The following is a 52,093-nucleotide window of genomic DNA, read 5'->3' on the forward strand; positions in this document are numbered from 1 at the left end:
AACAATGCAAAAGTGGACGGTTTTCAATTGTACTTAATTTTAGCTTTATAAGTTGAGAAAAGGATAGTCAAAAGATCAATCTAAACTAATATAGAAAAGCCGCCTCAAAGTAAAATCTTACATATTACTGTATGAACTGTCATATAAGAGGCCTGTTTTAGGTTTTTGTATAAACTCTACTCTTTCATTTTAAAGTAAATGTACCGAGTCAGGACTTTTACAGTCATGCACAACTGTTCCCATTGAGACCGTACGCAAAGATTTTTTAAAACCAAATAGAAGACATACACATTGTCTTCATAATATATTTTGAGGGAAAGGTTGAGACCTCACATACATGTTTAACTCCTTCACATTCTGTATGGGCCAGTCTGTCAGGAGCCTGTAAGTCAGTGGTGTCGTTTGCTGAACAGGAACTTGAGTGCAGGATTCGGATAATTTTTGTTCATTGTTTGCACTGAATATATTCAATTTTCTATTTGCATAGCACATACTTTAACACTACTATGGTTGTCTTACCAGTAGGGTATAAAATTAGAAAACTAAATATTCAGTGCAAACAATGACAAACCAAAAACATCCAAATCCTGCACTCAAGCGACTGTGGCGGTTGCTGAAGGTCATATTTGTTTTTCATTTATTGTTTTGTGATATAAACCAGGCCGTTGGTTTTGTCTTATAGATTGATTCACATGTTGTCATGTCCGGGCCTTTTATAGCTGACTATACTACGTTGAAGGCCATATGGTGACAAATAGTTGCTAACACGTCATTTGGATTTTGGTTGATAGTTCCCTCACTGCCAATCATTACACTTCTCCTCATTTCTATTTGGTAGTTTATTGCAATTTTTATCTCCATCCCTACTAACGACGTTACAATTTTGAAGGCAGAAGCAACGGATGATCACACGTTCAGGCTTTCTTAGCCTTCATATACACATGATGCAGAACATATCAAAATTTAGTAGTAAATAGTGGGTACCAGTAACCGCTTTATTGTGTCAATTGTGCTACAGAAAACAAATGTTTTCCTACTGCTAGGGCGATGGTCTTAACAAGTGTATAATTTTAGCACTTCTTTCTGGTTTAGAATTTAATAACTATTTGCATTACTAGTATTTTTAACGATTAGAATTCTTTCCGAAAACATTTCAAAATAGTATATTGTCATCACAATGTCCATCTCTCTGTCCAAAACAAAAGGTGCAGATGATAACATAAGTTTGCTTTGGAGGAGGACTTTATAACTTTTCAACGTGATATGAAGTCCCGGCGAGGGAAGAACAAATATTTGCTTCTGCAAATTTGCAGATTTAACATTGTTGTGCTGATATTTAGAGTATTTATATATATCTAAGAAATGACTGTAATATTTTTTCTGTCTATGAAGAAATAACATAAAAAATGTGGTGCACACTGTATAACCCGCGTAGCATTTTTTATGTTATTTCGAATAGACATAAAAAATATTAAAGTCATTCCTTATAATTTAATTCTTAAAAGGAGTAAATCATGATAAAAACGTTTATGACGTCGCGGTCACATGACAAAATTATGTGTATGAGCTGATAGACAAAACACTTTCAGCCAATCAGAAGACGTGTTACATCCAAAATTAAATTATATATATATAAACTAGTCTAAATTGTAAACAACGTTCAAACCTATGATTGCGTTGGATAAAAACCGCATACGTGTGCATGCAAAACAAATTTCTTGGTAGTATATATACCGTGGTTATTTAATTATGTTTCGTTCTGTGATGTCATAATCGGGAAAAAGAGGACGGGACAAAATGGTGGTCATCTGCGCAACGTGAATGCAACAACGGTCAAGCAACTCTTAATGGCGTCCGTAAAACTTTCACATGGAAAACTTCAACTTTACCGTTTGGAATCCTTACTTTAATAGCTTTTCTGTACTCAGCAACCCTCTATCAAGGAAACAATGATAGAAACACAAGCTCTGTTATATCGAGCCAACTTGGAGATATATACTTCATATGCTGAAATGTTGCAACATAGAATGTAAGATTCAAATTCATTGGTCCTATTTTGATCTTAAACATTATAACTACGATAGTACTGCCTATTTTCATTCTGTTGCATATTTCTGGATTTGTGTCTAAAATTGTTTGTTTTTGGGTGTACATAAAGGGAACATTTTCCAGAAATTAATTTATGTTGTGCACGCAGTAATTCGTTACACGTGTTCATGTGATGATTTTTACAAAAATAGCCGCTCAAATCATTAGATAGCATGAAGATCGACTTGTACAACAACAATACAAATGACAATGAGATATTGATATAATAACAGTTGCGAGAACGCACTATGTATGTAAAAAGTCAGTTGATTGAAAGCTGACAATCTGTAAACACTTACACATTGATGCTGTTAGGCTGCAAACGCATCAAAAAAGTTAAATCATATGCATATATGTACATATATAGAATAATTATAAGATGTGATATCAATTGCCAATAAAACATTTATCGATAAAGATCGAAAGACATAGATGTCAAAAAATATAGATCACCGTGCCAGCCTCCAACAATAACTAAAGCCTACACAGTATTGTCAGCTATAAAAGGCCACGGTAAGACAAAATGTGAAACATTTTAATATTCCTGGCTTAGGAAAAGCACGTTAAGAATGGAGGGTTTTGACATATTTGATAACGCACAACCCTTTCCCACCCTTGGACAGTATTTTAACAACACACTGTAACAGAAGATGAAACTATAAAAATCAGTTGGAGAGGTCTTCACTCACCATATGTAATAAGCTCTTTGACAAAACAAATAACAAAAAATACATTAAGTACTAATCTCTGGGTACTCACCATTACTAAATGCTATACCAAAGCCAAATTTCATTTAATAAATAAACCATATATTTCTCAAGACTAAATGACAGCAGTACACCTCCGACTGATTAAAGACAGTTGAGAAAAACAGGACCGTGTGGAATGCCAAAATATAAGTATAAACGGTATAAACAGGATATAAGACCAGCATTTTCAATACCTCGATAGCAATACATTTAAAGTTATGTATTAAACTATCAAAAATGGAATCAATGTTAGTACCAATAAAGACAATACAATAAAATCTTACTACAATGAATAACTTTTAAGAACGGGTATTTGCCGATTATTTCCAATTCCTAATTGTGACATATTGGATGGATGTTGAATCGTAGGCCGGGTGACGCATACATAATAAGACACAATAAGGTGTCATACCACCAATTCGAAATCCCTACCGATTCAACCAAATTTTGCAATTTTCACAGCTTACTAAATACTTTACCTTAGTTTAACTTCATAGAAACCAGGTATATCCTGAATTGTACATATATGCATGTATCAACTTTCTACATGCCAATTTTCAATCAATGTTTAAAGTCTTGTAGCGAAATACTAACGTTCCGAAGACTAGAACTGCTAAAAATAACCCGTGGTTTTCTTTAAATCTTAAATAAGTATACTATGGAGCGCATTAATCCTCTATTTTAATGCAAACTCATGGACAAGTAAATTTCGGCTCCAAATGGTCAACATATATTTCTCTTTCAACAAAAGTTTCAATTCTGCAAATTTGTTGGTTAGTGTAAGTAAACAACGACATCAAAAACACTATTTTATGTCAGGGAATAGCTACTTTTACATACGTTCTAAATTTGAGTGGATGAATTGGTGGCCTGTTTGATTTGTATCTTGTTAAATAGCTTTATGAGTTTGAACATCGGTAAACTTCTGTTGCTTAAATTTAATTCAAAGGAAAAATAACTATATATGGTTGGTATCTTCATTTACGAGCTCTGTTCATATAATCTAAGTATAAAATTTGAGATGATATCCAATTTGTTGTAAAGTTGGTCGTCCGAGATGAAGGGGAGACATTTCGACTGCTTCCATGAAAGAGGGCATGCTTGATATGGGAAGACATTTTACAATTCAACATGCTATCTACATCCGAAAGAGTTATTGCTAGCGTTCTTCAACGTACACAGAGCATGTCACTTTTCCTGCACATGGCAGCTAATTTAAACTTCCGAATCCAAACGGACTTGCCTAGGTATTTACACATCCGTAACAACCAAACCGACGCGTAGATACCCATTTTGTTATACCCCTTTTATCCATTAAGGTTGCAATGAACTAGTTTTATCCTTTAAGACATACCACATATCTGCATTATAATTTTGATGTTTGGTGAAATCAACCTATATAGATTTTATTGATGTTTATCTCCCTTTTAATGTCACTTTGTTGAACACTAGTATCAAAGCCTTGTAATCATTTCTAAAATGATTTATATTTAAGGGGCTTCAAACTAAAAATAATAGTACATATAGACACAAGTGTTTTATACGAAGCCACAAGTAACGCACTCTTAATTGTATTGGTTTGTAAAGAAAATAGACATGTCAGTAGGTGCCAAGCAGTGTGCCTTTGTCAATTTATACTTTATAAAGAGTTATTGTCATATTTTTAATTGTCCCTTCGGTATCTGCTCCTTTTTTATATAGAATTAAACGTTTAAATAACAGAATGCTCACAGCTGCTAACTTCGAGCTTACGAATCGTACTAAAAATGACAACTCTTTCTAAAACCAGCGCTTTTCATTTGGGCAATAAATACATATTCACCCTGACCTTTGCCTTGATCATCAAAAATAAACAAGAATAAAATATTTTACAACGGACAGTTTATATACAAATGGCGCATCAATATTAAATTCGAGTTTAACATACAATACATTTTTATTATCGAACATCTACAACTGTATATAAATATGCAGACAAGACAAATACTATTCATTCATAGGGTTTTTCTTTGTCATTTTGATAACCAAGTCTCGATTTCAAATAACTGTTTCGCTTATCTCCCCTCCTCTATGATCATATTTCACACTTGATTTGTCAATAAAGTTAACTGCGCTTGCTGTAATGGTATAGCTTACTTGTTTCCCAGAAGATGTGCTAAAATATAGTTTTATCATATATATCATTATATCATTCATTGTGTACAACCAGTCGTTTAGACAGCTAAATGTCAAACTATCAAAGAATACAAAAACAAAACAGGGCTTGTCAATTTTTAAAAAAAACGCATCTAAATAAAAACTGTTTCAAAAGGTAGTTACACCCGTCCTTTTTGTGAGAGGATGCATGTATTTCAAACTAAAAATGTACATTCATGTACTCATGTATCGTATAAACCATGAACTCATCAAAGATACCAGGCTTTAAATTTAGTACGACAGCTGCGCGTTTCATCTACGAAAGACTCATCATTGACGTTCGAATAAAGTAAAGTTAAAATGGCCAAATAAAGTACTAAGTGCGGTTACCAAAATACAAGAGCCTGACTGGTGGTACCCTTGGTATGGTAAATTGAAGTCTATCAGCAGCATCATATACCAGTGGAATATATGTAAACGCATGATAATGAATTTCATTGTGCAAACAAAGGCCAGATGAATATAGAACTATGATAAGGGTCCTATGGAATCTTAACCTTTAGATCGGTTGATTCGTTTTAGAGACAAATAGTTTTTTTGTTGTTTGATATTTGTCTTATTTATAATCCTTGTTTTAATTTGTTATAATGGCTAATGGTACGTATACACCCTTTTAGTTGTCTTAATCTGATATCTGGAATTATTCCAATAACTTGTCTTCTTTACCACTTTTAATTATTTTCAAAATAGGTAGTATCAATGCATGTATCTCATGATCAACATACATAAATACATAGAAATAGTTAACTCAGACACCAACAGAAGACAAAATCGAGAAACTATAAGAAAAAATATAATTCCTGTATCCGTTTGCATGTCCATGCATTAACAAACCCACACATATCCTTTGTGTTTGGTTTGCTGTTTGAACATCTATTTATATGTATTATAATGGTTTACTTTTATACATTGTAACTTGGATGGAGAGTTGTCTCATTGGCACTCATACCACATCTTCCTATATCTATTACATATAGCACTTACGCATGTTGATTTATGCAGTCAACATTTTCATTTCTGTCATTCTCCTCGGAATTAGTATTTTCTTGAACTGTAGGCCTAAATAGAAACAAAGGTGAAAGAAAGAGAAAAAAGATTCTTATGAGAGGAAAATGTAAAACTAGACGATATAAATTATTGGTAATTCATTTCCAAAATATTTAAAAGCCTGAAATTTAATAAGGTAAAAATTTGATAGAAAAATATGAATTATCAAACGAATATTTTTCTTAAAAAATTTTTATTGTCAAAAAAAATCGACAAAAAGAATAGCAACAATAATAAAACATTACATAGAAAACTAAAGATTAAACACGAACCCCAACAACACTTGTGTTTGAACTTAGATGCTCTGGACATGTCGTTAGTTCATCATTAAATTAAGGCGACAATACTTTACCGATGTTCAAATCTCATAAATCGATTAGAAACATAAAAATCAAAGCAACAAACTACAACTTACAGAATCGTATGAACTCCAAAAAGTGAGCGACCGGGTTAAGCGTAACCTGGTTTGTATGCATCATCCTCCAATCAAATCCAACCTCTCTCTCTCTCTCTCTCTCTCTCTCTCTCTCTCTCTCTCTCTCTCATAACGAATATCCAGAATTAAATTAATATTTCCAACGTATCATATATTATATTGATGTTGTCTGCGGTATGGTATATTATGTATCTATAATTTAACCTTGAAGAGCAATTCCTGGTCTTTAGCAGTTGGTTCATAGTTGTTGTTACTTCTTCATTTAAACGGTTTCTGTCACTATCAAGCTGTTGCAGGTCTTTTTTTAATAGCTCATTTTCTTTCTTCAGCTCAAATACAGACATGTCTTGATTTAAGGCTGAAGATACTCTAAAAATCGAAAACGCTACATATTATATTAATTCATTGAAAATCTGTATTAATCACGCGTATTGGAAGTCGTCCAGAAAGGTAATCGTGTAAACATGATACATATAAAGTGTTTTTCCCTCATAATATAGCTCTTGAAAGTGGCTTCTCATTCAATTTAAAAGCTGGGAACACCGCTTTTTTGACAGGGTTCGTGTCGCTCCGGTTTTTGTGTTCTTTGTAGTATTTGTTAGACTGTAATGTTTTGTAGACCTGTTGTTTTTTTTTTTAAACATTCGTCGTATTTTGTTTTTTGCCATGGTCTACGGCTTTCTTCGACTTATGAATTTTGATTGTCTCTTTTGTGACTTCTACCCATTTTCTAAAACAATTATATTTTTGAGGAAATGCTATGTAGATTTATTTCAATCAGACGTTATAAAGCTAATGTTTCACACTGAAATTACGAATCCCAATGACACGAAGTGAAGCATCGTATTGATTTTAGTCCCAATTTTACATAAGCAAACTGTAACAAGATATAACCGAATCAAGAGTAAGGGGTATATGTGATACGGCTTATTTTCTTTCAGTCAAGCTTAATGGGCAAACATAGTCATACCAATATAGCATTGAATGATGTGTTTTTGAAAACCCATACAAAATGAAAACAAGTGTCTATCACATTAAGCATAAAGCGCGGAAGCGCGGAAGCGCTTCTTACTAAATATGTGATGGCAACTTGCTTTTATGTCGTAAACATGTTCATAAACACAGCATTCAATTCTTATACTTACAGATTTTCGAAATAAAACAAATATATGGCATTCAAATTTTGAAACAGAAAAGTAAAATTTTACACACAAAACTTCGAAATTGTTTAGTGAGATGAAGACAGTATCATTCCACATTAAAAACATGTGTTGCTTTTTCCAATTGAAAACGAAAGACCGAGCAACACAAACCCCCACTAAAAACTGGGGATGATCTCAGGTGCTCCGGAAGGGTAAGCATATCCTGCTCCACATGTGGCACCCGTCATGTTGCTTATGTAAGTACAGATAAGTCTAATTCGGTAGCTCACATTCGGGGAAAATTGGACGGGATTGTAGTTATGACAATTAGAACATATCCATCGTCTTCTGTGAAACATATATTCCATAACGGTCAGCCAACCCGTGATGGAGTCCGTAAAATTTACAAAGGGATGATTTCATGTCGATTTCAAGGTAGATAGCTCATCAAATACTTAGCAATTTCCAAACATTAGTGTACATATGTATATCAAAGTATAATCATGTATTGTTTTATAATTGTATCAATTACTCACATTTCAAGATATTTTGTCATTTACTTGTTTTTCAAATGAATCCAATTTGCGATTTTTTAAAATCATAATCGTTTGAAAAAATACTGGAACAATGCGACAAAGAGTGTTGATTGCATATGTAATTAGGAAGGCGGATATAATAGTTCTATAATTGTTTTCTGAAGAAATCAACGCATATAACGGAATCAAATGAATCGTCCTTAGCCAATAAAAGATCAGCATTTGTATGAATTGGACACATACTGTAAATATTGTTCAATAAAACGAAAAACAATCAATATGAGCAACACTATGTATATTCACCTTGAGCTTGTGGAGTGCCATTCTGTAAAAAGAAGTTTTGCATTCTTCATCTGCTGCCGAAGACTGTCGTTTTCATCCTGAAGACCAATGAGATGTGATTTCAGCATGTATAATTCCTTTTCTGTTCTATCAACTCTTAAAGTAGAATATTCAAATGTGTACAAAACGAATATTCATAGCTTCTAAATTAACAAACTATCATTGAATTTAACTTTGAAAAAAGCTTACAGGGCTATATATATGAGTTATATGGTATGGTTATAATTTACCAACACTGTAATAAATGAAAACAACACTTTATAAAATAATTAGTATTAGAATTTTAATCGTTTTCTTGGTAGACAAAATAATCCACCAAACTGAGCATATAACAACTGATGTTCAAATCTCATAAATCGATTTATCAAGGTACAAAAACCAAAACTGAAGGACTTTAAACTTCAAAAGGAGCGGGACTTGATGTGTCAACATAGTAAGCGTTCCCTTTTTACATCTTAAATCAAGTCATCATAACCAATACAATTAAGAAACATTAGTGACATGATAATGGTGCGATTTGAAGAGTATAGTCGTAGCATATAAATTACCATGGATCTGCATATATTAGAGGTGATAAATGACAATAAAGTAAAAAGAATAAACATAAATATGCTTTCTATTGTCTGAGAGAATATGATTTATTTATTAGGTGTAATTGGCATTAAACTAGTTTTCAGTAACTGATAGTACTCTTGTATCAGTGGTTTAATTTGTATCAATTGTTTTTATGTTATTATTTTATTTTTTATGCTTCGTACCGATCTATTGAGTTAAGCAACTTTGAAAGTAGCTTCCTTAGTTGTGCTGTTGCATCATTGTACCAGGTAAGGGGAAGACTAAACTAAGGGGAAAACAAACATGTTTTACCAAGCCATATTCTTAATGTTCCTGTATTAAGTCAGCAGAAACATGTAATTCTATTGTTTTCATTTGTTCCTGTCTGTTATATTTTTTGTATGAAAATTGAATTAATAAGAATTAGGCTGTTAGTTTTATCGTTTGTCTTGTTTCTCATTTTTCATATAGCTGACTATACGGTTTCGGTTTTCCTCATTGTTGAAGGCTTAACGGTGACCTATAATTGCTTAATATCAACGTCATTTGAGCTCTTGTGGATATTTGCCTCATTGGCAATCATACCACATCACCTGATTTTTATATTTATTAGGTTTTAATGTGAGAAAGTCGAGCTCTATATTTAATTCATATACAGGTTTTTATTATTACAAGTTTTTCTTACGATCAAGGTGTTTGTTGTGATTATACTTTTATTTGATAGGAAGATTTGTGGATTCAACATAAAAATGAGACAATTCCGAAGACGTACTTCAAATTCTTTTTATAAAATATATGTATTTACTCTGACACAATTTATTTCATATATCTAACGATATTGTTAAATTTGTTTAAGTTTAACGGAATTTACCTTAATTCAAAATCTTGTTTTGCAGCATGGAATTGGTGTTGTGCCTGGACCATCGTAGCATTCATTTCTTTAGCGCTACTTTGACGAGACTCTCGTAATTGTTTCTGTAGCGTTAATATCTCATTTTGCATTTCTACTTTTTCTTGATGCATCGTTTCGTCACACCATCGCCTTCAAACATTCCATGTAAATAATGTTTACTTTTTTCACATGTTAAAACAAATAATTAAGACAAAGACAGGAGCTTTTTGAATCAGCGTTGAAAACCTTACATAAGCTAAAATGAAGAAGAAGAAAGGATCAAAGGATTCATTGTGTTCATATTGCTTAAATCATATCCTACAAATTCATTGACTGATGTCTCGTCTGCATCCACTTCTAACTGTTTTCAGTTTATTCACCGTTCAATAGAATATCATGATGGTTTCAAGAATTTACACTTAGGCTACTGAATTCTTAATTGGTAAGTTATCTAAACATTGTTCTACCATATTTAGCAGTTTGTTTTGAATACATTATAATTACATTGTTTTTGGTATTATATAACTTTCCAATTGATTCCCTAATAAATCCATAAAAAAACTTCAGATCGTCTCTGACATTGATTTAAGGCGTATTGCTTCTGCAAGAATAAAATATAGGCTTATTTGTTTGAATTTCATTCCATGCAATTAAATAACAGCAGGGTCAAGTAGGTCTCGATCATTGCATACGACTTCCCAAACAGTTTATTACATGGCATTTTCATATAAGATGTATTATAAACCCTAAAACAAGATATCAGCCGAAGAGCCGAAGGATCGAGGACTGATATCCACCGAGGGCTGATGTGTGTTTACTCATTTTAGACATACCTTAATTAATTGTTTTAATAATTTGAACTTTGATGCACTTTCATAGAACATGGTATTATTTGTTTCATGATGATATCTTCCTATTTCCTAATGTTTGTCTTTTGCTCTGGCCTGCTGTGCTGCCTTTTTCAGTTAAAAACGCACCGTTTTTGTATATATTTCGGAATTTGCTGAGTGACGACGAATTGCCATACGATATCGTTATTATTATTAGACTAAGTTATTTACTCCCTGTATATGATAATTTATATATAAAATGAACTCCATTAAACTGTACAAAATTGTATGTATTTACAGTTATATCAGGACATTACACAGCTATTCTTTTTCAGTGCATCTTTTATCATTAGCATGTTTTTTTTTACACAATGTAACAGAATATAACACTGTTGTGCTTTTAGCTGAATATGAAGGTAGTATATAGACGGGCTTTTTATATCCAAAATTAAGAAACAAAACAATCAAACATCAGAGTAAATAATTTGGTTATTTACTCTTAACAGAGTGATGCATGATATGTTGACAGGGTAGGATTTTTCTCGTGTAATGTTTCCCATATACCCAAGTATCTAAGCATATAATTATCATACATACTGATTATTTGCCATAGTTGTTAGCGCCTGCGCAATGAAGTTCATGCTTTCTGTAAATTCTCTCATTTTCACATTCCCGTAAGATGAATACCCAAATACATTATCAGATACATTACATCCGTCTGTATTACTTGCAAATAAACATAATCGGGCAGCCATTGCCAGCATAAAATGGTTTTCTTCTTGTAATTCTCTGTAGAAGAAAAATGAACTACATGTAATCAACAGCACGGTTTAAAGAACTATTCAGTATCTTAACAATTTAGTGAAAGAAACATTATAAAACCGACCTTAAAAGGTAATTTACAGTCTTTTCCAATGATATCAACACAATCAAAGTTACAACTACGTAAATGTTGACAGCATTGTGTCATATACCGCATCATTAAATCAAATACTGCATCCTAACTTCCTTTAAAAAGAAATGTTCACGCTATGTTTTAATAATATCAAAATATATATCTCGCATGAAAAAGGAAGTTTTCTAGATCAAACAGAGAATCATCCAAAGTTGAACAAGTTCTATACAATTCATATACAAGAATAAAAGATACTTGATTTTTACTTGATCCCTCTTCCACTGGTAGTACAGTTCATTGCAATTGTTACAGTCATAACTTTCGTCATCAATGCTGTTCCTTAAAGAAAAGAGATGTAATAAATATAATCGCAAATGCTACATTTTTATTAAGATTTCCATATTTACAGTAAATCGTGTATACAGCATTTACATACGTACACCATATATCTATTATGAGACGTCATTAAACCTGTTGGGAACGTTGCTAATAAAATGTCCTTAAGCGACAGTTTTTAACCAACAGCTGCAGCTATTTAAGCTATCTTCCAGTAGGCCAGGTTAGTCGTCATCGTGTTGGTATCTGGTCTGTGAATGTTTTATTGGAATGTGTGTTGTAGTTTAACGACAAAGGGTCAAGATAAGCAAAAGGGCAGTTTTATGTGGAGATAAAACTGGTTTAAACCTACCACATTTTGGACCTGTTACGAGATATATGGATCATTGCATTTGTTTTCGTGTCTTTTTTCGGAGAAGTCGGGTATTGGTGCAGGTGTAGACTCTTGCAATGTCCTTTTTATCCAATTACTATTATTCTTTCTGTCTATTTTGAATCAGTTGCACTTTTGTTGCATGAAATAGAGAGGCGAAAGATACCAAAGAGATGTTCAAACTCATAAATCGAAAGCAAACTGACAATGATGAAGGCATGATCTTGTTTCTTTATAAGGAGAAACTAAAATAAGTTTTGCTTTATATGCTTGTGTGATTTGAAAGACACAAAGAATGTGACAGGATTAAACGTGTTTGTGAGCGCTAAACTTCCCACATATTCTGTGACAGTGGTTTTACAATAAAACTTAAGATGAAACGGTAAAACTAAGTTGGAAAGGACTTGCCGTATCAAATCGGTACTATAAAACATACAAAAAATAACAAAAAGACAAAGACACAAAAATTGCGATGCCAGAAGTGACGTATTGGCATGATGTAGGACCATAAGTGTTTACCATATATGATTAGTTTGTATTGAACAATCTAAAATAAATACCAATTTAGATAATATAAAAGATCTTAATAAAATGTAAAATTGAGAATCTTTAAAAATAAGTTTATTCAAAGGACAGGTAAGTTTATCTACAGTTACGAGCTCTATAAACAACATCACTATATACTATATTTCCCTTGTTGCGATGTATCCGCCTTTGGAATTTGTCTTTGTGTGGAAGAAAAAAGGCAAACAGCAAAAAATAATGTTACCCTCAAACGAGATTTTAAAATGTCCTTTAATCATAAATAGTTTAGTTTTTTCGAAATTTGTCCCTGTCTTCCATGTAACAGATTTTTATGGAATATTTAGGATTTATATGATAAGGCGTGATTTCAATATGATATCTTTTACTCTAAATGATGTAGAATATATGAGTCAATAAAATTTTGTCATTTTATATCAAATAATTATCCTTCCGAATTTTTTTAACATATTAGGATCCTAATTAAGATTATAAAAAAACGAGCGCTATGCGCTCTAAAATCTGCATGATTAGATTACTTACGATGAATCTACTTTCGGTGAAAACATTACAACCTTCCCAGTTCTTGGGTCACACTTTGCATGGATATTGTGCTTGAACTCAGTTGGCCCCGATATATTCATTTCTTTTACATCTGTCATTAGAGATTTAGATTTACATAGAACAACATCTCCAATACTAGGGTCGTATGTAGCATGTATGTTGTGCTGGAACTTGGTTGGTTTCGAAATATTCATATTTATCTCTTTTCATTTAATGACAGGAGAATAACCTGAAATGTTACTGTTCATTATACTGATACTGAACATAAAGGTTAGTGATGTGTTTGTTAATTGGGACCGATTACCAATAACTCAGAAACTAAATAAAGGTCCAAATGACTTTTATGTAAAGTCTTTGAGTCAGTGGTCGAGTTTACTAGTATATCAATACTAAATATAATACGCGATTCTAAAGCATAAGTTTCAAATCATTATTTGCTTGATAGAAGGTGATTTTTACTTGGAAGCTACTGAACAAAGGTTAACTAAAAAGAAAGATCAAGGGATGCTTTTAGGAACAAGTATGCCGATAAAGAAAAATCTTATAGCGTGTCATAAATGATTACATATTTTTTATGATTCATAGCCACAATGTCTATTTACTAATAAACGTAATTGACCCTGTAATAAGAGATTCTTTTTAGCTGTCTTCCTTAGGAGGGACATGGATTTTCATTGACAACGGAGAGCTAGTGAAAAGAGCAAATTTATCTGTGCGTAATGTGTGTAGCCTTTAGGTTTTTCAAATGTTTTAAATACATTTAGTTTTTTATTAAGCTAAAACTATTGATATCAGTAATTATGTTTCACAAAAAATGGTTAACACACCGATATATCACTTTTAACTGATCATGCTTTGCGTGGGCAGAAGTCATTTTTGTCCGATATCGGTGGCACGGTAGTATTTCCTGGCCCATAAGGATAATGATAGCCTTTTTAGAATTTTCACCACTTTCTAATACTGCCCAAAATTCTTCATACACAGTTAACTGAAGTACTTTCATGATAATATTCAAAAACTAATTTGCATATGTATGATGACCGTTTACGTTTTTTTCGCTATCTTTATAAACTAAAAGTCACTAGAGTTTTAGGTCTTTTATCATGCAGCGAATACAAAATTTAAAACAATTCTCAAAAATTCATTTTCACCTGTATGTAAAATTATTTCATATTTTTCTACAGTTTATTCATCCCTCAGTTTGGGAAAGTATGTTCAGTAGATACTGTATTTTTGTCCAATCATACTGTGCATATACATTGACTTAAATAGGGTACACAAAAGAGCAACCTACATTCTGGAATGTAAATACTACCGTGTCACCTTAAGTACCAGTCTACGCTTGAAAAGGAAAGTAATTTGTGTTAAAAGTGTGTTATAACATAATCAAATCGTTAATTGGCAAATGGACTATTCCGGTTTCCTCTCTTGGTTCATGTCTAACAACGAATGCAATCTACCACTAGTCTATTGCATGTCATCTTTTACTTTTTGCTATAGCTCTTTACAGAAATTCATTTCCGGGATTATGAAAGTTACCCTAAACCTAAAGTTTGAGGCAAGCTCTGCACTGCAGCGTATAATATAGATATAAGAAGATGTGGTATGAGTGCCAATGAGACAACTCTCCATCCAAGTCATAATTTATAAAAGTAAACCATTATAGGTCACAGTACGGTCTTCAACACGGAGCCTTGGCTCACACCGAACAGTAAGCTATAAAGGGCCCCCAAAATTACTAGTGTAAAACCATTCAAACGGGAAAACCAATATTTATTACTATAGTAAACTTGAAAATAAAAGAGCAAATATGAATACATATTAATATCTATCACCATCAACGACTTGCACCCACAATCACTTGTTTCTATCCATATGGAGGTCGACTATCCATATGTTATGTACAGTCGACCTTCCCTTAATTGAAACAAGTGCCTGTGCTTACCCCATCAACGACTTGAAACAAAGAGGAAGGGAATAATGATAATTATTAATTAATTTTGACATCAATTGTTTTAAGAACTCCTGTGTCACTATACTGATAAACGATGTTTACGTATTTGACATTACAAATGCGGATGTGCCTGCTGGAAATTTAGCCGACTCCATTGAAATCGACAAATGTTTTATTGACCTACATTTATAAAACAGGTATATAAAACATCCTCTTTTTTCATTTAGTATTATTATCACAAAAAATATAATAATATGGATAAGAGTGAAATATCAAGAGAGTCTATACTAATGCCGTCTTAATCCGGGTGTACTTACCATATATCTATCAAACTTCCGTATTTCTATACTGACCTACATAACTTTCACCAAATAAAATTAAACTTCCCCAACAATAAAAATATGACAAAATAAATATTAAAGGATTTTGTTGATGAGTCATTTTTGATATCATTTATGAAATATCTCAATACTATCGGAAACACATAAACGTGTTATACCTGAGTTTGCTGTTTTTGTGGATGTGATAACAAGTGTAACATGAACAGATTTTGTATCTATTTTCTTTTTTGAATTATTATTTAAATAAAATTTCTTAATCTTTCATTTTCCTCTTGAACAATCCGTAAATAAAGGCACACAATCGTTTGTTATATGTTTATTAAATTCACAATAGTTGCATTTAAATAAATTTACACATGTTATACAGTAGTAATAAATGCATATATTTGCATTTAATTTTGCGTGGAAATGTAGTTTATTGATAACATTAATTAAGATGCAACAAAACTGAACTTGACAAATATTTTCAAACCTTTATCAAAATTTATCATGGTTATCTTCAACCATTTTTTGACAAACGGGATGACTTTCTTTTCCTATAGTTAATTTTTCTTTCCGTTAAAGAGATGTGAAGTGGGCTTTTTTTTTTAGAGTGTACATTTGTCATTTGTATGATATTGATAATACATAAAAAGGGACATACTTTCCAAGAGCGTGATATTTTTATTACTAAAACATTGTACCATAGCAATAGGGATATTATAAATAATCTATTAATTTTACTTAATGTTAAAGCAAAAACAGGGATTTTTTGGCAAAGGTACGGTTCCAAAAATTATTTTTTGTATACCCAGCCTTCTTTTTGGAAATATAAGTCATAAATCAAACAAATCTAGTAGTCGGCCTTCAATTTTATCTTTTTGCTAAATAGACTTGATAAATGTAACAGTCATACTGCTATTGAAAAAAAAATATTTGATTTGTTTTTGGAGGTTATTATCAATTTTCTAATTGATATTATGGAACAAGACTTATAGGTTTTTGATTTTTGTTTTTTTAATACTGCAATTCTATAACGATTCCTATGGACATTGCTCAAAACATTGTCTTTATGTGCTTTTCGTAACGTATCTGCATAAAAATGACTTGAAAGTACATATTAAATACTTTGAGTTTGCCCCCAGTATCATTGAAACTTTGATATGGTTTTCAGAAACTTCTAGTATTGTATAATGCGGTATCCTTTAGTATTGCTAAACTTGTACCTGTGTTTCTATTGACCAATAATATGCCATATAATAGAATCGGGAACTCTTTCTAGCTAACACTCTTCTAATGTTTAAGACTTTACGTTGACCTCTATATGTCTTTTAGGTCTTTTGCAGCGTCGGGTTAGTGTCTCAGTATCGATTTGATTCATTATATATCGACTCGTTTTCGATTTTGCGATTCCATTCGAATTTGTTTTCTCTCCTGAAGTTTGTATTTTAAATAAAGTCACATGTTTTGAACATTTGTAAACTACTGTTATTTCTTATTTATCGCTTTAATACCTCACGTCTAATTTTATTCGTTTCTTTAGCAATTATAAAAGATGTTTCATTTACTAAATGTTATCGATGGAACAAAATCATTTCTTTTGTGTTTTCAACAACGTTCATAGAAAAAATATTTTACTTTGAGCGAACTGCTCAAATTGTCATATAAAACATCATAGATTTTTGCAGATTAATACACGATATATTTTTCTTTATTAACCGTTTGTTTTTACTTACGTTTTCGTAACTTTTATTTTTGAATTATGTGTTTATCATATACTTCTATGTAATGTTATATACCATTGTTAGTCCGTGAATCGAGAAATTGGGTTGAGATATATCGGAACTAGACCAACCTCTTTACATATTCATGTATCTGTCTTAGTATTTGTCTAAACTCATATCTACCTATTGATTGCATGTGTTTGATAGAATCTGTTATATTTGTTCATAATTTATTTTTTGATTCGTCACGATTTAGAACCTGTCTTATTGTACAGACACTTGTCTTTGTTGAAGACTGTATGTTTTCCAACATATGTCTGTTAGTTGTCTGTTATTTTTTATTATGATACTGTTAATATATTTTAATATATTTTGACATAACTCTTTGTTAGGAATATATATAGTAGCTGACGTGCATCATTTTATATGCAACATTTTAAAATACCTGACCGGATACTTACTGGTATACATTTTGCTCATTGACATCCGTATGTTTCAATATTTTACACTTTTATATGACTTTTGGCCTGCGGTCTTTCATAAAGGTTCGTATTGTCGGCGGCATTTCTAATGTCAATTTAAGCATAAAAGAATAGAAATATTAATTTTCTTGAACTGCATTGCCACCAAAAATAAATTACCGAAGATGATATCAGCAAAATGCTGGACTTATTGATCCACAACATAGATTTTAAGTTTCGTAGCTTGATATTTTAACACACAGACTGTTTACAAATTGGTAGTAATTGTGCACACCCTACTTGCCGATTCGTTTTTGTACTTATTTGAGGAAGCAAAATGCATAGAAAACCTTTTCAAAGATAAAATGAAAAAGAAACATTCTGCAAAGTTCTTTACTTTCATTTTAAGATATATTGATGAAGTCCTATTGCTCAATAACCCACATTTTAGTCAGTGCTTGCATCTCATATATCACAAAGAACTTGAAATTAAGTATACCAAACTAGAAGATGCTTCATATCTTGAACTTTTCCTTAATACTGACACAGATGGAGATCTATGACAAACATGATGATTTCAACTTTCCAATTGTCCACTCACCTTATAGATACATATTAAGGATGTTCACTACTCTGTTTCAAAATAACAAGCTTTTTAAACGACTGTTATAAATTGAAAGTATATGAATAAAGGAACTAACAAAGCAGAAAAAAAAAAAAAAGTATATCAGACAAAAAGTCAAAAACAAGAGGAGCGAACATCCTTAAGTGTCAACTTTGCAAATAATACATGATGGTCTTGAGTTATAGATTCTATGTGCTAATATTGTGTATAATTTCATTTACTTTGCAGTTTTCCCTTTATCTGTCTTTAAACTATTATGTTCCTTTCTGTCTTATTACTCTTGACTCGGTATTTGTGCATTCAGCTTTAAGTTTTTTTTTTTGCTTTGGTCTTTCATGATGCGGTTGGGTCTAGAGGTGCGGACGCATATAATTTTTGTTTAACAATTTTAATTTTTTTGTGTACCGTTGTATTCAAATTGTACTTAATTTGTACTTTATCGGGAAAGTGTATATGTGTCATTCTTTTCACTTACTGTACTATCAACTACAAAAACTTTTCAGTTGACGTCTTTGTTCGTATTATTTGTATGTTTGTGTTGTATATGTACCATGTATGTATGTAAATACAATTTTGGCTGCTGAATCCAATTAATGGTAATGTTAAACAATTATGTCTGTCTACCCAGCAAACACACAACATTTTAAAAACATTTTTTAAATGTCATATGGACGTCTCTCACAAAATATTTCAATAAGATATCATTTAAACATAAAACAAATGTTTATTTTATTATTTTTGAAACGTTTTATTTCTAACATTTAAGTAAAATGTTTTACAACATTAACTACATATTATTTGCTAATATCTTTTATTCATGTTCTCAAACATTGTTCTAAAATATCCCGTAGATATTTTATAATATAAAAAAATAATATTTTCTTCAATTGGTATTTTATATTTTAACAACATTTAAAGTAAATATTTTCCAAATATCCAAAAAACATTCTGCAAAAAAATGTTTTACAGAAAATATAGTTTTGCTATTTGCATAAAATGTTTTATAACGTAAAATTAAAATGTTTTACATAAAACAACTGAAAAATATCAGCTAAATGTTTTCTATAAAATATTCTGACATACACATTACTTAATAGTCTTACTGATATTTTATTCAACATTTTACGGATATAAAAATAACATTTTATTTAAACTTTATTCAAAACCCCACAAACAATGTTTTGTGGAATTAGCTCGTTTTTTTAGGATAAGATATAGTACTACATTTCATCAATATCATGACAAGCAAGATACTATGGTTGAAATCCTTAATTGATATCTTGAAGATCCTTGAAGTCAGATTTTATTCCTTCTTATATTAAAATTCAAAAGAGTCAACATTAAATTAAGCAATAATGTATTAATAAATAATCACCTTTCTTTAATGTTTATTCATTTCGTTCGTGTATATTTTAGAAATTAAGAAATGAAAACTGTAACTGTACTAAGTTCAATTTTCGTATCGTTTATATGCCTTACGGAAAACCGACCATTTCCGGAATCGACTTTTGTTTTATCACCGGAAATGATTTTGAAATTTGAATTTCGAAACGAAGACAGGATATCAACAAAGAGAGCCAAGAAAATTGTTTGCTACGCGATATATACTCACGTGGTAAAAATGATTAATCTGTTAAGATGAAACTTGTGCATTCATTGTGTGTGTTCAATCATAATCGGAACCAAATTACATCTGTTTCTGAAGGTGCGGATCAAGGTTTTGAAAAAGGGGGGCCCCTGCCCAAGGCAAGCAAACGTTTGGAGTGATACTTGTAAATAGTCTTATACATTTATCTTATAAGTAGCTCCATAAGGGGGTCGGGGCCCCTAAATCCGCCACTGTTCAAGCATCTACGTACACCAATTATGAATTTGTTCATTGATATAAAAAAATTATAAGGATATGTGGCTTGTGTGTTTGATTGCCAATACACCTTATCGCTATTTGTCCGCCATTACTGGCCATGGACATCACAAAAGTTCCCATAAAATATTGACGTCATATTAGAAAATATTTAACACCACAATTGAAGTAATACACCTTATCGCTATTTGTCCGCCATTACTGGACATCACACAACTGTCACAAGTTCCCTTAAAATTTTGACGTCATCATAAAAAATATCTGATGCCACAATGGAAAAGTGATTGTTGTTTGACGTCAAAAGTTCAAGCAGAATAGATTCTCGGGTCAAGCGGGAATAGCGATAAGGTGTATTATTGTATGACGTATGCTGACGTAAAAAGTTTCAAGCAGGACAGATTTCCAAATACTGAAATAGAGATAAGGTGTATGAGACAGCTATCCACCAGAATTTAAATGACTTGGATAAAAGAAATTATAGGTGACTGTACGGCTTTCAAAACTGAGAAAACCAATGCCATATTGTCCACTTTGAAGCCTTGACAAACAAATGTTAAATTTTTCTCAACACAATTGAAACAAAACAACTAACTGCCTACATTAAACACACATTATGAAAAAGAAATTTGACAGACTTAAACCAACAACAACTATTGCAATAAGCATGACTCAATACCTTGTTTCCGAGGCACACAAACAAGTTACAATAACACTAATATAAGCACCATTTGAATATGGAGATTTTTTTTTCTAGTAAAATCAGTGTATGTATGTATTTGCAAAACAGTAAATTAAACTTCCCTTAACAGCTTAATGAACATTACAAAGACTATGTAAGCCTTCAGTACAAGCAAGATAATATAAACTGTTGCTTAAAATTATATTTATTGCTTCATACACACAATGTACATACAATGCATCTTTTATTTTTTAACAGGAGCTAAAAGAAAAGCCACAAAGGTCAAGTTCAATATGCAGGTTTACAATTTGGAAGTGGCGCAGGTTCTTTGGAATGTCTACAACCTTTCAGGAGAATTTTTTTTTGAAGTAAGATTTTCATACAGAATTACTGTTATTCCATATTTAATTCAAATATTTAGCCTAAACAATGCATTACATTCAAGATTTGGGGCATACAATACAGAAAAGATATCTGGATATTTGAATAAATTATTTTTTTTTGTGACAAAATAGAAACAAGCTGTTTATTTAAATCAATCTTTTAGTCCAACAGTGTGCTTTCATAAACAACATATTTGCTTTCCTTTGAAGTATTTCAAATACATATAAACAACTCATTTAATGACATCTGTGTGTTTCTCGGAAGTTAAGTTATATTATTATCATCATTGCGAAAACAATGCATAACACTTCGATAAGTTATTATCTGCCTATAGTATACTTCTAGGACTGTATCATATGCCCTTAGATACAAATGACAAGTTATAAACTATGTCACTCTACAGAGTTTAACACTTAAAAAGGACAATAAGATGTTTAATGACATTATGTAGCAGGGCTTTTAAAGGCCCCTACATGATACAATGCATTTATTGAAAACAAAAAAAAAACAAGAAAAACAACAGCCTGATTTATACAAAACAATAAGAGAAAAAAAATATGATAGACAACAATCAACGAGTATAATAAAATAAGACTCTTGACTGGACACATATCTAGTCTAAAGTTTTTTATGTGTTTTTTTTTTAATAACTAAATGAAGTTTAGCGTGGCATATTGCTCTCTCTTAACACGGTCAGCCATTTATCGTCCCCTTCCGACAGACTATCATCGTTATTTGTTTCAAAACTTTAAAGGGGAGGGGATGTATATCCTTCAGGCAACGTGAATCGTTCTATAATAAAGGAATGTGCAAAAAGTTTATATATGAATGTAAGATTAATTTTTTTTTTCAGAAGCATGGCACAGCAAGAAAAAGATATAAGACACTACAAGACATTCCAAGTGATTCTGAATAAGACAATTGATTGACTTTTTCAATGTATTCTTAAATAAATCAAATAGTTGATGTAAAATGGTGTTTTGTTCTCATCTCGTCAGCCAATTATCAATGATAATTGACTTAAGATGTAACCCTATTAGAAGTGTAGCGTTTTAGTTTAGAAAGAGAAGTTGTATTGAAAATCTGAATTTGGGACACAAGTTTTAGTCAATGTAACTTGAACTTAAAAATGTGTATAATGTTTGCATAATGTCCAATGGCATATATGTCATGCATGTTCAGGTTGACATATGCATGATGTGTATAAGATAGGTAATAAAAGTTTAGAGTGAAAAACTAAACATTATACCATTGTGATTGGAATGTGGGCTTTCTTGCACTGTCTGTCGTCTGTCCACCTATATTTGTCGGATTTTGTCCAACAAATATGTTCATCACTGTTTTTCCCAAAACTGCTGATAAAGATGAGTTCATATTTAATGAGCTGCTTGATAGTGATGAACTGTGATGTGTGAACATTTTTGTATCTGGCACCTGTTTCCTGTTTGCTTATACATTGTATTTCAAAATGTTGAATGTTCTCAAATTTTTCATTACTTTAATTAGTAATGCTGATGAACAGAATGACTTCATATTTGGAAAGTGGCTTGACCATGATGAGTTGTGTCTGCCATTTTGGATGTGTCAAAATTTGTAGATACTTCTTGTTTTTAGAGACTTTGAATTGTGAATTTCATATGCTTAGCAAAACAACTGATTTATTCTTGTTTGTATATAGAATTAATCACTGTGTATAAATTAATTTAACTAATGATTTGTTATTTAAAAAAGCAGGAAACTCAATCAAAAGTACAGAAATTTTTATATTGATATGATCCAGATATCAACCAAAAACATCTTCTTAAAACATTTTGAAAACATTTTTTAGGCACAGTCTCACTTGCAAGAAAACATCCAAAAACATTTTTATAACAATATTTGATGTTCATGATGTTTTTCAAACGTTCAGAAAATATTTCTAGAAAATATTTTTTAAAAGATTATCAAAATGTTTTATACGTTGTTTTTCACATTATCATGATATTTCTTTACAACATTTTAATTATATTATGCAAATATTTTAGAAAATATATTAGAAAACGTTTTAGCGATATATATTCTACCATACATTTAATGTTTTTCTCACGTTTTTTTGTGATATTTTCATGACATTAGACACAACATTTTAAAAACATTTTAAGGATGTTTTTGTGTTTGCTGGGTAGGTAATTCACACAATTTTATCAATATAACGGAACTATAAACAACCAACTCTCAGATAAAAAGTAAAATCACAAAAATACTGAACTCCGAGGAAAATTCAATCGGAAAGTCCCTAATCACATGGCAAAATCAAATGACAAAACGCATCAAACGAATGGACAACAACTGCCATATTCCTGACTTGGTACAGGCATTTTCAAATGTAGAAAATGGTGGATTGAACCTGGTTTTATAGCGCTAAAACTCTCACTTGTACGACAGTCTTATCAAATTCCGTTACATTTACAACGATGCGTGAACAAAACAGACATTATAAATAAAATAGTCAAAATATGGGTACAGCAGTGATCACTGTGTTACAATATCAAAACAAACAATTATTTACAAAAAAGCACAAAATCAGAGGTTAAATTGGGAGATTTAGCTAGCTTAAAAACCAGGTTTAATCCACCATTTCTTCATAAAATGCGTGTGCCAAGTTATAAATCTGACAGTTGGTTTCTGGTCGTTCAGCTGGTTGATATAGCCTGGCATTTAGTTTTGTCAGATTGTATGGACTTTCCTCATTTTGAATTTTTATTTTTGTTAATACTTTTTTCGATTTCTAAACAATAGCATACCCTCTGCTCCATCTTGTGGTGTTTTCATATCTATCTCAATTGATACTTTTTGATCGCGCATGTTCAATACGGACTTAATGAGCAGGTTTTTGCTCCGTACATTAAAACTGCCCCAACAGTGTTATGTTTCACTGTCACCTTCACGAATTTGTTGTTTGTCTGTTCTGTCTGTGTATCTATTCCATAGCAAAATGTTTTCGAAGTCTTATATCTTTAGACTGTAATTTTACCGATTGTGTCCTATTCACGATTGTGTCATTCTGACTGAGTATGTATTAGCATGCCGGATGATTCATGAATGGCAGGTGACGTTTCACCTGTCTACGCACCCTGTCTCGCTTTTTTTATAGTTCATACAATTCCTTCAGTCTTTGTTCGCTACATTGATTTGATTTTCTAATCGATTTATGAGATTTGCACATAAGTAAATAGCTATTGCCTTTACTTATGATTTTTATTGTTCACTCCGTTGTTTTCAGACATCTATAAGAAGTCATGATCTTTCTTTTGTTATTTTAAAAATTAAAACAGATGATGAGAAGTGGATAAGAACCAATGAACTACAATAAGGTACCTTCACTGTGTATGATTCGCATATTAATCTTACAATTCTTCCTTATATTTAACATATTCTACATATTCCTTGCAACAATGCAAACTGGTTAAATATTGAAGGTCACGGTGAATCAGATGGTGGCGTACACCTTACGACTAGATCAATGCTCAAACCCTGGGCAACTGTAGTTTATAAAATCTTTATCGCTCTTTCGGAACATTATACATCATTATGTCTAGCCGTGAGTGAAAATGTTTGGTACATAAGCATCATTTACTAGTCATCAAAACGAAATACCTTAGAATCAATATTTTTATTATATAAATTCACAATTAGTGTTAAGCAATCCAGTATTTATTATATGTCATAGAATTTTTCCCTTAACACTGCTACATTCACATTGTATGCAATTGTATGCAGTTGTTTCATATTCCGACCGTGGTATATACATACATGTTTTAAACAGGTAGTTTCAAATGTAATTCATTGAAATTTTTGTTATGCCAATATTGGAAAAATAACATTGAATATATTCATCGACAAATATTGGCCGTTGTTTACAGATAGTTTAACAAAATGGAATGAAAATCATCATTTTGAGAGCCTGACTATGCGTTTGTATATGAACTTCATATGAATATACAATTTTATATGATGGTGTTACATCAAAGTCAGTTTGCAACTTTGACATCCATGTACAAATATATCAAAAAGGAGGGGAACGGTCGAGATAACTTCACTTAAACAAACCAAATTCATATTCGTCCTATTATACTTGCACCATTCATTATCTATATAACAAATAGTACTGCTTGCAAGTCTCAATTTCTGAAATAAGATTTTTAAACCACAAAATTTAATTGAATTTTAAAATCAAAGTCAAAATCAATAGCTCTTATATTTTTTTCTCTGTTTTCATCATAGTAAATAAGAAATTCTGACTCATAATATATTGAAAATATAAACACATAAAGGATTCAAATCTTTATATTCAGTGTTTTGCTTTAAAAATCAGACCAATTATTGTGGAGTTTTTGTTCTTCTTAGGGGTCAGTGGATTTTAGTTTAATCTGTTTGTTTGAGAAGTATGTACTTTTCTAGTGGACCACTGAAAAGAATTTTGATAACATACCGAAGATCTATAGTAAAATAAAGCAAGAGACAATGCAAATAAAGGGCGATAAATGTGATAAATAAACAAATATGTACATGAAAAAAACATACACATATAACTGGTACTAAACAAATCACATGGAGCGCAACCATAGAAAATAATACGGAAGAGTGAAAAATTGATAACCATGAACTAATCAATACCTTATCATGTGTTTTTATTATGTCTCTTTCAACAGCAGTAATATAGGTAGAAGCCATATTTCTACAGATAAGTAAGTTGATTTTCTGTGGTCTATACCATGATAAACTTGTGTATATATAAATAGCAAAACAGTGATATTTTGAGAATTGAAAAACTGGTATACGAATTACTCCTTGAATACCAATGCTGGCGATTGCCAACAGATACAGGAATACAATGCAATGATTTATTATTCTCACATATTGACATGTAAAAAGACTAATTGGTAATCCCCCAGTAAAAAGGTATTCGCCAACTGTTCTTAATGAACAAATTATTATTATCAAAATGATAAGACAGCAAACAATATACGGACAAGATGTTAAGGGTAGGATTAATACAACAGCAACAGGGAATCTGAAAAGGGTGTTCCTAGTGCCAAGTTGTATCAAGTGAACTACACGCTTAGGGACATGTTTAATGGAAATTTCATGGAAAGTGAGAACTCGTTTATTTATATCTCCTTCTAATGTAATGCAAATTAGCCATACGTACTGCATAATGAATGATGACATTAGCACTGAGTCATCTTTTAGAGCTTCGAAGGCCAGAACTATTAGTGATATGATAAAAAGAACATTACGTAATAATGAAGGTATGTTTAGCCATTCGTATGGTTGCTTTATATACTGTAAAAATAATTTTAATCCATTCATATCCTTTTTCGGTAGCAACGGTAATCCAAAGCTTAGTATAAGAAGTACAGTAAAAACGAAATACATCGGCAAAAACAACTCTCCTATCGTATTGAATGACATCAAACACATTGATATCAGTGGATGAAGACTTACCCATTTTTCTCTACTGGACCTTTGCATTTCATTGAATTTTGTTGCAATTAAATGTTTTATAGCATTTGCATATGACATAAACTTTTCGAACGACGTTTCTGTGTTGCCTATCGGAAAATCGTAAAGAAAGAAGGATTTCCCAATTTGTATCTCCCCTTGAAACTCCTCATTCAGTGAGTAAAATTCAATAATTTTTAATAAGGCATTTCGTCGTTTTTTAACATCTGTCAGTCTTCCGTAATTTTCATATTCTGCCAAAAGACCCTCATTAATTGACGAGACTATAATTTTCCTCTCACGAAAATATCTCAAAGCAGCTAACAAGTTCACAAAAAATGCCATACAACTTTCATCTAATGAATAGTAAAATGTTATTTTGTAAATCACATTCATGTAGTCTAACAGTTCTTCCGTCGAAATATCTATATCACAAATGTACCTCAAGTTTTCTACATGGCGTTCCTCAGTTATTGTTCTCACAAGAGGTTTGCTTTTTGTACCATCTATTACCATTTCTGCAGTGTGGTAAAAATCGTATTTGTGTATGTTAGATTCAATGAATGAAGTCCACGGACTAAATACCACCGACGTGTGTGAGCATATATCAGAACCACGGAGCTGATAGAGAGAATATCTTCTTTTTAATTTAACATCTAAATTAATGTCCACATGTCTCCCAGACACAGTGTACAGGAAATCATCGAACATATCATCCATCGATGAACCTGAAAAATTGTGTACAATGTAGCGTATCATTAATTATATTTAATGTAGCGTATTTTTATACATGTTTGCAAGATAAAAGTTATTTATCATTTATGAAATCGAACTGCAAAGCTACTTAAGTAGATATGTGACGCTGTTTTATAAATAATCAATTTGTCAGTTAGTCAATAAATCTCATGATAGATTTATGGTTAAATACATAGTTTCTTCTCATGCTACAACTGTTTTATATAATTTTGTAACCCCTATTGTCTTCCTTTAGGCTCTGCAAACCAATGCATCTCAATATTTTTCTTTTCAAAAAGTGAAAATTTACATTTGCATACATACTATAATTCAATAAAGTTCTAATTTGATTTTCATACAGTTAGTCATTAATTAATTCCTATTTGGTCAATAATATCCGTAGCAGATGACATGTGTCGTTATCAGAATCTATTAGTCGTTTCAGCGGTGATATATTCTTTTTTCATCTACAAAAGGATAATTAACTTGCTAAAAGCATGGCACACTTTAGAAGCGTAATTCATTATTATGAAAATAACAAGACCTATCATAGTAGAGTCACCGGTAGTCGGAGGGAGTTGAAAATAGGTAGAAAATCTAACAAATCCCTATAATGATACGTGTACACAACACAAAATATCGAGACCAGTCCCCTTTGTATAATAGTGCTGAACACAATAACCCCTTTTAATTCTGAGGTTATCTACTTTGTCAAGTTTATGTACAAGTACAAAACTCATGGACGGTAAGTCATATGACTCAATATTCCCCCAACGGGAGAATGATTATCAAACAATTATAAAAGATAAGACAAAGTAGATTGCCCTTGCTGATTGTGTTGTTTATTAATATACAAAGAGAGTTTATACATGTACTTACGCTTACGAAATTTTAAAACAAAGAGGGAAGGACCTCAAGTTATTTTGTAAAACACGTCCTTTACACAGCAAACAAAGCCACATTTGGTCGTTGTGTTTCATATTGCTATACAAAAGACGATAACTTGGTGTCCTTGTTTTCAGAACTTACTGGCAAAGGTGGCATTAAAACGTTAATCAATATAATACAAAGGGAGCGCCCTGATTATGACATATATTGTAAAAGGAATTTCTTACTATATACTGATTTCATACTTTGTTTTCAACTATTTCCCTTCCTCCTGGCCTTGTCCTGATTCCTAAACGATAAGTAAAGTAAGGCTAATAGGTTTCAACTATCTTTATATTCTTAATTCGAAGTTTACCATTTTCGTAATCATTTATTCCAACGTCCCAGATCGTTCTTTGGTTGATGATCAATTGAATATTTCGCTGATAGGAAATGAAGTTTTAATTTTTGGTTGACTGTGCACATCCTATTTAATGGGTAATCAAGTGGCTTATATTATCACTTCTTTAAATATTGTTATATGGAACTCCTTAATGTTTGACTCGTATTCGAAGAGAGGACTCTACTGATTATTGGGTCAAAGTATAGCATTTTTAGTCAAGTTTGATAATGCAAAACAAATAAAATAGATGAAAGTATCATATTATAATGTAATCGTTTACTTCTAATACTGCATGCAATTATAACAGCAGGATAAAGGGGTTTTAAGTACAATTGGTTTGAAATACTTCTATGAAAACAAATTTTGCATGTATGACCAACCTCAAATCAAAATTGTACTGGAAGTTAAGACATCTGGTATTTTTGGTATATATAAGAAGCTTGTGGAGAACATTCAGGTAAAATAATCAACACAACTGACTGTTATGCAGCAAAGATAAACACCTTCAAATTTAAGTAAAAAGGCAAATTCAAACTGACCTCATTCCTATTAAAAACATTTTTAACTTGATAAAACAAACAAACACTTGAGTTTCACTTGACATGGTCCACTAAGTTACACAGTTTAAGTTAAACAAAATGAGGATGTTAAATTTGATGTATGCCTTTTTGTTCTTCTTTGTTACATTTGTTTGTTTTTATAGTGATTAAGATGATAACACAATGTTGACTGCTGTACCCCTATTTTTGACATTTTTACCTATTGTGTCAGTTTGTTTTGTTCACGCATCGTTGTCAATATAATGGAATTTGATGCGACTGTCATACAAGTGAGAGGTTTAGCTAGATATAAAACCAGGTTTAATCCACCATTTTCTACATAAGAAAATGCCTGTACCAAGTCAGGAATATGACAGTTGTTATCCATTCGTTTGATGTGTTTGAGCTTTTGATTTTGCCATTTGATTAGGGACTTTCCTTTTTGAATTTTCCTCGGAGTTCAGTATTTTTGTGATTTTACTTTTAACATATTGTTTTCAAATATTTATATATTTTCTTTCTATTATCCGTATCCATCAATACAGTTCACTTATATTATTACATCTGGGGAGGTTTGCAAACATCTTTCCAAACTTTTTTTATTTTGGCGATTTTTGGAAGACAAAAAAATTGCTCAGCAAAATTCCGATCGGTTTTTTGAAACATAAAACATTTGTAAAATGCATTTGAATTTTATAAATCAAGGTTCCATGTCTTAAATTTTTCCAGGTGCACAGGTAGGTATGTATTCAAAGAAAATGTTGTGGAGTAAAGTAAACACGGACAGCTTAGTCTAAAGGTAAAGACAACCTTAATGCGGAGAGAGAGAAAGCCCACATATATTTACAAAAATCGAGACAGCCTTTAAAATCATTTGAAAATATCTTAATCTTTAATCTTTTTTACTAAACATTTTCCTTTTTTTTTTTATCTTAAACATACATCACTTTTTAAATAAGTATATCTTCACAAAGACAAAACTTTGTATCTAAGATATTCAAATGGCGTGCTCGGAAAACTTGAAACAAGCTAGGTAGATTTCAGGGGAATTTGTACCACGCTAAGGACTATGTTGAAAACTCTTCAAATTTTTAAATTGGAAGATCTTTATATTTTGTATGTACAGGACTCTGTATAAAAATCTTATATCACCATTCCGATACAAAAACTAAACCGCTGACATTTTTTTGAAAAATCTGTTCTGCAGTGTAATGAATATCAACCCAGGGAAACTTAACTGTGTTTTTGTGTCAGATTTTGAACCTGCTAACTATCAGAACAAAAATGTCGATATTTCAGTATAAAGATTACAGAACATACCAAGGGGCAATAAAACCAACTATTTAAAGAAAACCAGACAACAACTTGGCCCAAAAATAGGGAAACAGAAAGACAATTATCGAAAAATGACCACATACAACCACCTTAAGTTTAAAAACACAAACCCGCCAAAAAATGGGTTAAATCAGACGCTGGGAAAGGGTGAGCACTTTCTATTCACCTACAGGCATTTGTCATGTTATTTATATTGAGTAAAACTAAGTTAATAAATTGAATTGGGTTATTTAATAATTGAAGAAAGGAAGAAAAGGTTTAAATTTGCCTGCGCACAAAACCTTTACAAAGTTACTAGGCTTATTATTTAGTACACAAACAGCGCGTTTCGTCTTCACAAGACTAGTATGTGTTTCACAAAAAAAGTGAACTGGTAATATGGAAACGTGTACATTGGTCACTTTTTTTCTTTTTTTTTTCATAGGAAGACATTTATCCGACTGTAAATCATACCTCTGACTTTTAATTAGATAATCATCAAGTAATTAGGATTTAACTGTACCTGTAAAAAATAATTTATAGCTTTGCATCGATCAGATTGACAGTCAAATCTTAATCACGCAATTCAATGGTTTAGGAAGAGTTGTGTCTACAAAATGTGGACGACCGGACGAACGAAAATTCCGGCATTCTACTATATATCCGGCTACCCTGAGCAGGTTAAATATAGTTAAATCAGTACAAGATATCATTTATTTTACAAAAAACATCAGTTGCAACAGAATGTATCATTATTTCTTATATACTTAGTTCTAATTGTAAATATTTAAATTTTGTTCTCTTAATAGTTCTAAGATGAATGAAATTATACGGCTTGCAAACCTGATATATTGTCGCTTTTGTGTGCAACCTCTGTATGCCGTATTAATGCTTCCAGTGACATTGGTGGTAAACATTCACATCCGCTTTCACCGCAAATAGTACCTCCTTTCCAGTCTGTTAAATCATGCATCTCAAGTTCATTGTGTTTTTTGTAAAAATACGATTCCTTACTTTGCTGTATTAATCTTGCATTACTATTTGTACCAGATCCGGTAAGTTTGTCTGCTAATGTAGGATCTACATTTCTCAGGGGAACTCCGACTAGGACAAGAAACCAAGTCGCAAAATCCTGACAGTTCCAGCAGTAAACCCAATATCTACCAAAGTTAAGAATAATGTCAACTGCACACTGCATCACCTGTCTTAAAGTTGTGCTTTTCTTGTATGCTCCAAAATACTGAACATGATCCAGAAAATTTTCAAAATTGTTTTCCCGAATGTGTTCAAATTTTAATTTTATTGTCCCTTTAGTTGAATGATTTGTATACTGATGCTGACAATAAGACTGAAAATTTCTAAATGCATGACCACAACACTCGTAATGAACATTTTCTCCTTCTGGACCAACGTGTTCAAAAAAATTATGGTTGGCCAGTTTTGAAAAAAAGGGGGTTTGAAAGTTACATTCTTCATTCGGACATTTGAAATTTTTATTAACAGAACATATGTCTTCGTCAACTACAAGTTCAAGTTTAAAAGCGCATTTCTTTCTATCTTCCAGTTTTAAAATCACTGCATGGTGTCCGCCACCTAAATTATTGGCCGCTGCTTGTACAGGTTTTGATATTTTTGTGTCAATTACCGGAAATTTCTTTATTCCAAAAGTTACTGTAATGATGTCATCTAAATGCATTCCTAGGGCCTGCAGCTCTCTGGTGGTATTTTTCCAAAATTTAGCGATATTATCATGACACGCTCTAGGCGCACTGGCAAGGCTGTTCTCCGTTTCCGTCTTTTGCGTTATCTAGAAATATTTTTTACAAATATATTTTCATGTTGTGGTTTTTTACAATTTCAATTACATGTATTTTGTTCATAATGTCCGTATTAAAATCAATTGTTAAACTTTAATTTACTTAAACATGTGTTCTGGTTACTGAATGGGATGTGCAATTAGAATTAAAATGAAATCCTAGTGGATGTCGGATTGTGTTGTTCAAAAAGTGAAACTTCATACAGGCTACATTGTCTCTAAATCATTTTAGCAGTTCCTAAACAATTAGCATCGTGACACAGAATTGCATTTGAAGAATATTTCAAGAATCGATCATTGCATTTTGAATGGGACTGCGTTTTTATTCATTAACATACATAATTTTTATCCTAAAATTTGATACACATATGTGTGACTGTCCAAATAAAATTTATGTAAACGGGTATTTTTTTTGGAAAAATAAATGTTTTAACACAGGCTGTAGATAATACATACAAAGTTTTAGTTTCTTTATCTGTTTTGAATATATTTTTACTAGGGAGTAACCAAGACCTCTTTTGCGTAGCGAAATAGCTCAGAGACTTAATGCATGATGTTTTAATGTTTACTCAACGCATTCGGTCTCCTTTTATTCACATATATATTTTATTGGTATGGTATAATATATATATTTACATATCAAATTTCAGGTTTAAAATTCAAAATACACATAACTACTGTTAAAATCGATCAACCGAAACTACTGAATAATTTTGATTATAGGGCATTAAATATTTTGAATTAGGTTATTTTTAACCAAATATTCAAATGTTAATACTTTGACATTGTATCATTAGATACTATGGTAACAACAATTTCAAATACCACAACAGGATTGTCATAATTATCGATGTACATATTATTAACAATTTGTCCAGTGTATATATACAATATTATATGAACATGCTTAAATTACAATTATGTATATTAATGATCGATATTCTAAAATGTTCGAAGTATCAACATATTTAGTCTCATATGTCTTATTATTCAAGTTAAAATACGTTCATTGTTATTTACCTGATCCATGGTTTATTTTCCAATGAAAATATAGATACAAATGACTGTGTTCTATAAATAAATCGTTGGATACATGCACACACACGTTTGACAGTGACGTCAATATTTTGCTGTTCCTCTGCTATTACTCGAGAGGGAAACTATAGTTTTCCTCTTTTATCGTTATTTTGTTTCTTTTGATTATGTTTCTGTTGATTGGTTTTTTTTTATTATAAATCTATATGGTAAATATATCATATTTTGAAATCTGATGATCAATACTTGTTTGGTTTATTTTTTTATGACAATACTGTTTTTTTACTGTATTACAATAAGTTCTGACGTTTACCCTTTTACACTGAGCGATAGTGAAATTTCTTTTTCGTTTGAGTTGTCACATCATTTCTACAATTTCTAAAACAAGAATTATGTGGCCTTAGTACTGGTAGGTGTCTTTCTGTTCTCATTTGTAAACTTGTGTTCTTTACTGGTCTCTGTGACTTGACGGGGGTCATTATGAAGAATTTAAAGGTTGCTTACTATTCTGTAATGTTTACATTTTGATTCTGAATTAACTGATCAATTCATTAAGATTCTATTTCAACACATTCAACAAAACATCGTTAGTCTATGGAAAATCGTATGGTCAACACCCGGTTGATTCAAACCAGTAAAGTGTGTACTGCTTGCTTCTCCTGCAAGGACGATGCATTATTAATAAGAGAAAATATTTTTTTATCAGAAGTCGGAATTATGTGTTTGTGTGGTATACAATACTTTCTTAGTGTTTCCTTGGGAGCTTGTAATTTTTTGTAAAAATTCATGGTTTATCTAAATGTTAACTTCTATAATACTTATCAGCATGAATATGAAATCGCCAATAAAACAATCATCTGATAGAAAAACAAAGGATATTGGTTATCCATCCAGAACACAAAACCAGTACATGTTCAGCAAAAAACACACAATAAGCAAATCATCTGGTTTATATTGTACCGACATTACAACTTTGTGTAATGACGAACAGAAGATTGTTCAAAGATGCATTTTTCCCCGAATTGTTCAAATTCCAATGCGATTGCCTGTGTAGTTGGATGATTTGTATATTGATGCTGTCAATAGGACTTAAAAAATTTAAATGCATTTTCACTGCACTCGTTAAAACGTCTTCTCCTTTTGTTTTGGACCAACATGTTTGAAAAAAAATGACTGTAGGTAATTTTTGAAAAATAAAGTTTGTTTTAAAGTTGCATTCTTCATTCCGACATTGAAAATTGCCATTTATTTAACATATGTCTAGGTTAATTTCAAATTCAAGTCTGAAAACGCGTTTGTCATTTTAGTGTTATATTTAATATTGCCATAAAAGTGCGAGGTTTGGCTAGCCACAAAACCAGGTTCAACCCACCATTTTTTTCTTAAAATGTCCTGTACCAAGTCAGGAAAATGGCAGTTGTTATCTTATAGTTCGTTTCTGTGTGTGTTGCATTGTCGTTTGTTTTTTGTTCACTTCAGTGTTTCTGTTGTTTCGTTGTTTTCCTCTTATAGTTGATGTGTTTTCCTCGGTTTTAGTTTTTAACCCGGATTTGTTTTTGTCTCAATCGATTTATGACTTTCGAACAGCGGTATACTGCTGTTGTCTTTATTTACCTTTACCTTCAAGAATTTAAAATCACTGCATGGTGGCCTGCTCGGTACTGGCATGATTCATAACATATACTTATTAAAAGTTCCCCGTTCATAAATAAGGAAATCATCCAACAAAACTAAAGTTTAAACTCCCTCAAGCTATAAACTTGACCTGAAATGAATTTGGCTTTTATTGTAAGGTCTTTTTTTTTGTCATACAGCTCTTAATGTCTTAATGTTAAGCGTATTTGCGCATATCTGTATTTCAAATATTTAGATTTGGGCGTTCCTGATGAAGAAAAATCCAGAAATGCACTTTAGTAGTTATAATTTCTTTCTTTGAAAGACGACAGTTATTCATTAGTTAAATGATTTTCTGTAAATAAAATGCAGAATAAGCCTTATTCTCAGGCCATTCCAGTTGGTATAAAAACTCTTGACAAAAGATTGTCTTGAGTTTGAATGTGGTGAGAAAGTTAAGATGTTATGTTTATCTTCTCTTTGGACTTCATACTTAAATTTAATTTATATAAAACAAATATCTGTAAAAAGACTGCTAATAATTTAAATGTACTGCAGTGGGAAAGACCACGCTCCTATCGTATCAACGAGATATTATGCTGCATCTACTGAAGCATATAAAAAAACACCTTTTATTTGTATTTTGGACCATTGTTCTCTTTTCGTCATTTTTTACAATTGTGTTGTTGGTTTCTCTTCCACTTTTTTAAATTTTGATTGTTCCTTTGGTATCTTTCACCTTTGTTTTTTTAATATCTCCTTGTGAATTTTGCAATTTAAACTTAAAAGGTGAATTAACATGATAAGAATCACAGAGCAACAGAAATAAGGACAAAGTCGCCGTACCTAAAAAAAGTTATCCGAAAAAAACATTCAAAGTAGGGCTATAGAAATGGTTGATTGTGTTCAAAAAGGTTTATGAGGAAAGGTTAAAGACTTTATGATTTGTTACCGTTGACTCTAGTCGGAATACATATGATACGATACATGTTTATAAGACAGTTCATTGTAAGATGATATTAAATGGCATAATATGCCTGTACTACCAACACATCAAACAAGATGTCGCCTATTTAAGCAAACAAAGAAGAGATGTAATACAACACAAAGTCATAATACTTTTTCACAGCGAGAAGTAGACAAATGAAACAGTTTGTCTCCCATTACTTCAACTGCAATGTTTATCTATACTATCAAAAGTCGTCTGAATGGATATAATTTATAATTGGAACCAAAAGAATTGTATTATTACATAATTTAAGGAAGTTATTTAAGAAATTTGGCTAAATAATATGAATAATGAATGTTCTAAGTTTATTTTGAATAAGTCTCTTTACTATGTGTCGTCCGAATGAATTCAGAAAAAAAGTTTTGTTTGTTGGTTTTTTTCACATTTTTATATTGCGCACCCGCAAAGTTTTATACGTCGGTTAGCTACATCGCTAGACTACTGCTTTAATTATCACACGGAAAATTATGAATTAATTAACGCGACAGAAAGAGTCATTGGCACAGATCATCGCACAGATTCTGTTATTCAGGTAACTTTGCGATTTACAACTTACAGTTCCCCTATTGTTGATCAAATATACTTGACATATTACTGACATTAACTGGAAATTGATCAAATAAAGAAACGAAAGATGACCCACTATGACATTGAATTTAAAAAATGAGGCCATGGTCTGCTAGATTGCATATGAATGTTCTATGTATAGTTGTGTTGACATGGATTATCGTTGATATGGTCTTTATTATAAATTAACTGTTTATACAACTTTGACTTTTTCAAACTACTAAGGATTTTCTATCTTAGGAAAAGATTACCTTAACTGTATTTAGTAGGGATGTCAACGAGTACTCGAGTACTCGAGTATCGCTCGGTAGTACCGAGTATCGATTACCAAAATGATACTCGACTAATCGCTTTCTTGTTAGAATGTTGTTGCTTTCTCAAGTTTATAAACAAAACAAAAAGTTTTTTTGAGAGCGCCTCCCGGGAAATTATCATACATTAATCAAAATTAATAAAAATTAAAATACGATTTGAATGTTTGCGTTAAACTGTCATTTAAAATTTAAAATTCCTCCAAATAGATGTACATGTAGGATATATGAATAAAAGTTATATCCAAGGCCTACACTTTTAGCTAATCTCATTCACTCTCCCATCTCTGTACCGTCAGAGCATATATTTTCATCAACAGGATTGTTAGTTACCTAACCAATTTGATATATCGCTACGTCCCAGAAAAAGTTTACAAAATAATATTTTTAAATAAGAACAAATTCGTTGCACCCTGTGCCGACCCTCAGAAAATGATTAATGGTATCAGTAAGTTCTAATCATCACCCCTTTGTTGATCATTAAATGTGTTTTTTTACGGTTCCCAAATACTGTTATTTGGGTAATAATTTTTCTTTAGATATTAATTAATTACTTGATTAGCTTATTCCCAGTTTACATGATTAGTACATGTATTAAATGAGCTATTGATTATGCTATAAAATTTCTTGGACTATTATCTAGTCCTCGGTAATAATGTTGAGGGTTTTACGATCATAAGACAACGACCCACAATACATGTAGTACTACATAATAGGGTAACCGTATAATTTTGTGTTTCCATTTTGTAAATGTTTTACCGAGCGAGTACTCGAGTATCGCTCGGTAAATCAAACGAGTAATCGATTAGTAAGTCTTCACCGAGTTGACATCTCTAGTATTTAGCAAAACCTATCGGAATTTTGGGTCCATTATGCTCTTCAACTTTGTATTTTATTTGGCCTTTTTAACTTGTTTGATTCGAGCGTTACTGGTGAGTCTTTTGTAGACGGAATGAGCGTTTGGCGTACAAATTTTTAATCCTGGTATATATGATGAGTTTATTTACATACTATACGTATAGGTCTATTAGAGCAATATACATCAGTCAAGACGTTATCGAAATTTCTCTTGTAGGCGAAGAGTATGTACTATTCGACATTGCAAAACACCTTATGTTCAATACTTTATTCAAAAAGAAATTAATAAATGAATGACTTGCAACGTGCAAATTTTCAGAATAGCTTCACATAAGTAAATTCACATAGTATCAAGTTATGGTGAGATGATTAGATTCATAGATATGCACTTCTTACTCGTTAATTTAAGATATTTTATTATTATTGTAATACCAATATTAGAAAAATAACTTTCAATCATTTTATTAGAATAAATACATATATTCCTGAATATGGCATTTGACTGACAATAGGCGAAAAATATTATAAAAAATTTAATATCTGTACAATTATTTCTTTGTTATTGTTAAAGGGAAAATTCGCGATTTTTTACTTTTCATCTTATTATGTTCATAATACCATAAAAAACATATTTACCAAGTTTTATCTGGATATGAACACTAATAAAGAAGAAAATTGGGAATTAATAATTTAATTTATTCCAACTTCCTGACTTATGTGACGTAGTTTAAGTCTTTTTGCATGCCGGGAGTGAAAAAATCTCGTTGTAAGACTTGTTCGTTAATCATCTAATAACTCGATTTAAAGCGCATCGACGACTTTTGGCGTAGCTATTAACCAACTAATAATTAAGAAAGTAAAGTGATCCGCCGTGCAACTTTCAAAATTAAAATGTACAATTTATATTTAAAGGATTTCTGATATGATTATAGTAATTAAAGTAAATCATACAATAGAATATATTTTCATGAATTTTTTTTCCGACGGATATTTTGAACAAACATATATAACTGATATTGTTTTACAAATGCATGTTTGTATTCTCACCTGAAGGCTTTTACTTCAGTCTAGTACTGTGTAAATACAATGTGTATTGTACTGTGACACTAAGTGACCACCTGTTGAATGCGTGGTTAAATTCAAGGTAATTAAAAGATTGGCATTCTGTAATTCTATTCTTTTGATCTTCACTCAGTGAATTTTAGCCAACACGGTTCACCGTTACAGGTGTGAACAACATTTTGTATGAATGATAAAAACATTAATTATTTGGGGAGGAATATGGTGGCAAAATACCTGAATCGCCGTTATATACATGTATATCTTTTATATTTTGCGTAAGCTTAATTTTAAAATAGATAGGTGAGTATTTTGTTGTAACATCGAAATTCTGAATAACTTTCAATTAAATAATTTTACAAATAAAAATGGCCCACGAAAACGAGCGTATAAACCAAACACTGTACTTACTTTTTCAAATTATCATGGGTATTAACCGTGAATATTTCAATGTTAAGAGAAAATTATCGCGGTTACATGATTAATATAGGTTGGTCCGTCCACAGCGATCTACATTTACCTAATCGGGAATGCCCTTATTAAAATATTTAAAATCTCACAACGTATACATACTTTAGCTATTTGACCAACGATGTTTAAAAAAAATAACAGAATCAATCTAACGTCAACTTTCCTTTTTTGAATGGAGACAGACCGGAGGAATCAATTTTCAATGTGCTTTATATCTTGTACCTTTGCAAGACTTATCATTCATTCATAAACCCACTTTATACCAGAGACATATATGTCAGTCTTAACTGACAAGAATACACCTAAAGCGGACAAGCAGTATTTTCTTTAAGCTTCTGTGATTTAATACCAAGAAAGAAAAAAATCCCGAAATTAATTTGATACTTTGATACTCAATATTTTTCCTGGAAAATATTCATATCCTCGTTTGATCTGAAAATAAGATAGGAATTTGGTATACAGAACATGCAGAAGTGTGAATGTCATAAAACCTTGTTATATCAGAAACCATTATAAATGTGAACCTGTATACGTAAGACCTAATGGGACGTCACCTAACCACATACAGGTAATATACAAGTAGCTCTGTTATACCCGGAAATGTCAAGGTAAATCACTACCGATACAGAATGTACCAATGCAAAGAAAATTCTGATGATTGTGAAGCATGACCATTCATGATTTTAGAGGAGTCTTAGGTGGAAATTGCCGGTACGATTTAAATTCTGACTATATTTTTTTCTCTCAATTTAAATCACTGAACTTAAAAAAAAAGAAACATACGCCCAAGATCAGAATTCTTCATGTAAATTCATAAATACAACGTTCTTATTTTGTAAGTTTCGATATACTTCACACACCCCCCCCCCCCCCCAATCCCCCCCCACCCCCCACCTGGGAACAGTATATCTAACATAACAATGTTTGTGTACCTGCCCAAATAAAAAAAGAAATGAAAAAAGAAAGAGATGAACGGTAAGTCACATCAGATTCAAATATTTATATGGTTGATTGTCGTTAACTAGAGATGTAAAGTTACATGTCTCTGCGTTAACTTATAAGAATGACAGGAAAGTATATACTTGAAATAGATTTATGATGAATAATATGCAACTGCAGCACCCCTTTTTATCAAAGTGTACATGCATGTATTTTAATGACTGTCCGTTATTTCGATTAAGAATGACAAGTGTACGTGAAATTCTATAGTTGCCTGTGAGACTTTTTTTTACCAGATATGCGACTTTTCGTATTTATATTTTCTCTTATATTACTCTCATTTAATATTTTATGCATAAGTGCAATATTAGGAATGGTTTATCCCCCCTCCCTTTTAAGCTAACTAAATAAATTAATCAACCTTCTAGCTGACCAGACGTTAACACATCTACTATCAGTCAATTCGGAGTGAAGTTTCTTTATTTCTTCAAATAAGCTTTTTGGGGATCATTAGTGTACGTCCAGTGGCATATATATTACATGCATGTCGGAACAGGAAAATTGACATGAGGTATAATAGAACCATGTTCACATTATTACATTATTATATATAATACACAACCATTGAAATGATGACGACTTTCTTAAACTGTTCAAAATAATCTTATGGAAATAAAAATCTGTGATTTTACTATGTGCATAACTTTGATGAACCAAAGCAAGTTAGATATAAATAAATAAAATAAATAAAATAAATAAAATAAATAAAATAAATAAAATAAATAAAATAAAATAAAATAAATTAATAAAATAAATAAAATAAATAAAATAAATAAAATAAATAAATAAATAAATAAATAAATAAATAAATAAATAAATAAATAAATAAATAACTAAATAAAATAAATAAAATAAATAAAATAAATAAAATATTATTTTATTATAGTGTCACATATTTGATCAAACAATATATATATACAACAATTCATAATAAAAACAGAGATCAAATATCCAGCCTTAGTATAGACTTATGAGACACTTAGATATCGACCTGTATTTAAATCAGATTGGTTTTGGATGTTTCTCTCGTATATTCAATATACATGTATATATTCTAAATTGCGACTATCTATAGTTCCGTAACCTTCTATCTAGGCGTATAATCCAATGATCGACAAGTGCGTACATTTTGTTAAATCAATATTTGTACGTTTCAAAATGTCCATAATAATTGACAACGAGTAATTACTGACTTACATTTTCCCCAATTTACGTTTGGAAAATATGTAAATATATTTTTATTTTATCAAATCTTTTTTGGGAATTATTTAGATTTTCATAAATGTTCTTTACACCATAAATGTTATTTATAAACAAGCGTATGAGTTTAGTCATATATATAATGGCTATTATATCTATGGTTTAGTAAAGACTAGCATATCACTATCGGACACGCAAGACAAAGATGTATATTCACCTGATAGTTTCAAAATGGAAAGTTACAAGTTATCGGCCGTGTACACTTCTCAATACTCTCAGAGGTGAAGTGATGCACGAACTTGCTTTATGTAATTGTGTAATAAGAGTTTTAAAGCCCGACAAGAAATCGCTTGAATACCTGGACGTGTCAACTCACAATACCTCTGGGAACAATTCCTTTAGCAATGCTGGTGATCAGATAAGGGAAGGTCCGAATTTATTTAAATAAGATTATTACATAAATGAATTATGAACACACTAGATTTTCGAAAACATTTTTACACGGAACACTTAATTTATCACTTTGAACTTTTTAACTAATTTCCATTAACATTTCTTGTTTCAAAAACTTAGTAAAAAAAAATCAGTTTCAAAACGACAGACCATAGTACTAGTTATTCAAAAAAAATTATATATAATTACATTTTCCGTATCAAGTTAGTTAGGAAAGGTTGCATGCACAACCATGTCTATTATAATCTTTTTTTGTGACCACGGAAACTGTTTAGGCTTTCCTTGTCGGGTAAAACAACCGTACGCTTGACAAGATATCGACACTCAATTACGGCTACGTTGGGTTACTGCTTGTTTTGGTCCTTTGCGGTTTATAGATATATCGTGGTTTCTATTCAGGGATGATGTCAAAATGGCCGCACGCGGAGAAGTGATACTCTAAATTTAAAATCGATGGTGATCTCTTATCTAGCAGAATTAAACTTTAATATTTATGAATTTGTGGTTTTTTATACATAATCAACATAATATCAATTTTTCATTTTTTTGCGAAGTTTCCCTTTAATGAAATTCAAATGGAGTTTCGATTTTATATGTAAATTGTACATGGGATATAGTTCTTAAGTAATGAGTTTGTCTACAAATATACAACATTGACATTCGGAAAACAAAACCTCAAACACACCAATACAAATTTCGCCTTTATCATAGCAATATCTTATTATGGATACATCATCCGTTAAGACTACATAAACATCTGTATACTTGCTAGCTTGTTACAATTTCTTGGATAACAGTTTTAGCAAAACATCTAGATTGAACTTAAAACCTATGCATATGTATATGACTCCTATCATTACGATATTTTGATGAAAATAACTTAAAAAGTAATAATGCATTGTACACGTGTTGTAATCATATACATAGCTATAGTCAGCATACTCAGACTCCAACTATTGGGTAGTGCCTGGAAATCTGAAGGATGAATAGAACAGATCAGTGAATTTAAGTTGTATGTGCCTTCTGGAAACATTGTATCTATCTATTGCATCACCAATAAGCACTGAGATGACATGCTGAACATCGATAGTAAAATAATGCAAAATACAATGCAAATAAAGGGCAACAAATGTTATAAATAAAGATACATGTGCATCTAAGAAACAGACACATATCATTGGTACTGAACAAATAACATTGAGCAAAATCGAAGAGACTAATATTGATAAGCGAAATATCGATAACCATGGACTAAGCAATTGCTTGTTAGGTATCAGTACATTTTGGTCAATTTCAACAGCTTTAGCATAGACAGCCTGTTGTTTACAGATATGTAATTTATTTTTGTGTCGTATATACCATGATAAACTTGTGTATATATACATTGCAAAACAGTGAAATTTTGAGATTTGAAAGACCGGTATCCGAATGACTCCTTGTATACATATGCTCGCAATTGCCCCAAGATACAACAATACAATGCTGTGATTTATTATTTTCAAATACTGGAACGTAAAAAGGCTAATCGGTAATCCCCCTGGAAAACGTATTTACCAACTGTTTCGAAAGAACCAATTATTGTTATAACAAAAACAAGAGAACAAATAATATAGGGGAAATGTGCTGACGGTAGTAGTAAACCAATTGCAACAAGGCATCTGAAAATAGTATTCCTAGTGCCAAGTTGTATCAACTGGGCTATACCTACTTCGTGGACTTTTTGAAGGGTAATCTCATGGAAAAAAGTAAGTCGTTTATGTACATCTCTTTCTAATGTTATACTGATTGTCCATACATACTGCATGATAAATGCTGACATAAGCATTTCTCTATCATCACAACTTCGAAGGTTAGAACTATCAGCGAAGCTACAAAAGGAACATTGCGTATTGCTGATAGTATGTTTAGCCATTCGCGTGGTTGTGTTATACCTTTTAAACATTCTAACAGTCCATTCAAACCTGGTTGTGGTAACAACGGTAATCCAAAACATAGTATTAGAACAAGTGTAAATACTAAATAAATTGACAAAAACAACACCCCTATGTTATTAAATGACATTAAAAACATTGTTATGAGTGGATGCAGACACACCCATTCTTTGTCGTATTTTGTCATTTCAGTGAGTTTTGTTGCAGTGAAATGCATTGCAGTTTGGAAATATGAGTTCAATCTCTCGAACTGATTCATTTGTTTGGCTCGTGGGACATCATAAAGATATGCAGATTTTGCAAACTGTATATCCTCTTGAATTTCGTCATTCAGTGCGAAAAATTGCATAATTTTTGATAAGGCATTTCGTCGTTCCATATTGTCTGTAAGACTTCTGTATCGTTCATGTTTTGCCAAAAGGCCTTCTTGAACTGATGGGTCTATAATTCTTCTCCCTAGAAAATGTCTTAAACCACTCACCAAATTCACAAAAAATTCCATACAAGTTCCATCGGATGACTGGTAAAATGGAAACTTGTAAATCACATATATATAGTCTAACAATTCTTCTGTTGAAATATCTACATCACAAATGTACCTCAATTTTTCCAAATTTCTCTTTTCAGTAATTGTTCTTACATGAAGCTTGGATTCTGTACCATCGATAACCTTTTCTGCTGTATGGTAAAATTCATATTTATGATTGGTAGATTCAACGCTGGACGGCCATGGACTAAATACGAGCGATGTGTGAGAACAAAAAGTTGAACCACGGAGCTGATATAGAGAATATTTTCTCTTTGATTTTACGTTTAGATTAAGACCCACTTGTTTCCCAGACACAATGTCCAGGAAATCATCGAACCAATCAACCATCGATGAACCTGAAATGTTGAATACAATGTCAATTGTGTTTTAAAACATGTTTGAATAGTTGTCATGAAATAGACAATAGCTGTGTAGGTGTTTTCATAAAAATCAAGAGTTGCAAAAGTGCCAAAATCAGTTGGTCGATACAAACAAATCCAATGAAAAACTTAATATCAAGGATGGTCGATTTTCATGTTTTCAACATTTCTTTAACATGTTTAATATATCCTTTCCCCACTATCTTTCTCCAATTCTATAAATTAAGATGTTATTCCCTACAGCCCCTAAATCTGCTATATGTAATGTTAAATACACTTTTGTTACATTTTTTGTATATTCCTGAATTATCTTTTGTGTTTTTCATATAGCTAAAAATTTCCTCCACAACTATGTCATTTGACAAACAAAGATAGGTCTTGATTGCATCTAAAATATCAAATATAATTACAAGTCCTAGTTTTATTTTTTTCATTATTGTATTATAGAATTCGTGTGAAATTGCAAATGGTGTTCGCTTGTATTGTATACAGGTTGCAGGAAACATTTGAAAAACTCGGATATCAAGTAAGTTATAATGTTTCTTAAGCCTGTAAACATATATAGAATTTATTCTAAATTGATTCATCTAATAAAACTTGATCATAAAGGATAGTTTTTTTACAAAGAAACATCGTTGTAAGGTTATAGAATTTTGCCTTCTCCTTTATAATATTTTGATAAAACTCTCAACATGTCCAATTGACTTCTATATATTTGAAGAAAAATGTTCTTAATAATCCGTTATTTTTTAATTCACTTGTTTTTCTTGATGCGTCTTAATATGTGATATATACGAACTCTGACTATTAATTTCATAATTTTTGTTTAATAGTTGATGGAGTGAGTATAAATAGTCTAACAGCTTTCCAATCAAAACAAAAGAACATTCACGTGCTTTGAATGTCTGTTTAATTGTAGCATGTAACTTTACATATTTAAATATTTAAATGGCATTAACTGAACATGAAACAAAATGTGTTTCAGTCAAGTTTGATGTAATTTGATTGATTTTATTAGAAAATGTTAAATGTAGTAATGTAGTACAAACAAGTAAAACAGTACTACTTCATAGGCAAATGAGATGAAAATGAAAACAACATTTTCTCTATTTTTATATTTATACCTTCATATGTTGTGTTATTAGAATAAAACAGTGGTTTTTAGCCATAAAGATCTTTCCTTTTGTTATTTTCAAAATTTATAATTTTCTTTTTTTCAAAAAAGTTTTGCATGCTTTGCTGGTCATTACATGTGCATTTGGCAAAGACATAAATGTATGATAAGTTTATTCTGTAGGTATTTCTTGATAAAGACTTTTCAGAGCCTGCTTGTTTTGTTGTGAAAGTCATCATACTAAAAGCATGAAAAGTATCAAGAAATTTCTAGCAAAAGATATCTGTAAAGATTACTTTTAGGAATCAAAAGCCCGAAAAGATATGTTTATAGTAGCTTTAGTTCACAAATCATCAATGAAAAATGTATATTACTCATAAACTGATATAAAATCAATTATCAAAACTTTTACTTGTTGAGCATTTTTATTTGTGTCATTTAGTATTTAGATATGTCAAGTATTCAACACCTAAAAAAAATTAACATAAATACCTAATGGATAACTTTTTCAAGCATAGATAATAAAAAAACAGAGTTCCAATCAATGTCCCCCGCGTTGCGCATATTTTATTTATCCAATGTACATGGGCAATAACTGGTGGAAAACACTTTTTTTTTGTTCCTTAAAACTTTTTATCAATATCTTAGAAAAAATGAAGAATTCAGAACAAATGCAATGTGATTTCCATTATAATTAATATTTCCAAGGGGCACAACTCGTAAAAAATATTTGATCAGAACTTTTTTTCTAAAACTTATGTTAGTATATAAAAAACTTATGTTTTTATTGGTGTCATTTAATATTTAAATATGTCAAGTATTTAACACATCAAAAAAAATATATTGTATAATTAAACTTATAAAACATACAATTATACTATAAAAAACTTTTTTTAAATGTCAAAGACATTGCTGATATAAACCTAGTATATAAGTTTCATAAAATCATGGCAAAAATTGAACATATGAGAGAGCTAACAATGCAATGTTCCATATAATCAAATATTTCCAAGAGGCATAACTCTTTTAAGAATAATTGACGAGCACTGGTTTTTGAACTCCTCATAGACATTGATGATATAAACCTATAATATAAATTTCCTAAATATATGGCAAGCATTGTACACATAAGAGCGCTCATAAGGCAATTTTCCATATAATTTTATTTAAGTATTGATCAGCACTGATTTTCGAACTCATCAAATACATTGATAATATAAACCTATGATATAAGTTTCATAAAAATCTGGCAAGAATTTTACACAAGAGAGCGCTAACGATGCAATTTTCCACATAATTTATGTTACCAAGGGGCATAAATCTTTTAAAAATATTTGATCGGCTCTGATTTTTAAACTCGTCCAAGACATTACTTATATTAACCTATGATATAAGTTTCATTAAAATCTGGCAAAAATTGAACAAATGAGAGCGCTAACGATGCAATTTTCCATATGATTAATGTAGGCACCGATTTACGAACTCATCTAAGACATTTCTGTTATAAACCTATAATATAAGTTTTATAAATATTTGACAAGAATTGTTCACGTGAGAGCGCTAAATAGACCAGACGGACGGATTATGAAATTAAAAGTCAGAGTTCGTATATATCATATTTTAACATACATCAAGAAGAAAACGGAATTTAAAAAAAAAAAATTTAGATTTTATGAATCAAACGGATCATAGTCACAATTTCTGGCCGATACCAACTTGTTTACTTGTTACATAATTTTGAAAAATCTATGAAGCAATGTACTAATGTATTACCAACCCAAGGACACTCATTATGTTCCTTCAATATCAGATTTTCTAATAGTGAGCATTATTGTAACGATATTTTTTTTTAGACCGATGAAGAAGATACTAATGGGGCAATTAAATTGCATTATTTGAAGAAAAAACAGACAACGTCATGAAAGGCAATGAGAATAGACAAAAAGACAATCAACTTGCGACTAACCACTGCACAAAACACTGAAGATGAAAACACTTACCACGCCCTTACACTTCAAAGGCACAGCTCCTGTTTGAATAGTGGCGCTTGCCGCGTTGCTTATATCAAATGAAACTTCGATGATCAATTGCTTTCGATTATGTCAGATGTAAGGAAATGAGGACGGGATTGTGGCGACGTTGCCTTCTGTGACAAAGATATTCCATAACGGTAAACAAAATTATAACGGCTTCTGTGAAACTTATCAAGGTCAAAATAGACTCGCCTTTATAGAATTTTTCTGGATACTTTTGATTTGTCAAAAACAATTAAAGGCTAGCACTTTTTGAACGCTTAAAAATTGTTTATTTCCGCCACGTATGCAATTTGCATGCACAATTAAAAAGAATTATCCATATCCAGGTTTACAATTTGGTGCACCAGACGCGTTTTTCTTCTTCACAAAAAAGTGGAATTGTAATATGTTTAGACGGTCACTACCTTGCCATCTTTGTGTTAGATGGACTTTTATATGACATCCTCAAGTGCTTCAAGGTAAACAAAATGAAAATAGCATTTTATAATTTTATACCAAACTGTTCTTGAAAACAAAATGAATGGTAGTGCATCAAAAGGATAGGCCAATCTCAATTGCGCAATTCCATGGTGTAGAGTTGTAGTTACAAACCTGTGACAAAAGAACGAACGAAAACTCGGGCACAACGTGTACTATATATCCCGTTTCCCTAGCAGGTTAAAATAATTCCATTAGTACAAGTTATCATTTATTTTACACTGAACATAGTAAGATTATGTATCATTGTTTTCAAATAAAAATGGTTCTGATTGCATTATTTTGAATTGTGTTCTTTTAATAGTTCTGAAACAACTGAAATTATACGGCTTGCAAACCTGATATGTTGCCGCTATTGTGTGCAACCTCTGTATGCCGTGTTAATGCTTCCAGTGACATTGGTGGTAACCTTTCACATCCGCTTTCACCGCAAATAGTACCTCCTTTCCAGTCTGTTAAATCATGAATCTCAAGTTCACTCTGTCTTTTGTATAAATACGTTTCTTTTTTTCGCTTGATTGCTCTTGCACTACTATGTGTACCAGATCCTGTAAGTTTGTCCGCTAATGTAGGATCTACATTTCTCAGAGGAACTCCAACTAGGAGAAGATACCAAGTTGCAAAATCCTGACAGTTCCAGCAGTGAACCAATATCTTCCAAAGTTGAGAATAATGTCAACTGCACATTGCAGTACATGTCTCATAGATGTGTTTTTCGTGTATGCTCGAAAAAACTGAACCTGATCTAGAAAGTTTTCAAAATTGTTTTCTCGAATTTGTTTAAAATTTAATGTTATTGCCTGTTTAGTTGAATGATTTGTATACTGATGCTGACAATAGGACTGAAAATTTCTGAATGCATTACCACAACATTGGTATAGTAAATCTTCTCCTTCTGGAGAAACGTGTACCAAAAAATGATGGTTGGCTAGTTCCGAAAAAAAGTGGGTTTGAAAGTAACATTCTTCATTCGGACATATGAAATTTTTATTTACATAACATTTGTCTTCGTGAACTTCAACTTCAAGTTCAAGTCTAAAAGCGCATTTCTCTTTATCTTCCAGTTTTAAAATCACTGCATGGTGTCCGCCACCTAAATTATTGGCTACTGCTTGTACCTTTTTGGATTTGTTTTTGTCAATTAATGGAAATTTAAATCTTTATTCCAAAAGTTACTGTAATGATGTCATTTAAATTCATTCCTAGGGCATGCAGATCGTTTTCGGTCTTCTTCCAAAATTTGGCGATATAATCGGGGCACGCTTCAATGGGGGCACATCTAAGAAGGCTGTTGTCCATCACTTGCTTTTGTGTAATCTGGAAACATAAATATTGATATATTATTATGAACTATTATCATGTACTAGCATTTGACTGCATGGGATATGCACATGAACATGATCGAATTATTCATTATAATCATGGTATAAATCTGGTTTTCTAGGAACATCATAAAGGTGCTGCATTGTTCCTAAGAGGACTTGTGGTGGGGTTTTTTTTCAAGTAATTTTCGAAATATAAAGTCAACATATTAATGCGTCACTGGATTTGAATTCTGTATGTGTAGGAAATCAGCAGAATTGACCATTTTACTACTGAGCAGTCTGCTAAATAAATAATTTGACTCTAAAATTCGGTGAACAATGTGTGACCGTCAAGATAGACTACGGGTAAATTTCAATTATTTTATAATGTTTTTTTTAGGTAAATTAACGTAGAGGCAGAAGATGATATATATCCTATACTGTGTGTCTGTATTTCGTCTTATTTGTATAAGCATCGCTTGTTTATGTAAATAGCTCGAGATCAGCCACTTGTATAATGATGGAAGCCATGGCGACCTCTAAGTATTATACGAATATATTGTTTTACATGAAGTATGCTATCGTTATATATTTTAACTTTCATGTTTAAATTACAAATTAATGTACATACACTAGTTAGATTTATAGGACATTACATATTTTTTAGTTTTGTTAATTTCTAAATAGAACATATTCTAGTTTGTTACTGTTACATTGTATTATGTGATAGCAGGTTAAAACGATTTCAAATACCAGTACAGTATCGTTATTACGCATACAAGTTTTCTTCTATGTGTTCGAGTTGGTTTAAATTTATGATATTTAACATGGTGAAATACGTTTTATATTTTATATTGGTCGATGGTTTTACTTCAAATAATTAAACTATTTATCTTTTATGCGCTAACAAGTCCTAAAAATTGTTTGCTTAGTGTTTCTAACTGATCCATGGAGCCTGCTTCCGACAAAACTGTCGATACAATTACTATGTTCTATAAATATGGTGTTGGAAATCCCATATCCAAACGCAATGAGCGGTGACGTCTATGGTATTTTATCTTTTATGTTATATATTCTAACTTGAAGGTTTAAATTACAAATGTACATATACTAGTTTGCAATCGTTCAACCATAACTCGGCATCATTTGTATTAATAGGACATAAAATATTTTTTTAGTTTTGTTAATTTCTGAATAAGATATTCTAGTCTGTTACTGTTACATTGTATTATTAGAAACTATGTTATAACGTTTTCAAATACAAGACATTACAGTATCGCTATAAATATTGCGTAAATATGTTTTCTTCTACGTGTTCTAGTTGGTTTAAGATTATGTATATATCATATATTCATCGATGGTTTCCCATGTAAATATTTTTCAAACATTAAAACTATTTATCTTTTATATGCGCAAACAATTAGTAAAAAAATATGCTTAGTGTTATTACCTGATCCATGGAGTCTGTTTCCGAAGTAAACGTCGATACAATGACTGTTTTCTATAAATATGTTGTTGGGAATCCCAACCCAAACGCAATAGAGATTGACGTCAATAATATTTTTAATATAATGTGTTATTCCAATTTCGTTACTCTGGAAGAAAAACTTTTGGAAAAAAGACTTCAGTTTTCCGGATTATTTTTTTTTTTCAAATATTATAACTTTTTATATTATTTAATTATCATTTTTTTGTTAGTTTATATGTTAGCCTCATATGTTTGTCTCGTTCTATATTGCTTCGTAGACGTCACAAATATGTGTCCTTTTAAACAAGTCGTGTCCTGACCTATGTGTTATCGCCATAATTATAAAAACATATACGAGCAAACAGTTGTGTTGTCACTTCAAAACGACTTTTATATTCGAATTAAATACATATCAGTTAAATGGTTTGATCATTTATAGAGGCTGAGCTTGGATTAAGTAACAAAGCATTGTTTGATACATCATTAATTGTTATTGTTTTGCATGTACCTGTACTTTTTAGCTCACCTGGCACAAAGGGCCAAGTGAGCTTTTCTCATCACTTAGCGTCCGTCGTCTGCCGTCCGTCGTCTGTCGTCCGTCGTCGT

At 31.3% G+C, this 52,093-nt stretch overlaps 3 protein-coding genes and 1 long non-coding RNA gene across 6 annotated transcripts; 1 reads left to right on the forward strand and 3 right to left on the reverse strand.

The window, feature by feature from the left end:
- Positions 1-4,754: 4,754 nt before the first annotated feature.
- On the reverse strand, positions 4,755-15,884 carry LOC127714465 (uncharacterized). 2 transcript variants are annotated; one of them, XM_052220523.1, is made up of 9 exons: positions 15,775-15,884; positions 13,483-13,732; positions 11,964-12,047; positions 11,411-11,602; positions 9,963-10,133; positions 8,498-8,632; positions 6,721-6,885; positions 6,018-6,092; positions 4,755-4,992 (listed from the first exon to the last, which is right to left on the reverse strand). In XM_052220523.1, exons 2-9 carry the CDS (start codon positions 13,695-13,697, stop codon positions 4,875-4,877), a joined length of 1,155 nt encoding a protein of 384 aa, XP_052076483.1. In that variant the 5' UTR covers positions 13,698-13,732; positions 15,775-15,884; the 3' UTR covers positions 4,755-4,874. The 2 variants fall into 2 exon arrangements, with proteins under 2 accessions (XP_052076483.1, XP_052076484.1); XM_052220524.1 differs by having other exon boundaries at positions 13,483-13,594; positions 15,775-15,859.
- Positions 15,885-21,296: 5,412 nt separating this feature from the next.
- Positions 21,297-22,487, forward strand: LOC127714629 (uncharacterized). Its single transcript, XR_007987830.1, has 2 exons — positions 21,297-21,498; positions 22,368-22,487. It is a non-coding gene; the product is annotated as an uncharacterized LOC127714629 (long non-coding RNA).
- A 2,660-nt stretch (positions 22,488-25,147) lies between these two features.
- On the reverse strand, positions 25,148-33,768 carry LOC127714607 (uncharacterized). Of its 2 annotated transcripts, XM_052220673.1 has the most exons (3): positions 33,693-33,768; positions 31,700-32,663; positions 25,148-27,726 (listed from the first exon to the last, which is right to left on the reverse strand). In XM_052220673.1, the coding sequence occupies exons 1-3, from the start codon at positions 33,699-33,701 to the stop codon at positions 25,919-25,921; spliced, it is 2,781 nt and encodes a 926-aa protein (XP_052076633.1). In that variant the 5' UTR covers positions 33,702-33,768; the 3' UTR covers positions 25,148-25,918. The 2 variants fall into 2 exon arrangements, with proteins under 2 accessions (XP_052076633.1, XP_052076634.1); XM_052220674.1 differs by lacking the exon at positions 25,148-27,726 and having other exon boundaries at positions 31,552-32,663.
- Positions 33,769-42,815: 9,047 nt separating this feature from the next.
- LOC127714713 (uncharacterized) lies at positions 42,816-51,531 on the reverse strand. The gene is made up of 3 exons (XM_052220769.1): positions 51,470-51,531; positions 49,054-50,032; positions 42,816-45,064 (listed from the first exon to the last, which is right to left on the reverse strand). The coding sequence occupies exons 2-3, from the start codon at positions 49,112-49,114 to the stop codon at positions 44,025-44,027; spliced, it is 1,101 nt and encodes a 366-aa protein (XP_052076729.1). The 5' UTR covers positions 49,115-50,032; positions 51,470-51,531; the 3' UTR covers positions 42,816-44,024.
- Positions 51,532-52,093: the final 562 nt, after the last annotated feature.

The sequence above is a fragment of the Mytilus californianus genome, unplaced genomic scaffold (assembly GCF_021869535.1).
Source record: "Mytilus californianus isolate M0D057914Y unplaced genomic scaffold, xbMytCali1.0.p SCAF_9, whole genome shotgun sequence".
Lineage (NCBI taxonomy): Eukaryota > Metazoa > Mollusca > Bivalvia > Mytilida > Mytilidae > Mytilus > Mytilus californianus.

Coding starts and splice junctions, on each gene's coding strand:
- LOC127714465 (XM_052220523.1), bottom strand. CDS start 13,697: ATGAATATTTCGAAACCAACCAAGTTCCAGCACAACATACATGCTACA. Junction 11,603..11,963: donor AGGGATCAAGTAAAAATCAA/GTATCTTTTATT, acceptor TTTCTTCTACAG/AGAATTACAAGAAGAAAACC. Junction 6,886..8,497: donor TGGCACTCCACAAGCTCAAG/GTGAATATACAT, acceptor TTCGATTTTTAG/AGTATCTTCAGCCTTAAATC.
- LOC127714607 (XM_052220673.1), bottom strand. Junction 27,727..31,699: donor CAAAAGCGACAATATATCAG/GTTTGCAAGCCG, acceptor ACAATTTTTCAG/GTTCATCGATGGATGATATG.
- LOC127714713 (XM_052220769.1), bottom strand. CDS start 49,114: ATGTCACTGGAAGCATTAACACGGCATACAGAGGTTGCACACAATAGC. Junction 45,065..49,053: donor CAATAGCGGCAACATATCAG/GTTTGCAAGCCG, acceptor TCAACATTTCAG/GTTCATCGATGGTTGATTGG.